Raw genomic sequence first — 72,089 nt, 5'->3', positions numbered from 1 at the left:
GTTTACAAATTTGCAAACTTGTGGACCTGCACTCTGAAACACTTTCTTGAACATCCTCACTGTTTGGTCAAATTCCTCTATGGTAGTTCCATGTATTAATGTGTCAACTCTGTCACATATTGCCCCATCAATGTCTTCTAATGTGTTGATATTGTTCTTGGGAAAATGTCTGTTGTGAGCCATTGCGACCATACCGCAGGCATGGTACACTCCAAATTGCTACGTTCCTGAGTGAGGAGGATGAATGGAATGTTCCATCTTCATTCATCACACCCTCAGTTGGTCACTACAAGTGAATTTAAAAACACATCCCTTCCCTTATGGATAACTTTCTCTCAGATCTAAATGAACTCATTTTAGAAGGAACCCATTTAGTCAGGCTTTCTTAAGTTAACAAAGAATGAGTTTATTAATTATTAAATGCAAGAACAGTCAGTATTGCAACACACATACATACGATAGAGATAAATATTTTTAAAAAGCGATTATGGATCAGTCTCTTAATTGTTTGGAAAAGGTGCCCAGTTAATCATTGTAGCCATTTCAAAACAGTCCTTTCTCAATTTAGAGTTTTAAAAAACACAAAAATAAAAAGACACAGTCTTTAAAAAAAAACACATTGTGAATTATGGGCCAAAATGATGATCACGTTTTGAGGTTCTGACCCATTGCTATCATAGGTTGCTGGTCCAAAGGCTAATATTGAAAAGGTATGATAAACATTGTCAGTTTCTCTTCACCAGAGATATTTGTGAGAAAGCACTGATCATACCCAGATACTCTTGGCTCATTTTACTGGAGTTTCCTCTAGTGAAGCCATTAGGTAAATTTTACATTCCTGTAGATTCTTAATGAACAATCAGGTTTTGGTATTGTTTCCATTCTTGAACATCACTTCATCAACACTGTAACTGGTGAAAATACACCTTGTCCGAGCATAGCATCTATTTGTTCTTTGACTTTATCCAAGTGTGGTGTGGCTCTCCATGGTGTGTACAAGCATTCTGGTTTTGCACCATCTCTGATGATAATGTGAAATGCTGCTTTCTATTTATCTAATACTGCAATCAAATTTGGGAAGTCATTTTGGAATTCACTCCCTTGGTCTACATCTTGCTTTCAATTAAACCTGTTGGACTATAACCTAGTGTTGTGTGATTTTTAACTTTGGTCTACATCAGCAGTCTTGCCAATCATATTAATTAATTTCAGCTTTAAACATGTATTCCTACTTAACAGGGAACATGCTTGATTCTGGAGAATGGAAAAGCATGTTTCAATTCTTTTACCCTTATACCTGAACTTTGCTGTGCACTGGCCTTTTACTTTCAATAATGGTGCTCCAGGTGATTCCATTGAGGATCCCTGCGGTGTAATCTTCTTTAGCCATTGAAGTTGGTTTGGAAAGACAGAGACACACGCTCGAATATCACAGATTATTACCCAAGATGGGTGAAAGTAAACCCTCTATAAAAAGTTCCAGCAGTTATTGTAATAGAATCACTCGAGTGAGACTACGTTAGGAAGATTAGGCAAAGCACTACAAAGGCTAACAATTTGATACCTGAGATTTTGGAGGCAAGGTCTTTGAGAAGAGAAGAAACAGCTGAGGAAGAGATATAGACATCAGAATGCATCATAATGTAATGGTGACATTAACAGCAGATGCTGTGGTGGAGAGATCAGAAAGGAGCAGAAATTCTGCCCTGAGTCTCATGAGAATATGTGTATCTACCGTACCGAACAAACCCAGGATTTGAGAAGCAGTGTTTGGAATTCCAGTTGATGCTAGTTCCTGTGCACATGATAAAACTATCTTCCTCTTCTTGTGTAAAAAAAATCAACATTTACTTTCTGTTGGGTTCCTTTGGATTCAGTGCCACCTATGTTTCACCTATTTCGGACATTTGGTGCATTCATCATATTATACAACCCTGATTTCCATGTTTTAAAGACTCTTGCCTGAAACAGGCTGGCATTTGATAACCAGGTAGTATATTCCTTTCAAAACACTGTTGGAATTGCTTGTGGGCTGTTGGTATGGGAAGGGCTTATTGCAGAATTTATCAGTAAAGGGTGGAAGGTGGGGTTCTGAAGAGTTACTGATTGTCCAAAAGCACTCATGATGAGCGTTTCTGCCTTGGTATACTTAATCCTGGAGAAGGCCTGCTCCTGGCCACTTCAAGCTTGAGAGTGATACTGATGGCTCCTCCTACTCTTCCCAAAGAAGGTGATGCTGAGCTTTCCGCAGCTCTGCAGCTAATGAATACCATCACCATTGACTGCAGCAATTACCATTCACGCGTGCAAATCTGCCAAGTCATCTTCATTTAAAATTAAGTAATTTAAATATTATCACTCTTTTATCGGTTTGGGAGGGATGAACATGAGTTAACTTGTAGAGATAATCATCAGAAAATAGTATTGGGATCATGATGCATAGTAAACTCGCTCCCATTTAACGTAATCTGAGCAATATTCACACTGTCTGATCATCTAGGCTGCAGGTAGCCAGCACTACCTACAGTCTTCAATGACTGTCTACTTTGAAAGGAAGCTTGGAATCATAATTTGTTCACACCTATTAAAGTTAGTCTTGCATTGTTTATAACCTGCATCTTCTAAAGGGGAGTGCACTGGTGTTGATGGTGGAATTAAGTTGTGGCAATGAATCTGAAAAATGTACCACTGAAATCAAATTAATGTCTGCCCTGTTTGTTGTTATTAGGTTGGGGTGTAGCTGAATTGACTTTGAAGTGGATTTGGCACAGTGCAGGTATTGCATTATTCTCAATGTATTACACACAGTGCAAGTGACTCCTGCTCTGACATTCGGATAATTTAGACAGTCGGCCAGATTTGGCTGAGTGGGGCATTTAATGGCAAAAGCTATTAGTTAAAATTGATAATTCAAATTTGGTAAACATTTTCCACAATGTTGATTTACTCAGAGCAACAAGACATCTGGGACCTGGATGAACAATGGGACAAGCAGTGTGATATAACCAATGTGATTTAATGGTTTAGATACAGGACTGAGAGAATTGTTGAATACAATATAAAATGAACTACACAGAGAGATAGAGAGAGGGAAAGCAAGATTAGATTAGCAGAACTGAACTGAAATCACAGGCTTAATAATGAGATTTCCTAGTGATTTGTTTACTTATCAGCAAGAACAATATACTGTCAATCTTTAACAATCATCACAGCTGTCGATTAGATTTAATATTTTGTGGTGAATGGAAAGCTTTTGTTTCCTGTGACTGTGTCAGTTTGGATCCAACTTCCACATGCCTCTGTATCATGTGTATTTTAATTTTTTTCTTAAACATCCACCTTACAGGACCACGTCAAATGCCTGACTAAAATCCATGTAGACAACATCCACATCATGATCTTCATCAGTCCTCCTGTAACTTCCTCAAAAAATTCAATTAAGTTAGTAATTCCTGATTAATCCATGGCTCTCCAATTAATCCTAAATCTCAATATTGATTCCAATAATTTGCCCAGCATCAAGGTCAGGTTGACCAGCACATTTTGATTTGGTCTGTCCCTTCTACCATTTTTGAAAAATGTGCAACATTTGCAAACCTCCAGTGGTATGGTACCTTGCCTGCATTGGAAAATGATCCTTGGAGTTTCTGTTATTTCCTCCCAGGCTTTATGTAACTGTCATGGATATGATTCATCTTGCCTTGGTAATTTATTCTCTTCCAAGGAAGTCAGTTCATCTTGTACTTCCCTTTCCATTCTGCACATTTTATCTAATATTTCACTTCTTTCTTTTTAACTAGACTGTCTGCAGCATCCATCTCCTTTATGAAGACAGAGACAAAATATTAATTTATGACTTTGCCTAGATCTTTTGCATCCACATTCAAGTTGCTATGGATATTTTTGATAGGTCCAACCCTTTCCTTAGTCATGTTCTTGCTGTTAATGTACTAATAAAACACCTTGGAATACTCTTTAATGTTACCCGCTATATTTTTTTCACATCCTCTTTGCTTTCCTAATTTCTTTTTTCACTTCACTCCTCCACTTTCCATACTCCCATATGCTTCTTAAAGTTAGAGGAGTGAAAATTGTGAAATAGTTTTCTTCAATGGAGGCACTTAAATCAATTTATTTTTGATTTATTATTGCCACATATCCCTAGGTACGGTGAAAAGTTTTGGTTTGTGTGCAGTTCAGGCAGATCATACCAAACAAAGTGCTTAGGCGCTATAGAACTGAGTGAGGAATACAACGTTACAGCCGCAGAGAAGATGCACAAAGGGTGAGATCAACATTAAATTTCAAATTGGGCTATCCAGCTGAAGATACTTCATAGGGCCCATTTGGCACCGGATCGATTGGCAAAATTTAAGGCAGGAGCATCTCCAATGTGTCCCGAATGTAAAATAGAGGTGGGCACTCTTGTACATTGCCTATGGACCTGGCATAAGATCCGTAGATACTGGTATAAAGTAGCAAGTACCCTGACAGAAATTTAGGAATGGAAATTAAAGTGGACCCTGTATCTCTCCTCTTGGGCTTTTCGAACTTACCCTCCCTGGATATGCACGGGGAGAAATTATTTTCTATTCTCTCTTTCTGTGCAAGGAAAAATATTTTAGTAAACTGGGTGGCTGAGGGTCCCCCTGGACTTTCAAATTGGCACAGGTTAATTATGGAATGTATTCCCCCTGACTTCCTTACCAAGATGGTGCACCGAAAGACTGAATTATTTCATAAAATATGGCAGCCCTTCTTGAATTATATAAATACAGATATTTCAGCTATCCTAACAAGGACTTTTATTTAATTGAGATTGTGAACCTGGCTGGTCCGGGGCCCCTTGGGAGAGAAATCCCGCACCGATACAGGTTTTGTTACATTTGATGTTAACACATTCCGAGCATGTATCTCACTATCCAATTTCTGTGTTACCCGTTGGTTTTTTTTCTCTTTCTCTTATTTGAATAATGTAAGAGACTTAATTATACACTCTGGTTAGTTGTAGGTTAGGTTAGTAGTTAGTTGAGTTTTGTTTTTTTTCTCTCAGTATTTTTCTTTTGTTAAATTTTGGTTATTATTTATTTAAGATTTAATTGTATATCAATGTTTGTACTTGAGAGTTTTTTTTATCTTTGTAAACTTGTAAAAATGTTAAATTTCCAATAAAAATATCTATATTAAAAAAAATCCAAATTGGGGAGGTCTATTCAGAAGTCTAATAACAGCAGGGAAGAAGCTGTTCTTGAATCTTGATGGCAGACATGTTGAAATTGCTTGTTTCCTGGAACTTTATTTACGCTTATTGAGTGCATTCAATGTTAGAAGAATAAGCTCTCTCCTGTTTGCTCCATTCCTCTAACCTCAAAGCATCTTTTCGTAAGCTATGAATCTCATCATCAAAACCACTTAGAAATTTCCTGTGATTAAAGCACAGCTGTAAAAATAACAGCTCCTCAGATTCAAAGCTAGCCCATATTTAGGCACTTCTGTGTTTGTTTTGATAAGACTTTTAAGTAAAATAATAGCAAAATAACATGCATGTCACTTAAACATGCAGAATTGATTAAGTTCTACAAACTTATGCCAATGGGTGGTAACATTTTTTTTCTTCCATAATGTGCCACAACAAGTTTTCAGGGATGAAAGCAGAAATATTAGGGAAGGGGAGTAATCTTCTTGACTTGTAAGTTGAAGGTTGACATAAACAGGAGCCTAATATCCAAAGTATTCCATGTGTCATATAACCAGGTTGCGTTTCTATCATTTTATCTGGGAACTCTTTGAAAATTTGACTGTGCCAAGGCTTTAAGTTGCAGACTACAGCTTGGACATGATTCTTCATTAATGTATTTCAAGACACCCAACACCTCTTCCTTCTTCATAGCAGCATCCCCTAGAATATCAATTTACCCCATCTAAATCTTACCATCAGCCATGTTCTTCTCCTCCGTGAATTCCAATGTGAAATACTCATTGAGGACCTCACCCACTTCTTCTTGCTCCATGAATACATATTCCCTCCTTTCCATTTTCAGTGGATGTGCCTTTCCTGGGGACCCTCTGGCTCCTAATGCCTTGGGATTCTCCTTAGCCTACTTACTGAGGATATTTCATGACTCTATTTAGTGCTCCTAATTCCTTGTTGAAGTTCTTTCCTGCTTCCTTTATATTTCTCAAGGGCCTTGTCTGATTTCAGTTTGCTAAAGCTTATGTATGCTTCCTTTTACTTTTTGACTAAACTTTCAATATCTCTTGTCATCCAGGTTCCTGAATCTTCTCATTCTCACAGTAGTATGTTGGTCCAGAATTCTGATAAACAATGTCCTAGATAGAGTTAGGAGTCTGTATGATGCCTAAGTGGTGACTAGGCCTACCTTATTTTGTTGCTTCTTTTCCTCCTCAGTTTCGGAAAACCATTTGAACTCCCATGGGAATATTAATCTCGTACACTTTGCTTTCTGTAAACATAAAGTGAAGCAGTTGTCACGGAAAAAGTCATGGTAAGTAAAACGCCAATCAAAGCTGGCTCAGTCATGGAAAGTCACCATTATATCCTTTCCCTGATGACTGGGGCTGAGGCAGAGGCAACTCCGAGATATGATGAACTGAGGGAGAATCCTGTCCTGACTCCCTAAAACATAATGTGTTACTGGAAAAGCGCAGCAGGTCAGGCAGCATCCAAGGAGCAGGAGAGTCGACGTTTCAGGCATGAGCCCTTCTTCAGGAATCATTCCTGAAGAAGGGCTCATGCCCGAGACGTCGATTCTCCTGCTCCTTGGATGCTGCCTGACCTGCTGCGCTTTTCCAGCAACACATTTTCAGCTCTGATCTCCAGCATCTGCAGTCCTCACTTTCTCCCTAAAGTATAAGAATACATGAGGCTGATTGTTGAGCAACTTCCGACGTTATCTTTACAGACCAACATAGGAAGACCACTCAGTGCTTAATGGGTGGTATATAAGTGGCAGTTACTCCACTCACTCATACTGTAAAATTGTAAGCAGAATCCAAAATATGTTCATGGAACATACATTGCATATTCCATATTGGTTTTCAACATTTCAGCCAGCAATCTTAGCATTTTACATTACTTGGTGGAGCATGTGTAAATAGGCTGAAATGACCTGAAGCTATTTCATAGCATGATTAGCCATTAATAGGACATATAATGAGCCATCTCACCCTGCAACAGCACCAGTGAGTAGGCTTACAGAAAAGCTTTGAGATTAGAGTAGTGCTGGAAATGCACAGCAGGTCAGGCAGCATCCGAGGAGCAGGAATTTCAACATTTCAGGCAAATGCCTTTCAACAGGAATGAGGCTGGGAGCCTTGGAGGTGGAGAGATAAATGGGAGGGGGGTGGGGCTGGGGGCAAGGTAGCTGAGAGTGCAATAGGTGGACGGAGGTGGGGGTAAAGGTGATAGGTCAAAGAGGAGAGTGGAAACGGATAGGTGGGAAGGAAGACTGACAAGTAGGACAGGTTATGAGGATGGTGCTGAGCTGGCAGATTGGAACTGGGATAAGGTGGGGGGAGGGGAAATGAGGAAACTGGTGAAGTCTACATTGATGCCCCTAGGATTGAAGGGTTCCAAGGCAGAAGATGAGGTGCTCTTCCTCCATGTGTCAGGTGGTAAGGGAGAGGCAATGGCAGAGGCCCACGACCTGCATATCCTCGGCAAAGTGGGAGGGGGAGTTGAAATGTTTGGCCACGGGGTGGTGGGATTGATTGGAACGGGTGTACTGGAGATGTTCTCTGAAGCGTTCTGCGAGTAGGTGTCCAGTCTCCCCAATGTACAGGAGACTGCATCATGAGCAATGTATGCAGTAAATGATGTATGGAAGTGCAGGTGAAACTTTGATGGATGTGGAAGGATCCTTTGTGGCCTTGGACGGAGGTGAAGGGGGAGGTGTGGGCGCAGGTTTTGCAATTCCAGCGGTGGCAGGGGAGGGTGCCAGGAGGGGAGGGTGGGTTTTAGGGGACGTGGACGTGATGGGGGAATCACGGAGGGAAGGTCTTTAAAGAATGCGGATAGGGGTGGGGAGGGAAATATATCTCTGATGGTAGGGTCCGTTTGTAGGTGACAGAAATGTCAGCGGATGATGCAATGTATACAGAGGTTGGTTGGGTAGAAGGTGAGGGCTGGGGTGGGGGGGGGGGGGTCTGTCCTTGTTGTGGTTGGACAGGTGGGGTTTGGGTGCGGAGGTGCGGAGTGTGGACAAAAAGGTTTGTCCACTGTTATTGAAGTTTAAAATGCTAATTGAGTATTCCTTGAGCATAATAAAAGAAGTGATTTAAGTGACATTCTTAAGAAAATTAAAGCAGTTAAGAGGGTAGAGAACACGGGATGTTCCCTTCATATTAGCATCAAGCAGTGCTGAGGTGATGTCAGGGAGCAAGTCTTTGCACAAAAGGCAATGGATTTCTTGAGCACTCTCCCTATAACAAGGTCTTACAGCTGAGTACCAATTGAAGATTTCAAAACTCAGATGGAGAGATTTTATTAAGCAAGGATTACAGAACCAAAGTTTAAACAGAGGTCAGCCATGATCTAAATGATGATGGAAACAGGCTTGAGGGGTTGAATGGCCTACTCCTAATTATTTCACTTGTTTTCTTGACAAACATATTACAAATAAAAGTTTAAATCTGACTGATCAAAGACATCTCCGAGTATTGTTTCTTTTAATTCAAATTTATTTTTGAGATAAGCTGAATAATTGGTTTCATTTGTAGATACTGATATGGGTGGCATGGTGGTTCTATGGTTAGCACTGATGCCATGTAGCACGACGGGCCTGGGTCATCCTGGATGTCTTCTCAAATGCCCACCTAAATGTTTGAACATGAGAATGATCTGAAGCTCTTTGAATGCTCTGATGAGAGCTTAAAAATAATCTATGGTAAATAGGGCAGGGCAGAAAATAAACAGCAATTGTAATTTTTACACATTAGTAAATTGATAGGTGCAAAACCTCAAAATAGATAGATTCTTAAGATGGTGTTAACTGATGCGTAATTAATTGAGAAAGTCATCCAGTGAAAAAGTTAGGAAGTTGGGAGAGAAATTAAAACAGGCATTAAGATGCACAGCCTTTAAAGTGCCAAATGGAAGAACAGTGATTGCATTGCATACATGTCTCCTGGCAAACATATCACACTGTCTTTTGCAGTATGGTCAATGGGAAGGAAATCTAGGTTGAGCTGTGTCAAAGAGGCAACTCTGACACCACCAGTTTTCCACTGGAGTGGAGGTCACTCATACTAGGTTGTAAATTTGTGGGAAAAACTATGGTAGAAAGATGTGATAAATTGTTTATTCAATAGCTAAACCGTTATCATGATGCTGCCAGGTTTATATTTCTGCATTATAACATTCTTACCTGCAAAGGCAGTAAAACAAGTTTGCAACACCCTGAAGTTGTGAAAGGGATTATACAAATGTCTTATTTTCCAAATTCTTTCTCACTTTCTCTCTGTTATTCTTTCTTTTCCTTAAAAATTTCTGTCTCACTAACTTTTCCTTCTTCTTTCTCTATGCCATTCTTTTCTCTATTTCATTTTACTTTCTCTCCTCTCTTTTGTTCCCTTTTTCCTTCTTTTTCACTTTCTTTCTCTTGCCCTTTTTCTTTCGTCTTCGTCCCCTTTCCTTCTTTTCCCCACCTCAAATTTCCTTTTCTGATACTAAAATATACGAAGTATACTAATTTTATATTAGCAGCTATTATGGGGCAGCACGCTGGCTCAGCAGTTAGCACTGCTGCCTCACAGCATCAGGGTCCCAGGTTTGATTCCAGCCTTGGCGACTGACTGTGTGAAGTTTGCACATTCTCCCCGTGTCTGCGTGGATTTCCTCCGGGTGCTCCGGTTTCCTCCCACAGTCCAAAGATGTGCAGGTCAGGTGAATTGGCCATTCTAAATTGCCCATAGCGTTAGGTGCATTAGTCAGAGGGAAATGGGTCTGGGTGGGTTACTCTTCGGAGGGTTGGTGTGGACTGGGTTGGGCTGAAGGGCCTGTTTCCACACTGTAGGGAATCTAATTTGGCTACAGTCCATTTTCTGGATCCATAAGCTACTCTTTCTGTTTTGACAAGTCAAAAAAAAAGCTGGATCTATAGAGTAAAAATGTCATTTGTAAATTTTTGCCATGTTATAATTTGAAAAACACTTTGGTGTTTTCTTTTACCCCATGGCAATTTTTAATAATGTTTGGATTTTTTTAATATTTAATAATATTGGTTCATGGAAGCAAAGTTGAAGCGAATAAATATCAGCATTTTAAAGTTAAAAGTAGGGGAGTCCAAAACTAGAAGGTATTGGTTTAAAGTGTGAGGGGAAACATTTAAAAGGGACCTGAGGGGAACTGTTTCACGCAGAGGGTGGTGCGTGTATGGAATGAGCTGCCAGAGGAAGTGGTGAAGGCTGGAACCATTACAACATTTAAAAGGCATCTGGATGCGTGCATGAATAGAAAGGGTTTAGAGGGATATAGGTCAAGTGCCGGCAAATAGACTAGATTCATTTAGGATACTGGTCGACATGGATGAGTTGGACTGAAGGGTCTGTTTCCGTGCTGTATATCTCTGTGACTCTAAAAGGAACAAGGATCTTTGAGGAATGGATCTGGAGTTTGGCCATTATTGTATTGTTAGTGATTGCGTGCAGTAGCTTCCATTGATTTATCTGAATTCACTTTACACCCAAACAGCTCAAAAGCAGAGCACTCAAATAGTAAAGCTTAGTTAAATATATCAATTTTTTATTTGTAGCTATTAATTACAATAACAGGTTATTTTATCTTCAAACATTTTCAGTACTACTAATACTACTTCCATATTTGACAAATTGTTATTTTCTCCTTCTTCCAAGTGGTGCTTGGACAGTTTCAGATGTGGTTTTGCCATGGTTCATGCTTTTCATATTGTGTAGTGAGGAGCCAAAAGCAGGTTGAGTTTGGTTCTGCCAAATTAATTAGATTTATGATCATCAGCAAGTTTCAACCCAGGCTTCCCCAGTGATTCACCCAATTGAAGTACAGGAATTGTTTTGGCACATTCTGAGATTGAAATTCATAATTAAACATTTGATCAGTGCAGCTGCCATGTTACCATAATATTTTCAAATAATATGAACTGAAGGAAAATTCGTCTGCCGTCTGGGTAAAGCACATTGTCATCGTCTTAACTTCCAAAAACCCTTAGTTCATAGAACACCCACACCAGAATCTCCACTGGTGTGATGCAAAGCTCTAATAGTGGATATTGCCGAAACTTTATGATACATGAGGCATCATATCTGTAGAAACTTATACATTGTGATAAGAAAACATTTAAAAATGAATAGTGAATAGTAAATAGAAAAGCAATGATGATAATGCACGTTTTCCCCTGTTCATAAATAGGATAAAAATCTTTTGCTAATTGCTAGCATTGCAACTCAGCAGTTTGAGATAAATCAATTATATTTCACTGCCAATGAGTGGATCAGCAGAGCACTGGATTGAACGACGTACTCTGTGAACAAGTTAACAATCTAATTTTATACAGCTATCAAAATAGGTATTACATATTGTGCAAATCACTAATAACAAGTGAGTGAATTGTCAAAGAAAGCGTACAAGTAATTTTAAATGAAGGTGATATTTGGTTTAATAATATTTAATAATATTGGTTCATGGAAGCAGAGTTGAAATGAATAAATATCAGCATTTTAAAGTTAAAAGTAGGGAAGTCCAAAATTAGAGGGCATAGGTGAGAGGGGAAAGATTTAAAAGAGACCTGAGGGGCAACTTTTTCACGCAGAGGGTGGTGTATCAATTGTCAAAGAAAATGTACGAGTAACGAAAGTGATATTAAGAATTCAGATTCTTTTCTCTTTAATAATTTTTTAATAACTGTTTCTCATTTTATTTTAAATAATCCAATTTTTCTGCTCTCCTGTGCTGTGTACTGGTTGAGAGAGAAATTAGATGTTTTGGATTCCAAACCCCAATTACTGACACTCTTAGTTCCTATAGAGAGACATTAACGAATTAATTTGCTAAATCCACTTCCAGCTTCTGGGACTTTTTTCACTGGAGGTTGAGAAGTGATCTTATAGCGGTTTATAAAATCATGAGGGGTATCGATAGGTTTAATGGCAGCTGTCTTTTCCCTAGGGTGGGGGCTTTCAAGACTACACGGCATATCTTTAAGGTAAGAGGAGAGAAATTGAAAGAACATGTGATGGCCAATTTGTTTACACAGAGAGTGGTTTGTGTGTGGAATGAACTTCCTGAGGAAGTGGTGGATGTGGGCACAGTTACAATGTTTAAAAGACACTTAGATAAGGGCATGAATAGGAACGGTTTCGAGGGATATGGGCCAGGAGCAGGCAGGTGGGACTAATTTAGTTTGGGATTATGTTCAGCACGGACTGGTTGGACCAAAGGGTCTGTTTCAATGCTGCATGACTCTATCCAGTTGAGTTTGGGAGCGAAGTAGGGGCATTACTGACATATTTGCTTTAGTCTTTGGAGTTATTTTCCACAGAGAGCTGGATCATTGAATATGTTCTAGGCTCAGTTTGGCAGATTTTTGATGATCAGAGGAGTCGAGGGTTATTGGTGCAATCAGAAAAGTGAGACTAAGGCTCTAACTGGATCTTATCGAATGGTGATGCAGGCTGTGTGGCCCACTTCTGCTTGGGGCTTTGGTCTTCTATGCTTCATATGACTCAAAATTGCAAGAGGGCTGTGCCATCAAGCTTTCAAAACATTTAAAGTTCAACTAAGCTGGACCAATGACCTGAATTCTTCGGAGGTCACTTCAATATCAAATGCAACAAGAACAGTTATTTGTGCCACTGTTTAACAATAGATGCCCCTCTCAAGAAAAATGAGAAGGAAAGATTTTCATGACTACCTTTGTTAATCGCATGTTACACCTTGTGAGCAAATAATACCCTTACAGCGCCCTCCACATTCCCTTTTGGTGTCACGTTATTTTATCTAATTAAAAAGAATGTTGCATTTTGGATTATTATTTCCTATCTCCTTCTGCTCATACTCCTATTCATCAACATGTTAATACAAGTTGCACAGAATCATACTTACAGCAGTTTACAGTCCAAACATGTAAAGTAATATTTGCAATGCTTGCTTTTGCCAGGCAGACTGGAGCCCAGGCTAGGATAGAACGCTACTCAGGGTTGGATACACGTGTGCCTGCTAGCAAGAGGGTGGCATAGTGGCACAGTGGTTAGCACTGCTGCCACACAGCGCCAGAGACCCAGGTTCAATTCCCGACTCAGGCTACTGTCATGTGGAGTTTGCACATTCTCCCTGTGTCTGCGTGGGTTTCCTCCCACAGTCCAAAGATGTGCAGGTCAAGTGAATTGACCATGCTAAATTGCCCGTAGTGTTGGGTAAATGTAGGGGAATGGATGGGTTGCAGGTTGGTGTGGACTTGTTGGGCTGAAGGGTCTGTTTCCACACTGTAAATAATTTAATCTAATCTATGTCCAATAGGCTCATTTTTCTCTGTCACCATACCCCTTGTGGGTCTAATGATATTACGTTTTTTTCATTAAGCCTCATTCAGTCCACATTTCATTTTATCCACCCACTTGATTGTTTCTTCTTACTGTTCTGATTATACCTTACAATTCTCACTCAATTGTCACATGATTTGCTCTTTGTTTCCAATGCCCAGGCTTAGCTATCTCTCTCAGACAGTACTTAGCAAGCCTTTTGATTTCTTAATCTTTACTCTTGATCTATACCACTCGTTCATCCTTCTGTCCATCCAATTCACAAAAGAGTGGAACATATCCCAAAGGTTATGTTAGAGACTGGAATGGGAAACATTTCAAATGTCAGGTTTACAACATTTCCAAGGAGCTGAACAGGGATTTACAGCTTATCCTATGTCGTGCCAAAACACCTTGAGGTTATAGCCTCCAAGGAATCTCCTTTCTCTTTGTTCAAGAAGCAGGTTAACCTCTGCAAAGTAGCTATCACTAAACTAGCAGTGTTCACTAAACTAGAAGTATTTGCAAGGTTTGTGAAGGTTTTTCCTCTGCACCACACACTGCAGCACAGACGAACTTCGAAAAACAGAGGAGAACCACCTATACAACGTATTCAAGAAGAACAGATACTCAAAAAATACAGTGCACAGATTCCTCAAGAACAAACCACAACAAGCAGACCAAACACAGCCAGAAACCCTAACCACCTTACCGTACATCAAAGACGTTTCAAAAATGACAGCCAGACTACCCGGAATCCTAGTAGCACACAAACCCACCAACACTCTCAAACAAAAACTAACAAACTTAAAAGACCCAGTATAACCCATGGACAAAACCAACGTCATCTATATAATTCCATGCAAGGACTGCCACAAACACTATGTAGGACAAACAGGAAGAAAGTTAGCCACCGGGATACATGAACACCAGCTAGCCACAAAAAGACACGACCCCCTCTCCCTCATTGCCCTACACACGGATGAAAAAAACCCACCATTTCGACTGGGACAACACATCTATCCTGGGACTGACTAAGCAAAGACATGCCAGAGAATTCATAGAGGCCTGGCACTCCAACCACAACACCATAAACAAACACACAGATCAAGATACCATTTATCAACCCCTCAGAAAACGAACAGGAAATGACAACACCACAAACCCCTGCAACCCCATCCAGGACAAACATATAAATAGAAAGCAGGCGACAACAGCTTCGCTTCACTTGGAGGTCGCCACTGATGATGTTACCTAGCCAGGTAATGGAACGTCTGGATATCAAACCTACAGCTCAGTGAGCAAACCTACATCCTAAACTAGAAATATTCTATTCACCCTGGAAATAACACAGAACATCTGAACCAAGATCCCGAACTGAAATTTTATTTCACAGGATTCAGCTGTGATGCCAGCTACTCCAAAGTACACAAATTTCGAAGTTTGGCTAATCAGTAATTATAATCAGAGCTCTCTTATTTGCAGTACTTCAAAAGCCTATTTTATTGATACAGCTTTTTTCACTTGACCAAATATCTGAAGTTGTAATTTGCCAACTTTGTATGTAGAAAGTGAGTGGACAATTCCATTGATTTACACTGTCCTATGTGAGTACAGGCAGAGCTGTTGAAACATAGATCATGGTCACACAGCAATGTTGTTAAACAAAAGAATCATTGCCAAATCCAAGTAATTTGCACAGATATAACACTTTTCATGACCTCAGCATATTGCGCAACACTTAACAGCTCATTAACTATTAAGTGAAGTGTCGTCACTATTGTAATATTCGAAATCTAGTAGCTAGCAAGGTCCAGAAATAAGATAATGATCAGATAATCTGGTTTGTAGATTTTATTTTAGTAATACCGTTTAGCTATTATCAAATACATAATCGAGATTTCTTATGATGTCCCTTTTAAGTGATAAATTGGGATGATGACTTGTCAGCAAATAATACATATGCTAAAGGACAGCTATCCTCTGTAAGTTATCCTTAATGAAAATGTATCTTTGTTGTTTGTCCTCCTGCCTCCTTTTGTCTTTTATTCAAACTTTTCCTGCGCACTCAATTTTCCCCACTGATTTTCACTCAGAAAACCCTTGCTTCTTGCTTTCCTATTTGTTGGGCCACTTGGAAGCAAATCTTGGGCAATTTTTTCAGCAAAATAAAAACAGTAACTATTTCTAGAGTCAATGTCCACAGGTGGAATACAACTTAGTCTCTGATAACAATGTCAAACTGATAAAAGAGACTTAATTCATTTTAGTTTGTTTGTGATTTTTGGATTGATGGCAAGCGAGATTACTCAATTGTTTCTGAGGAAAACGTATCCCCCTGATCACTGCAAAATGGTTTCTTCATACTGTGTGGATGCTTACATTTAGTGATTCTTCTCAACTTTCTATCTTTTGATTTAAAACCTGACTGTGGGTATATTTACATTGCATAGGTTCAAGAAGATGACTCACCACCACCTTCTCAAGGCCAATTTGTGAAACAAATGCCTGGCGTAGCCTACAGCGTCCATGTCGCGTGAAAAAATAAATAAAAGTAAAGTTATGTCATTCTGAGAATCATTTCCCTGAACAGGTGAAAGTGTCAGGGGATGAATCATACAAGTTGCTATAATATCCTATACAGCCACAAGTGACCCAGAACAAATGCATTTGAATGTTACAGTGCTTTCTTCTCACTGTCTGTACTTTAACCCTCTATATAATTATCATGCTATGAATAAAACAACAATTTGTATTTTGCATCTTTCCCAGTTAAAAGTAGACTGGAAAGAAGTTTATAATACACAACCATTTTCATGCTACGGCTTGAATCTGTTTGATTAGTTTTGCTAATAAATAAACACACCTATGGCAAATTCATGCATAGCTAAAGTTAAAATTAGTTGCAGACCACCCAGGATCTCTGTTATGTCCAATTTGCCCAAAAAACATTTTAAATGCCTCAAGACTAGGAAATAAAACCTTTGGGGAAAAACCCCTGCTTTGCTACCTCTATGTCTGCTGTGTTTGCGCTCAGAGGCTTGAAGTTTGAAATGTTCTTACACACTATTTCACTAAAAGAAATAATAAATGCCCTGTTTTATTTCAGTGAACTTGGCAAAAATAGATTTGCTATTGCTAGTGATACAGTAAATCTCTATTAACCACTCTTTAAATTGTTTTCATTTAAATCATAAAAAATTTAGTGAAAGACAAAGGCTTATCCAACAAATTATAAAATCATGATTATATGATTCCAACCCCTTGATTTTCCAAAACAAAATGGAATGTAGAAATGGAGAATGAAAAAAATCTGAAGAAGGTTAAGTGTTTGAAAGACTGTGATCCTGAGAAATACACATTTATAAATATGAACCAGATACTGAAATGCCTGACTGACATTGCAGCAGTGTTTTTTCAGTCATGATGTAGGTGAACTACTTGCATGTGTTCTAGATATACAATGTTAATTGTCTTTGAGAGCATTACCACTTTGTTGCAGGCAGGGCTGCAGCAGTGTCATCTCATTCAAGATAACAGATCAGATGTGCATTGAGAAGTGAAGCGCTCTTGGGTGCCATGGTTTTGTTAGGGGCTTTCCCTATAGGTCCTTGTGAACATGAGAGGGAAATTTTACTAGTAATTCAGTGGTCTCACGACCGGATCACTTTCATGAGTCTTGTCAGTATTATTCAGGAACAGCAGTTGTGTGCATCACTGTTCTATCTAGTATTTGTGTGTATAATACATATATTGTAATTGAGGATTTATACTGAATAGTTATCTTATATAAAGCATCCCGACCATACTATCTTTTCCATTGTAAATAATGCATAATACTGTAAAACATAATTCCTTTTTTTGTGAGACAGAAGCTAGCCTGGTTGACGAAGAATTAAGGTATTGGCCACCTGATGGCAACACCATACTGCTCTGTGTCCAGAGTGTAGATGGAGAAAAAAACTAGAAAGGAGAATCACAACCTAGAGATAGAGGAAAGAACAGTGGTGTAAGCGTATGAATTGTGGCTCAGTAGGACAGAAGACGACAAAGCTGATTATCAAGCAGCGTGGATCCTGTGGATGATATTCACCAGAAAACTGAAAATGACCCTAGTCTGGAGATTGAGTATTAAATGAAACTATCTCTAATTTAAAGGTCTGTTCTCAGTTCTCTATCTGAGCCAGTGATAATTCATGGAAGCAACATAAGTGTCCAACAATACTTTCAAAACGTTATTTTACTCCACACTAGGTAACTCATGAAGTTTTCTAAAAAGATAATGAGCATCTCTGGAAAGTTTCCAGTGTCTCAAACTGGGACAACAAAGTGTAATTGGCTTCAAAACATCTTTTGAGTGATTCCTGTTTAAAACATCTGAGCACACTCCACAGAACTATTCACCTCTAACAATTATGTTTATTTTAAATTATACTGTTGTACTTCTGTGTATCTGTGGCGGTAGTAGCATTTGAGTTAAATCTAGGATAATGCTCAGTTCATAATGAAATCATGCTGCAATATTGTTATGAGATCATGTATGGATTTTATTTGACCAGATTCTGATCATGTAACAGGGCAATGCACAGCCTGTCAATTAAAACTGTTTATGTTAACATAAATTAATTTGAGTACAAATCATATACTTGATACATAACCAATCCAATTAGATATCCTAGCCTTAAAAAACAGAATTAACCAGCTAGAGCACGTTTCAGTATTTGTGTTTATGAAAATGATGTTATTGTTGCATTAATATTAATATGTAAGTGAGTGTTCATTCAGGGAACAAATTCTCCTAATGATGTTCACACGAAATCAGGGCAAACCTGACATTGTAAAGTCCAAAACTACATGCTGCTGGCGCGGGTATACCTGGTTTGTTCAAAACAAAATTGATAGAGAAAAAAACACCGCTAAAACTATACGTTTGAGTCGTGCAGATTACATGTGTCTTGCCTCCAGGCGGCCTTAATGAAAGCTTGAAATCAACATTTCGATCCTATTGTTTTTGTAGGCAATAGGTCCGGAACTTTTATTTGGTTGGTAAATTGCTCGTTCGTATGTAATCAGGAAATGACTTGTTTATTCCTTAATGCAATATCTTGTACTAAATTAATCACCTGAAAGCATTTAGGAAACAGAGCTTTCAGCATTCACGGTAAACTCAACCCTCCCCCCTCTTCCTTCGATTAAATTCTAAATTATTAGTAATAGCGGTTCCCGTTTACACGTTGTCAACAACAAATTCTGATCAATTTGAGGAAAGTTTGTTTAAAATAGGAGCTGTACATGAGATGCGAAAGATTCCAAATGTAGTCCATGACAGGCTTCAATCTTCCCAAAATCTATCAACTGTCATTATAAGGGGATTTCATTCTATTAGAGTTTACTTGATCATGAAAGTTATAAATACAAATCCGACCGGTTTAAATAAATACGCTGCACACTGAATCATACACAAACGCATTTCAGCATCAAAAACAATTTGTAGGGTGAACGTGTACTTAATTTTAAACTTTTTTTTTTGAAAATCTAGATCTTCTGTCAAGCCAGGCTAAGCACCGGTGCCCAGCTGGTGACTAAGGTGATGTTGACTGCAGCCGGTTATTTCTCTACACGCTTCTATTTTAATGCTTCCAGGTAGGAAATCGCTAACACAGGCAGAAAGCGAAATCGTTGCAGTCCAAAAAAAAATTAATTCTTAAAGTACCGAAAGTGCTGAAAAGTAAATCCATTCTGACGATTAATAGTTTATAATTAGTACAGAATAAAATTACAGCACTGTATACTGTATTTCTGTACTGTACAGAAATATAACTTCTAAAAAAAACCCAGCTACAAACGGAATATATAGCTTGAAATTATTATAAATATTTTAAATCAGAAGGCGCTTTTCTCCCGTTCGTTATTAGATTTTCCATTAATGCTAAATATATATTTCTGCAGCACTAAACTGTTGTATATTTGAGTGGACATACAAGGACGGTCGTTGTGTGTTATAACATGTGCTCTGCAATTCTGAGCACTCACTTCGGTAATTATATGTAGAATTTAACGCACGGAAAACCTCTCAGTTTACTCAAACAAGTTAATCGGTCGGAAGTTATTCTTGTAGTTTCCCTCTTCCAGCACAGTGCGGAGCATTTAAGGTCTCCTGATTGCGATAATATTCGTTTTCCTATTTTACTTTTAGCAGAACATTAATGTCAGGCAAGCACGATGTCCCTGGCCCGGGGTTACATCCTTCCCCTTGTCCTGTAGAGAGCGCTCTCTGCTCGCACAGGGGAACGGGCGTTTTGCATGGAGTTCTCTCAATCGTACAAGAACATAAAGGGAGAGAGGAAACAAACACAGTAAACCAAAATCTTGTAGACTTCTGTTTATTTTAAATTTAAATACACGTTTGTATTGATCAGACAAAACACATGCGTCATTAGAAGTGCCCTTCCGTTATAATTTTTGCATAATGTAATTATTAGAAAAATATACCGATGAATTCTTCCTTTTTTGTGTTCAAGAATATTATTTTTGGTTAACGACTTAGTGTGAGAAAATAAAATCGTTTAGTGTTTCTTTCGCGTTGAGCGGGATGTTCACAAGCAACATCTCACAAGATTTGGTCGCAGTTGAGTTTTTGAGTGACAATGAAACGTATTGGACGCCCAGCCAGTTCACTGTCAAAATCAGCCACCAGGAGATGTATTCCACCTCCCCTTCGGTCCTTCGTCTTCGAAAAGTTTAGATCGTGTGTCAATTAACTCGATTTTTAAAATTTGAAACCGCAGTCTGAGGCACCGCCAATACACAACAGAGATGTGTGCATTTTGTTGAATAAGAGGAGCCCGTTGTTAGTCAGTCTGAACAATCGAACTGAAACCATACAGGAGAGAGGGGAAATCATAGGCTTTTGTAACTATAAAATTAAAATATATTTGAGGTATAGACCGTCAAAGCAAAGCAATTCAGAAGGCAAACAAATGACAAGATGAGAGCTACGCGTAACTCTGTGCGCGTCTAACCCAGTATATATGAGACAGTGTTTGGGTTAACTTGTCATGATTAATATTGTAGCATGGTTGTAATATTGTAATAATTATTATACTGGAATATTCCTAGTTAAATTTTGTGTCACGTCACGATTTCAACAGGATACAGAGTCTGTAGGAATTATACCCGGCTCAGACTGACACACTCCGAATTCTGTTTCCAAAGCGATTATTAATAAATAACCATCTCGAGACTTTCTCAAGTTACAGAATTCGCGTCACTCGTCTGGTTAGAAACAGACGCTCTTTCGCGAGCAAATAGGAAGAAGATCGATGCGGTGCACTGTTTACATACATAATTCAGCTAAGTAGATGCTGTCACTTTCTATAGAGTTTGTTTAATGGAAATCAATAATCTATATGTGACTGGGGAGTTACGTTATGGGCTCGAAATTAGCCTCTCCACGATTCGAAAGAACTGCAATCAGGCCGACACGAAAGTCTCGGTGTTATACGGTTGAGGAAATCCTACGCTCGGTGAAATGTAATGTCTGTGCTTAGTCAGTCCCACCTCTGCTATGCATCAGATTCAACACTGATACTGTAGAAATAAAGGCGTTACATGTCTGACACAAACTACTAACACAACTGCGACTTGATTAGATTTTATGTAGATTAGAACGAAACATGCCTTTCTTCACTCGTTTTCTATCCTGTATGTTCTGTTTGTGGATTTGATTTATTACATAAAAACATATTGTTACCAACTGCATCTTCAAAGTGTTGAAAGGCAAAAAGCTGTGAGATTTACTTATTTCCCCTTCTAAGTAGCATAAACATTACAGATTTTTGTTCGAGACATTTGGGCACTTCCATGTAAAGGGAATGGATAGACTTGCATTTTGGATGAGAAAATGAGAAGAGTTAATAGATGTGACTGTACTATATCAAAGTTCTCTTGAACATCTGTTGTATCTATATTTCTGTAGATGTGCCTATTTCTGTGTGTCTGTACGTATTTGTTTGTATATTTATACATGCAGGTACTTGTGTCTTTGCACATGTGTGCCTGTTTTTGTGTCTATTTGTACATCTGTGAATGAAGGTGTGCTTATTTGCACGCCTGTGTATCCCTATGCATGTGTGGATTTTTTATGTCATTATGTATGTCGATTTGTATGCAGGCCTGTTTGTATGTTTCCGTGTCTGTTTCTATTTGTCAATGTGTATGCATATGTACCTGTTAATAAGTCTGTTTGTTGAGTTGCATGTTGTATGCAACTAAATATGGCTGTTTGCCTCTGTGTACCTATTTGTATGTCTGTCTCTGTGTACCTGTCTCTGAATGTGTATGTGCTTGTTGTAAGTCTCTATGGATGTCTACTTACATGTTTCTAATTGTCTGTGTGTGTATTTGTATGTCTCTCTCTCTCTATGTGTCTGTATGCCTCCATGTATATTTATAATTTTCTGTATGAATGTGTGTGTCTGTTTGTGTATTGCTACATGTGGCTATTTGTGTGTCTCTGTATGTGTATATACCTGTTGTATGTTTCTTTCTGTGTCTACTTACATGTCTCTGATTGTATCTGTATCTCTGTATGTGTGTATCCCAGCTTGTATAGCTCAGTGCATGCCTATTGGTAATTTTCTGTATGAATGTGTATACCTGTATGTCTCAATGTGTGCCTGTTTGTATATCTTTATGTGCATGTGCGCCTGTTTCTATACTTCTATGTGCCTGTTTGTATTTCTGTGTGCATCGGTGGCTGTTGGAAGTCTCTCTGTGTGTCAATTTATTTGTCTCTATATCTATAGAAATATATTTGTTTTATGAATGTGTGTGTGTCTATTTATATCTCTATATGTATGTGTGCCTGCTTGTATGTCTCAATACAGTATGTATTTATATTTCTCTGGATCTATGGTCAGCATGGACAGGTTGGACCAAAGTGTCGGTTTCCATGCTGTACATCTCTATGACTCTGTGACTGTATGTGTATCTACTTGTATGTCTCTTGTCTATTTGTATATTTCTATATGTATGTATGTGTCCCTGTTTGTATGTCTCTCATTTCTTTGTCTTTGCATATATGTGTGGCTGTTGGAAGTTTCTGTTTGTCTATTTGTATGTCTCCTTGGGTGTCTATTTGAATGTCTCTGTACTTATGCTTGTCTATCTGTACATCTCTGTTTCTATTTGTATGTATGTGTGCCTGTTTGCATTGTCTTCATGCATGCCTATTTGTATGTATGTGTTTGTCTATGTGCCTGTATTTCACTGTATATGTGTTTGTATGTCATGCACACATGCTCTTACAAGGTATTTCCGCTCAGGTGAAATCATGCAGCCAAAAATCAGTTTAAGACAAAAGCACTCCAGAAAGTATTGAATTAGTTTAGACAAAAATAAGATTTGAAATAATTTAAATTGGCTGCCCAATTTTAAAAAATCCAGTTGTAAAACACTCTTAACACTGAACTTATGAAATGATATATCTGTAGCAAACCATCCCATTAGTTAATTTCATATTTTCAATTTTTCTAAAGTTTGACCTGAATCATATTTAGAAATACAATCTCAATTGAAAATATTGAATTATACAGAACTTTTGGAGTTACTTTCTACCTCATGTTCAATACTGTTAGGATTTTTACTAAGGGAATAACATAGACACACAAAACCAAAGTTTAAAAACCAGATGAAGGGCGCCTGTTTACGTTATTCCGTAGAGAGAATTAAGTGAAAACCCGGTGACGGCATTAGCCGCAAACAATTGAATCATGCTTAGTTTTTATAATTAATAGCATTGTACAGAAATCGCAATCATGTCAATGGATAAATACGAGAACTGACATATATATATTTGATAGTTTGTTTTCTCCGTTGTGTTCTTAAGTCCAAGTGTGTGTATGTGGTGGACGGGGGAAAGTGGCGAGACCGTGAAGAGGTTTCCAACAAACATGTTTTAGAGACCAGTTTGGAATAACCTCATTGTGCTTTTGTAATGGTTGAGCGATCGGATTTACACAGAGACAGTGAACAATCAGTGAGATGCCTGGGGCTGTTCACAATCAGTCTGAGCGAAAAACTTTAAAAAACTGCGAGAAAACGATTGTAGCAATTTGCGGAGCGACAGAGAGACGTGCAGGAAAGGGAGGCTATCCACTGAGGCACCGTCCTTTCAGCCCGAGTTCGCTTTGAAATGTTAGGGAGTGGAGGTGGCCTGATGACAGGAAACATGATTCCCCTCAGTATCAACATTTCGCACCAAACATTGCTTTCGGCAGATTCTTTCAATAAAATAAAGTCCCCAGCCCCAAGCCAACTTTGTTTATTAAGCAGGAAACATGCTCTCCATAATAAAGTGTCTTGCTTTGTTTTTAAAGGTTATATCGTGAGTTTCTGAAAATAAATCCAGAATGAATGTCTGTTTTGGCTGCTCTGTAAGGAGCGGGTTAATAAACACATGCAAACATTACTTTGACTCAGTTTGTGACATGCTTCTCAAATGTGTGCCATGTTTTTTGAAGGTTGGTTGGGCGCTAGAGCTGTCCAAAAATTAGTTGCTTCAGGTAACGACAAAGCGATAGCAGTTAGATTGACTTCGCAGTTTGAGTTCAGATAAAGTTGCAAAACATTGTCTTTCTGAGTGGAGAATTAATGCAGGGAAAACTTCAAACAGTTATTGCACAGGCTCGAGTGAGTGTGTGAAATTACACCAGCTAAGGTTGGGATTTCAACCCTTTATCTTTAGGAAAAAAAATGCAAAATTTGAACAGAGGTGCTGTGATTAAGGCGGGCTGTATTTTCTATCAAGCTGTCCAGTACCACGCCTCTAGCATTGAACCCTTGGTCACTGACTGACTCAATTTTCATTTTTTTTAAAAAAAATTCCTCCCAGATATGTTTATTCCACAGCAGATTTGGCAGCAGAGAGTGCGGACCTGCTGTACAGAAGTTTGGGTTGATGCATTTAACCTGCGTGCCTCTGATCACTGGAAATGAACGTGTGACCAGAAGGATTTTGTCTTTACTCAAGTCTCCCTCTGGAACGAGGTGAGACGGAGACTACAAACTTACCTGGGGAGTGGGGAGTTGTCTTTTTCTGGAACTCAGCACAGGAATACAGTTTAAAAATTTTTTGAATTAAAAGATCAAACGCGATTCCGGATTATTAAACCTTAATCAAGACACAACACAAGAAACCTCAGAGATAGGGGAACAAAACCATACCCTCTAATAGATTAAATCGCCTTTTGTGGGTTCGATACGTTTGGGAATGAGAAGCACAAGCAAGTGATTTTTATACGCATGCAAATTGAATTAAGAAAAAAAGCTTAATGTCATTAAAGACAACGACATCTACACGATCCTGCTATTAGTAGACAGGATTCCAGAGCATATGTTTGCGTCTCCCGAGGTTACTTCTCTTCACCAGCCCACCCCAAGTGCCGTCAGAGGTCAAATAGTTTCGGGAACTTTCGCTCAAGAGCTGAGGAAGGAAGCGCCCAGACTGACTGTGACTCAGGCCAGCGGTTGGTAGGAGGATGGAGGGATCCGGAACTGTTCCTTTCAGAAGGTCAATATTGTTAGTCCCTGATCTAAACTCCGTGGGTGGGGCCGCTGATATTCACTTACTAATAAACAAACATCTCCCTTTATTTCAGTGGATGTTTTCAAAAAGGATATGCACTGATGTATACTAAATTTTCGCTATGTCCCTAATGTTTCATCCCCCCCCCCGCCCTTATGCTTATTAAGTGTCCCCACCGTTTCGCGTTCAACATGATGTTTTCATAATTGCAGCTAAAATCCGTAACAAACCCTCTCCATTCCCCCCTCCCCCACATCGTCAAATTCAGATTCCTTTTTTTTCGTGTGAAAATTCGGAATTAGGTTTAGGAACAGCGCCCCAGCTATCCCATTTGTCAAAGAAACCCAATTGAATTACTCACCCGATCTGAAATTGACCCGAAATCGATTGAGTGAAAGGTCCCAGAGAAAATAGGGAGTAACTTGCTGCTCCATGTGCTGCGGACTGCTGGCCTGTGGCCGAGGATATCGGGGGCAGGTTTTAAACAGATACACACATCTTGCAGGAGGGGGGGAACTAAAATAAAACTGTTGCTAAGTTCCGTCATTTGTGAGGACAGTGCGTTTGATTGATAAAAATGTTGCAAAGTGAGAATTCTGATCGAATGGACCGTGAAAGTTGAACCACGGCACGTATTCCAATATGCTATTGTTTACTTAATGTTGCAGTATATTCTAGCGATGATATTTTCCCATTTTATTTCAGCTGTAGAGCACTTTTAATGCACCTGGGGATATCGATGACATCAGTGTGTTGGAACCTACACGAATGTCACTGTTTGAAATATAGGACCTGAACAGGGTCATCCGTCATCAGGGGTCTCCTAGGTCACTGGGACACTTAAAAACACGACCATTGTAAATACATTATGGGAGATACATAAGTAATGAGCAGGTTTATGACTGAATCTGTCTCCAAGCGAAATGCTACCTAGGTTAGTGCTTAAATGGCGATTATGCTTTTTCTTTATGAACAGGAAATAAGTTCAGGGGACCGTAGAAATTTAAAGGTTAAAATGCTCCAATGTATTGTGGAACAGTGTTCAGCACTTTACATTTCTATCATGTTGGATGGAGGACAGTCTCTCAACAGTGATCCATTTGAATAGAAAATAGAGTTTGTAAATTAATTGTTGTTTAACACTTTAAACATAATTATATTAAAAAATGGAGCTGAATGCTGTATACGGTGGATCTAACCACTCTCTAAAATAATTAATTTAACAATGGCTGTCTAACCTGTTTTCAGGGCTGAGGTTAAGTTTATTGATTTACAGAATTTGTATGAAGACTTTGCAAACTGAAGAACGATGGGCTGTTTATTCGATAGGAGAAAGTGAGGACTGCAGATGCTGGAAATCAGAGCTGAAAAATGTGTTGCTGGAAAAGCGCAGCAGGTCAGGCAGCATCCTTCAGAAGAATGGCTCATGCCCGAAATGTCGATTCTCCTGTTTATTCCATACCCAAATACTGCATTTCCCTTTCATACATCCATGATAAACTTTACATTTGTCTTCTCCTTGGTTAACTTAATACATGCAAGTATTTATTCTGGTGTGGTATTGGTCCAGAGGGTTTTCCAGGTGTCACATTGTTCTCAGCCAAGAGGACACAACTTCAGGACAATTGAGCCTTGGTGCACCTGGACTGAACAGAGAAAGGAAAGACCCAGACACCTGCTGGAAGATATCACAGTGTGCAAGTTGGGTGAGGACAGGATCGCACTTGATTGTTGACAGTCAGCAACAGGCACATTGGTATCAAGCAGCACACTACTTTGGGCAGTTATTGAAGCAAGTACCGACATCTTTACAAAGAGGAAACAGCGCTTGTTCTGGTTAGGATGGAGGTCAGGAGAAGTGGTGGTTAATAGAAGTATGACTTGGGGTTGGGGTGTGAAAAGACTATTCACATAGAGGCATGAAGTCATAGAGATGCACAGCATGGAAACAGACCCTTGGGTCCAACCCGCCCATGTCTACCAGATATCCCAACCCAATCTAGTCCCATCTGCCAGCACCCGGCCCATATCCCTACAAACCCTTTCTATTCAAATACCCATCCAAATGCCTCTTAAATGTTGCAATTGCACCAGTTCCCACCACTTACTCTGGCAGCTCATTCCATACACATACCACCCTCTGCATGAAGAAGTTGCCCCTTAGGTCTCTTTTATATCTTTCCCCTCTCACCCTTAACCTATGCCCTCTAGTTTTGGACTCTCCCACCCCAGGGAAGAGACTTTGTCTATTTTTTCTATCCATGCCCCTCATGATTTTATAAGCCTCTACAAGGTCATCCCTCAGCCTCCGATGTGCCGTTGGGATGCAAATAAAAAAGGATGGGTATGTTTAAATCATAGAATCATTGAACCCCAAAACGTATTCCTAATATCACCATGTGTAACTCAGTTTGAACCTTTCTTTGATATTACTGCTGTGAAGGGTATATTGATGTTTTGCCATATTAGATACTTTATGTAAATGCAATTTCTTAATGTTACTGATAAAGGCCAGTTGCATTTAAACCACTTATATCGATTTTTGTTACACCAACCAATTGTGCACAAATATTAGGAAAAGACATAAATAAAAATAAATTGATAAGGCTGATCAGCAACATTTTGTCTGGCATGGAGGAAGTATGTGATTTTGGAGAAGATTTGGAGCTCAGGTTATGGATCAGGTTCTAACTTTGCTCACTGAGCTGGTAGGTTTGTTCTCAGACGTTTCCTCTCCATGCTAGGTAACATCATCAGTGAACCTCTGATGAAGCACTGGTGTTCTGGCCCATTTGCTATTTATCTGTCTTGGTCTGTTGTGGTGGGTGATATCACTCCTGGTTTTTTTTCTGAGAGGTTGTAAACAGGATCCAAATCGATATGTTTGTTAATAGAGTTCCGGTTTGAATGCCAGTCCTCCAGGAATTTCCATGTGTATCTTTGTTAAGCCTGTCCCAGAATGGGTGTATTGTCCCAGTCGAACTGGTGTGCCTCTTCGACTGTGTATGTGGATAGCAATGATAGTTGGTCATGTCTTTTGGTGGCTAGTTGATCCTCATGTATCCTGGTGGCTAGTTTCCTGCCCCGTCTGTCCAATGGAATGTTTTTTTACAGGCCTTGCAGGGTATTTTGTATATGGTGTTCGTTCTGCTGGTTGTTGTTACGGGGTTCTTTAAATTAATCCAGAGCTGTTTCAATGAGGTGATAGGTTTGTGGGCTACCATGATGCCTAGGGGCCGGAGTAGTCTGGTTGTCATCTCTGAGATGTCTCTAATGTATGGCAGGGTGGCTAGAGTCTCTGGGCGTGTTCTGTCTTCTTGTTTCGGTCTGTTGTGTAGGAATCGGTGGACTGCGCTTGTCAGGTACCCATTATTCCTGACTACATTGTGTAAGTGTTTTCCTTGGTTTCTAGTAGTTCCTGGGTGCTTCAGTGTGATGTGGCTTGTTTAAATAATGCCATGATGTAGCTCCATTTGTGGGTGTTGGGATTATTGCATTTTTGGTTGAGTTTCTGGTCAGTGTGTGCAGCTCTCCATTGGCTTTTCATTCTACCCAGACATCTACAGGAAAGCCACACACACAGACCAGATACTCAACTACAAGAGCAATCTGATGAAGGGCTCTGGCCCGAAACGTCGAATTTCCTGTTCCTTGGATGCTGCCTAACCTGCTGTGCTTTAACCAGCAACACATTTTCAGTACAAGAGCAATCAACCCAACACCCACAAACAGAGCTGCAGCATGACTTTATTTAAGTGAGCCACAACACACTACAGCACCCAGGAACTATGTGAAGCTGAAGAAAAACATCTATACAACATATTCAGGAACAACAGGTACCCAATAAGCGCAGTTTGCCGATTCCTACACAATAGACTTAAACAAGAAGACACAACACGCCCAGAGACTGCAGTCACCCTGCCATACATTAAAGACATCTTGGAGTTATGACCAGACTACAACGACCCTAGGCATCATGGCAGCCCACAAACCTACCACCTCAATGAAACAGCTCCTGATGCATTTAAAGGACCCTGTACCAACAACCAGCAGACCGAACATCATATACAAAATACCCTGCAAGGACTGTAACAAACAATATATCAGACAGACAGACAGGAAACTAGCCACCAGGATACATGAGCACCAATTAGCCACCAAAAGACATGATCAACTATCACTGGTATCCATACGCAGACGAAGAGGGACACCAGTTTGACTGGGACAATACACCTGTCCTGTGACAGGCTAAACAAAGACGCGCATGGAAATTCCTGGAGGACTGGTATTCAAACCGGAACTCTATTAACAAACATATCGATTTGGATCCTGTTTACAACCTCTCAGAAAAAGAACCGGAAGTGATATCACCCACCACAACAGACCAAGACAGATAAATAACAAGCGGGATAGTACACTAGCACTTGATCAGAGGCTCACTGACATTGTTACCCAGCATGGTGACAAAGCGTCTGAGAACAAAATCTACCAGCTCAGCGAGCAAACTTATGACATGGAGGAAGTAATTAAATAGTATCTTTCACTTTCACAAGATATAATTTACCCTTTTTTTGAAATGTATTCACTGTTGTCAAATAAACATAACAAGCCAATTATTATGATTAATAATATTACTTTTAAATGAATGTATTTGTAGCCCTGAATGTTGATGAGAATTGTTGCTCGCACAGATCACAGCTGTGGCAAGACACTATTTTGATGTCAATCATCATAATTGAGCAGAATCCATTTGCCAGTGTTGAAAGACAAGTTTTATAAGATTTAGCAGTGACTATTTTAAAAATATTATGCTATTTGCTCCACAAATGTCCTAATTGTACTAGCCTGACAAAATTGATAGCAATACAGGAAGTTGCAACATTTGGCATAAAATGATGATCAGAGTCATTTGTGAAATTGCTCTGATAATATGCCACTTGCTACCTTTGCATGCTTACATCCTATATAGCATTATATTTACTTGTTAACTACGCTTAAAAAGGGTGAGAACTAAAAATTATAATTGATTTCATTGTTTTTCTGGAAATCTTCGTTCTTGGTTAAACCTAATCCTACTCATTCCATTGTGATTCCCTTTAAAAATTCAGTGATCAGTGACCAACAGATAAACATGGTTTGGAGATGCCGGTGTTGGAATGGGGTGTACAAAGTTAAAAATCATACAACACCACGTTATAGTCCAAAAGGTTTAATTGGAAGCACACTAGTTTTCGGAGTGTCGCTCCTTCATCAGGTGGTAGTGGAGGGCTCAATCCTAACACACAGAATTTATAGCAGAAATTTACAGTGTGATGTAACTGCACTTATACATTGAAAAATTGATTGTCTCTTAAGCCTTTCATCTGTTAGAATACAGTGATAGTTTCACTTCTTTCATGTGTAAATCACAAAACCATTTTTTAAAAAGTTGCATTCTCGGGTTAGCTGTTAACAATGTTACTTTTTGCAACTTTTGAAAAAATGGTTTTGTGATTTACACATGAAAGAAGTGAAACTATCACGGTATTCTAACAGATGAAAGGCTTAATAGACAATCAATTTTTTAATGTACAGTTTCAGTTACATCACACTGTAAATTTTTCACATAAATTCTGTGTGTTAGGATTGAGCCCTGCACTACCATCTGAAGAAGGAGTAACTCTCTGAAAGCTAGTGTGCTTCCAATTAAACCTGTTGGACTATAACCTGGTGTTGTGTGATTTTCAACAGATAAATAGACCAACATTTACTTCTAACTGAAGTGAGAACCTAACATCTTATGGCAACAATGTCTCTCAATATGACAAATTGGGGAAAGTCTAATTCATTTTATACAGAACAAGTAAACATTAGCAACCATACTTTTCCTCTTCAGACAGCAAAGCCAAATTACTGACCCCAGGTTCTTGATAATTAAAAGAATTACTGTCATGCAAATTAGATGCAATAGGAGGAGCTGGTGTATTAAGTATCATTCCAAAACAGCATCTCAAAAGATTAAAGTTCAGACTTGCCCACATACTAAACTAAATCCCCACCCAGTAGTTTACTCCTTAAAACTTATGTTTTTTTTGGTATTTTTATGTAATGAAAGTATTGCAATTTAAAGTGTTTAATTGCTATATTTGTCAACAAAAGACTTGCACAACATTGAATGCATAACATGGAATGGCAAACAACAGAGTGAAAAACATAATAAAGCTGAGTTAATTTACGAGTCAACTGAGGAATGCAATTTCAAGTCACCACTGTGAGTGCTCAGAAATGGAAAATGTTTTCATATTTGCCAATATAGTAACAACAATTATCAAATGAGTTTTAAAAGCTAGCCCAGCCAAACAGATCCAGACCTGAACAGTGAATAGCAAAAGGTGATGTAACCCACAGTTGTGTGGAATTCCAGTCAGTTAGAACTTCCCCAGGAAACATGTTTGAATTAAAATCCTAAGTTAATTTTGTTGTTAGTTCGGTTTTCTTTTCCAATAGTTTGTTAAATTACATGTTCCATACATTAGAATGAAGGTGCCCCATTTAAAGATTTGCAGAGGTTTTACTGTGTGGTAGATGGAAGTCTTTTGTTTTAGTCAAATAACCACTTCAATGAAAGTGCCCAAAAATATTTGTCCATCTGAAGATTAAGTGACTGGCTTATGAAATTCTCCAGTCCTACTGGCAAATGTGATGACCACTAAGACATGATAATATCAATTTCAAGACAACTAGTTCAAATCGAACGTGTCAGTATTTTTGTGTGTAGGAGTCATGAGATCATGATCCTTCAAATTCCAATCTCATTCAAAATTCACTTACTTGCCTGAATATTTAGGAAACATTAGAAAAGTATTAAAAAGTGGAGTTGGTTCGCTCAGTTGGCTGGTTAGCAATATAGCATAACCCCAATAATGTGGCTTCAGTTCCCACACCAGGTGAGGTTACCATGAAGGGCTCTTCTTTTCAACCTCTCCCTTTACTTGAGGTGTGGTGAGAGAGAGTGTGGCTATGGTGACTTGACCTGTTACACTAGTGTATTGCTGTTCATGACAGGGTGGATGACACATTGGCACAGAAGTTCTAGAACTGACAGCCAGACTACTGCGACCCTTAGGACTCATAACGGCACACAAACCAACAGCCACGCTCAGACAACAACTTACTAGAACAAAGGAGCCAATACCCAACATGAGCAAAACTAATGTAGTTTATAAAATACCATGCAAGGACTGCACAAAACACTATATAGGACATACAGGAAGACAGCTAACAATCTGCATACATGAACACCAACTAGCCATGAAACGACACGACCAGCTATCCCTAGTAGCCACACACTCAGACAACAAGCAACATGAATTCGACTGGGAAAACACTACTATCATAGGGCAAGCCAGACAGAGAACAGCCAGAGAATTCCTAGAGGCATGGCATTCATCCACAAACTCCATCAACAAACACATCGACCTGGACCCAATATACCAACCACTACAGCGGACAACTGAAACTGACACCCGGAAGCGGCAAGGACAGACCACTATAAATACCGGAAGAAACATCAAAGAAGCGCTTCGCAGGAGGCTCCACAGCACTGATGATGTCTCCTAGCCAGGGGACGAAATGTTTGTAACTGAAACTTCCAGCTTGGCGAACAGAACCACTACAACAAGCACCCGAGCTACAAATCTTCGCACAAACTTTGAACAGAAGTTCTAATCAGGGCAATGAGTTTCATATTCAAAGAATGCTAATGCATTCTTCTCTCAAAATCACACAAAACCGATTGCCCAAATAAATTGCACGTCATACAAGTGTGACCGTTTGATCTCAAAGGCACTGCAGCGTAATGGGAACATGTTCAGTACTTACAATAGTTACTTCTACAGGTTTGTGATGTTATTTTTATTTATTTTTCCTTAACTTGGCTATTTCACAATGAGAAAAGCAGATTAGAAGAGAGGCAGTTTTAAACTAGTCTGCTGTTTTTGCAAACTGATGTGATGTGATTGTGCAAAGGAAGCATTATACCTGGCGAAAGTATGTACTGCAGATGCTGGAGATTAGAGTCAAGATTAGAGTGGTGCTGGAAAAGCACAGCAGGTCAGGGCAGCATCCGAGGAGCAGGAAAATCAACGTTTCGGGATGAAGGGCTTTGGCCCGAAACGTCGATTTTCCTGCTCCTTGAATGCTGCCTGACCTGCTGTGCTTTTCCAACACTCGTCTAATCTTGAAACTTTATACCTTATCTGGTTTTGCTCTCCTTTGAAGTCAAATAATGAGGAGAGAGAAAATTTTGTCTTCCATTCTATTTTGAGAGTTTCTACTGAGTAATTTACATTAAAATTAACTCCACAGTATTTATCCCAAGATAATGCCTGTATGGTTCAGAACAAAATGATTCAATTTCAACACTCATGATTTATAGTCACTAATTTCTCTCACATTATCTCATTCAATATTTGCATAAAGCTACATTTTATCTAACACATATGTTGTTTAATTCAAATTTTTAGTAATTGGTGTTGTATGCAATAAGGGAGAGATTTATTTTTACAGTTCTATGCATTAGAGACAGTGTTTAGAAATGAGGTAAGATCAGGAACACCAGGTGTTACAAGAAGCCAGGTTTGGGAGTCAAGAGTCTTTGCAGAATTCCCAGTCTCTGAGCTACTCTTGTACCCTCAGTAATTCTGTGGCTGATCAAAATCAATTTCTGGTCAATAGTAACACCCAGGAAGTTGACAGTGGTATACTCTACTGTCATCAATGCAATTGAATGTCAAGGGGAGGTGACGTCTTTGCTTGGCACTTCTATGACCCAAGTGTTACTAGCTAGTTATCAGCCAAGCAGCATGCTTGCAGCCATGGACTGCTTCTGTAACAGAAATTACTGTCGAAACATGGCAGGTCTGGTAGTGTCTGTAGAGAGAAAGCCGAGTTAGTGTTTCAAGTGGCGTGACCCTTCAGCATCCACAGTTCTTTTATGTTATTGGACTGCTAGAGTGTCTGACAAATGGAAGACAACATTGTGTGATCATAAGGGAACATCCCCAGTTCCTGTGTTGTGATAGTGGTATTGGCATAGATCTTCCAGTCTCTGGGTAGTTGAAGAATGGAGGTACATCCCAAGATGCAAAGTGGAGCACTATAGGAAATTCTGTATGTTAATTACATGGTAATTCTCTGGGAAATTTGAACTTACAATGGACTCTGCTTTCTTTGATTCTTAGGAAAATGTTTCTGACTCTGAGTTGGTGACAGAGACTTTGCATAATTCTGATTTACTTACCAGAATATTTAACCAGAAATGTTAAACAGATTAAAACCTAGCCAAACTCCTGTATGGTTCTTGAAGAGTAGGTATGACAATGTTCCAGCTGTTATTGGGTTGCACTGGACATGTTGACATTAGCAGTTGCACAATCAACTTCAAGATTCACGCTTTGGCAAGTTCGCGGGCATTCTGTTATTCAGATTCCTTTCGACAGTAACTGAATTCCAGCATCCACAGTGAAAGAGAATCTTTCATTGTATTTTACCTGCAGTACAGAACTATTTAAAATGGCTCTTCTCAAATTGGTGGCCCTCACAACAGCTAGTGTATCTGGCCAATAACACAAACAGACCAGTGAACATATCATTTCTTTTGCTGGCATTCTCCTGGAGGGTAAGCAGACATGTCTGAAAGAGGTGGATTATTGTTAAAAAGAGAACATTTTGTAACAGTTTTTTTAAATTAAAAAGGACACATTTTGGAATGAAAAGCTTAAAAAACGTCCATGAATGCATCAGGGTTCCGATCTGTCATCATAAAACTCAGTGTGACTCCAACCAGTGAAGATTTTTCCCTCATTTCCCAATGGCACCAGTTTTGCTCAGGCTCCTTGATACCATACTTAGTGAAGTATTCCCTTGGTATCAAGGAAAGTCACTCTCCTATCACCCTCTGAAATTCAGCTCTTTCATTCATGAAAGACTATACTGAGGTCAAGAGCTGAATTGCCCTCCCAGAACCCAAACTGAGTGCCAGTGAGGAAATTATTCCTTTGTAAGTGTGGCTTGAAAGCATCATCGATGATCCCTTCCGTAACTGTGTTGATGATCGAGAGTATACCGATAGGATAGTAAGTGGCTAGTTTGGATTTGTCCTGCTTTTTGTGTTTAGGATGTAACTGATCAAATTTCCACAATATAGTGTAGATCTCAGTGTTGTAGCTGTATTGGAATAGAGTGACTAATGGCACAGCTAGTTCTGGAGAACAAATCTTCAGTAATCCTGCCAGAATGTAGTTAGGACCTATATCCTTTGCAGTAGTCAGTGCCCTTAACTGTTGCTTGATATCACTTGGAGTGATTTGAAGTGGTTGAGGACTGGGCTTCTGTGATGCTGGGGAGGACAAGAGCAGACTAAGTCAGATCATCAGTTTGGCCCTTCTGGCTGATGATTGATGCAAATGCTTCTGTTTTGTCTTTTGCATCAATGTGCAAGATTACCCCATCGTTGTCCTTGGGAATATTTGTGGAGCCTTCTCCGTTTGTCAGTTGACATTGGTGAGACCTCTTCTGGTACTGGGAAAGATATTATTAAGCTGGAGAGGGTTCAAGAGATTTGCCAGGATGGTGCTGGATATGGAAGGTTTGAGTTATAAGGAAAAGCTGGATAGACTGTGGCTTATTTCACTGGAGCGCAGGAGGGTGAGAGGCAACCTCTTAGAAGTTTATAAAATAATGAGGGATTATAGATAAGGTTAATGGTAGTTGTATTTTCCCTAGGATAGGGGATTTAAAATCCAGGGGCATATCTTCAAGGTGAGAGGAAAGAGATTTGAAAAAGACATGAGGGGCAAATTCTTTTACACAGAGGGTGGTTCACATGTGGAATAAACTTTCTGAAAAGTTTGTATGGATATGCATACAGTTACAACGTTTAAAAGGAATTTGGATAGATACATTTGACCTTTGTATGCAATTCTGGTCTCTCTCCTATCGAAAGGATGTTGTGAAACTTGAAAGGGTTCAGAAAAGATTCACAAGGATGTTGCCAGGGTTGGAGGATTTGAGCTATAGAAAGACGCTGAATAGGCTGGGGCTGTTTTCCCTGGAGCGTCAGAGGCTGAGGGGTGACCTTATAGACATTATAAAATCATGAGGGGCAAGGATAGGGTAAATAGTTGGGGGAGTCCAGAAATAGAAGGCATAGGTTTATGGTGAAAGGGAAAAAATTTAAAAAGGATCTGAGGGACAACATTTTCATATGAAATGAGCTGCCAGAGGAAATGGTGAGGCTGGTGCTATTTCAACATTTAAAAGGCATCTGGATGGGTATATGAATAATAAAGGTTGAGAGGGATATGGATCAAGTGCTGGCAAATGGGACTAGTTTAGGTTGGGATATCTGGTTGGCATGGATGAGTTGGATGGAAGCGTCTGTTTCCTTGCTGTTAAATGACTCTATGAATGGGAAAGATTTGGAGGGTTATGGGCAGGAGTAGGCAGATGGGACTAGTTTAGTTTGGGATTATGTTCAGCATGAACTGGTTGGACTGAAAGGTCTCTTTCCATACTGTATGACTCTATGACCGTTTATGACTGAATGTAGCAGGATTGCAAAGTCTAGGCCTGATCTTTTGACTATGGGATTGCTCTGTCTTCTCTGTTGCATGTTGCTTTGGCTGTTTGCTGCACAAGTGTCCTTTGTTATAGGCCACTAGATTGACACCTCATTTTTAGATCTGCATGATCTCGGCATGTGCTCATACACTCTTCGTTAAACCAAAGTTAATCTCCTCTGTCGATGGTAGGTGAAGTGGGGATCAGCCAAGCCATGAAGTTATTGATTGTGGCTGAATTCAACTCTGCTGTTGCTAACCTCATTGATGCCTAGTTTTGTGTTTCTAGATATATTTGAACAGTGCTGGCGCCGCACAAACAATGTAGATTCATCTTCAATCTGAAGAACAGAGTTCATCTCCATAATATTTGGTGGCCACTCCTACCAATACGCATGCAAAATATCTTGCTGTACCTGCCTAAGGCCGGCCATCCAGAATGCATGAGTTTAACCACAGAAATCCACTGATGTGAAACTTTGGGTGTTGCAGTGGGTGAAAATGAAACAAATAAGCAAATTTGTAAAGGGAGGGAACATGAGTGTTGTGCAGTATTGAGGTAACCTTCTTAAACTTAGCTTGTATTTTAATATTTGGCATTTCAGCACAGTTGAAGCCTTTGTCTGGTCCCTTCTCGGATGAGCACTGAACTAGGACCGATAACTTTGCCAGTGCCACTTTCTGATTCAAGCTTCCGTGATGTTCAGGAAACTTATTTCCAGCAGTGTGTTGGCCTCCCAATATGTAGCACTACGAAATAAGTGAGCTGAGTGCAAGGTAATGCTGAAATCAGATGTCACTATATGTAACCCTGAGGGCCAGCTTCGTGGCAAGGATGGGTGGGCCTGGAACCTGCCTGAAAGCTGTACTATTGTGCATTCTTGTAGTAATCTGATAGCTGGTATTTTTTGTGGCTGTCCTGATCCATTGAACTATTAAGAAATTAAATGGCTTAATAAATGTGAGTTGCATTAAATATAAAATATTAATAGCCCATCAACCCATTAGGAATAGCTCACAAATAATATCCACACATACTTTTCCCTGGAGTCTTCCTTAACCATGCTGAACTTCAACCATTTTCATTCGTAATGCAGTACTGCCAAATCATAACGTTTTGGTCAAAGTTAAGAGATAGTTAACTGCGAAACTCAACATTTTCAGTAAAAGGTTCAATTTTTAAATTGAAAATTAGCACAGGTGCAGAAGTTTACAAAGTCAATCCAACTTCTATAAAACGCAAAAGGTAGTAGAACATGGAAATCACCACCTATTGCCGAGATAATAAAAGTACAATTATGATAGTGACTGGATTCAAAGCAGCAGGCTATTTAAAATTACACTTGCCTGCTTTACCCATAACAATGTAATAGCTTGCTTTGGACACCATCACATCATTTGTAAAATGACAGGTTGAAATAGTATCTGAGGATCAACCAGGAGTGTTATGTATGGATTGAACCATGTGACTCAGTTCAGGACGCCTCTGTATTGCCATGCTGTCTGACCTGAAGAGGTCACTCTGACTTCCTCCCTTGATGTCACAAACAAAATGAATTAATCTCTGTTTGGCGAATGAAAACTGAGCAGCTTGGAACCAGGCACTTGTTCCAAGTACGATAGCACAAGCAGAGTAATGGCAAGTAATGCGGCACACCTTTGTTTTCATTCGTCGTCCAACATTCTGGAAAGAACTTCCAAAAGAAATATGATGTGTCAAGATAAAATCTTTCCTTGGTGACATACCTGAAGTTGTTTTCATTTGATGCTGTTACATCTCCAGAGAGGCCAGTAATGATTTAAATGGCAATTCAAATTTTCACTTATGAAAGCATCTCTCTTCAAAGTTCCCAGTTTAAAAAAACTGCATCAAATTACTAGAAAAAGTGCTTTTGACAAAACACTTTTTTCTTGAAAGAAACTTAAGTTTTAAACTATAGTAATGAATTATACTTTTTCTTGTCACTCACCACACATCACAGTCTGCATAAAACTGCAGTTCTGATTGGAAGCAGTTTGCAATTGCCTGCAGCATCCAAAGGAACTGCTATCTTTTACTTTTCCCAGATGGAAACTTTATAAAGCTAGAAGTAAGGGTGATAATGTAGATTGCTTCCTTTAGCTTTAAGTTATGCATATCTTTCAGAGTTTTGACTGTGGCACAAACTCAGTCTTCAAGCAAAATGCAAATTCCTATACTTATTCTGTGTAGTCAATGATAGGGCCAGCATTTTCTCTGCTTATGGTGCTGGCCTGGCAATTTTATTCCTTGCTCTCTACATCTGCAGACCACATAAGGCAAAAACTATAACCACCACTTATCTGTGATTTTCCTGGGCTTATAGAGAAGCCTGTAACTTGATCTCAAAATCCTGTCCTGTTTATAACAATGGGAAATACGGTAGCCTCGTAGATTTGTTAATTAGTTATCTTTGATTCCAACTTTCTTTCATCTTGTAAGTAAAGTGAAAGTTTATAGTATACCTATTTATAATTTGATACTTAAAATGTCTTCCTAAACTGTCAAAAAAACCCAAAATCTACTCATTTTGGATTTGGAAACGAAATTGCATCCAACTGCAAATTTCTTGAACCTGCATCTTCATAAAATAATCTGATCAGTATTTGATAATTAACAATTAAACCACCCAGATCAGGCAGACTGCAACATATGTCACATAATGCCATTTTTCCTCTAAATTTAAGGATACTGTCCAAAACTGAACCACTTTTTAAATCAAAATATATAGTCCTTGTATGTTTATAAACCTGGCAACTGTGACAATACCAACTCAATGGAAAACTTATTTCATTGTATTGCTATGGACCTGGCGCAAAGTTGCTAGCAAACACCAAGGTATACTGATTCTTCTGATATCACTGGCCCTATTGTGCTGCTGTCAGATTCATGAGAAATAGAGATTTTGAGTGTCAATTTTCATTGTGTTGTCTCAGTGTAACAGCTGGAGTTGACACAATGTGAATGATCTTTGGTAGAGTGAGTTACTGGCACAAGTGCAACCTGTCTGGTCTAGTGAACTCCCATTGTTCACAGGGTTGAACATGTTTGGGGCTAATGGAATCAAGTCAAGCACACCGAGTGCTGGTTTTAAAACTGGATGCATGAGTTTCAGGAAAAAGTGGGACAGCAGCAAAAGAGAGAAGGGAGGTGCTTAATCTCTGCAGTGATCTTTTTCCCTGTGTCTAATTTAATTTTAAATTTTTAGTGCAACCCATTAGTTAACCCTACTGCTCTGACTGTGTAAGTATCTTCAGGGCGTGGATAAGTTCTGAGTCAAATCTGTTCAGTTTATTAATGTACAATTGGACAGCTACTTTCATGAGTTTGACAGCAAGGCGAGACAGTTTCCAACTCTCTTTGTGGAACTGGCTCTCAAGTGACCTTCAGCACAATTGAAGGAAAGGTAATTGTTGGGAATTGACATGTGATTCAAAACTGATATCAAGAACATTACCATTTTTCAAATCAAGTTGGAGTTTATGAATGGAGAAAATGCTTTCAATGAAATCTTTTCTTTTATCAATTCATTTCCAAAAGGGAAAAAAAACTGATGCTATTCTAACAATGAGAGCAGCTAAAATTTAATAGTCATTGTTTAAATTGGGGGTCAGTTCATCAAGTATCACTGATTACTGTTGGCCTTCATCAACAATAGAGATCGCAGGGAACTGGGCATGAACACAGAAGGCATAAAGGGCTGGAAGTGAACCACCTACAGTAATAACATTGCGGGTTTGTCTGACATCAATACCTGGGCCAGTTACCCAGTCATGTGGATCGTCTGATATCATGTAGATGCTTCCCTTTCAACAAATACATTGTAATTCATTAGGAGGGAGTGGTGTGATTCATTTTGAATAATTCTTCCCGCATTTTGATACTTGTGTTGGTTTTCTTCACAAGAGAAATAAAATTGTTGCATAGGAAATACTACAGATTGTTCATTTGGAACATCTTTTAACAAAACATCAGTAAACTTTTGTCTTATTCCAAACTTCATGCTCTTAATTGTGTTGCTGGGAGCAAGTAAGATGGCCGTGTTCTTCAACAGTGTGCAATAAAGTTGAAAATAGTCTTACGTTTATTCAGGCTTAGTTCCACAGGAACAATAGGCAGCAAGACTCTGCTACTGACTACACGCCATCAGAATCTCTGCTACTCCAGCCAAAGCTCATCTCCCATTGTTGGAGTTTTTCATTAAATGTACTTTGCTCGGTCTTCTTTAACCAATGTCATTGTCTTCTTCTTCCTGGTGGTATCATTTTACTGCCTCATGGGGTGTATGTCCAGGAGGTGAGGGATGTGTCCTGCTAGCTTCAGTTATCTATCCAATTATATTGTCTCTCCATTTAACACCTCAGATCAGCACCAGTGAAAGGTGTCCAGCTTTGATGACATCTTTGTTGTTTGCTTCAATGAATCACTGGAGGAATTGCAGTCAGAAGGCTACTGGGCATGTAATTTCATGTCATATTGTTGGCACAGAATGCCCAGATAAAGTGGTGCTGGTGTAAAACTGATTCCTGCTTTGCTGAGTCTTGTGTGAATGTCAACCTATATATCACTCTCCAAGGAAATGTTGCTTTAAAGGCAGAGGAAGTGAGCAATGTCTTTGACGTTCTGCTGCCGCAATGTAATGGCAGGGCTTCATTGTCACTCAATCAGCATTATCATGGTCTTCTTGCAGCCAGTCTGACACTTAAGCTTATTGATCACGTTTTGGAGATTTATTAGCCAACAGGATGATGCCTTCTGTGAAATCCAGTCTGTCACCTGTTGGTGTTTCCATAGGATGCCAGAGCCTACACTATAATTACATTCAACCTTCCATTTTATCAATTAATTCATTTATTTTTCATGCAGAAAAGATCATTAAAATTGAATTGAATTTAGAATCAGTATTGGTTGCTAGATGCTATTGGTTCTAGCAACTGCAGATGCTAGAAATCTGAAATTAAAATAGAAGTTGCTGTAGGAACTCGGCAGGTCTGGCATCATCTATGGAGAGAGAGTAAAGTTAAAGTTTTGAGTCCAGTGACCCTTCTTTAAAACAAAAGGGTCTGAAAAACGTTCTGAGGAAGGATCACCAGAGTCAAGACGTTAACTCTGTTTTTCTCTCAACAGATCCGCTGAGTTTCTCCATCAATTCCTGTTTTTGTTGGCAATGACAAAAACATGCCTTACACATAATCAAGCAATCTCATGTATGAATGTCAGTGCAGGTGAAAAGCCAAGCATATAACCTATAAGTCTCATCAACTTGCCAATTGAATCAAATAACTTGTTCCTTCGTTCGATTGGAATGGGCAGAGGACAGACCTTATGCAAGCAACCTGTGGTTAAAAAGCCCAAAGCAAAATCATAGAATAGATTCCCTACAGTGTGGAAAGAGGGCTTTTGGCTCAACAAATCCACACTGACTCTCCAAAGAGTAACCCACTCTGACCCATTCCCCCTACCCTATATTTACCCCTGACTAATACACCTAACCTACACATCCCTGAACACTATGGGCAATTTACCATGGCCAAGTCACCCTAACCTGCACGTTTGGATTGTCTAATATTTGATATGATTCTGTGATTAGTCAGTACCTACTGAATAATCCTGAATTTGGCAATAGTTATATTAATAACCAATTTAAGACGAGTTGAACTCAAACCATGGCTCATTAGTGCTTAAGCAATATGTATTCATACACAGGGTCCTGTTGAATGCAAATAGAAGGAAAAGTTTCAACCCTGGCCCTCTCATTTCAATTAGCTAGAACTTTGGCAGCTTATAGTTCTAGTCTTACTCCGTGGCTATACCTCAGACAATCAGAGTTGACTTGCCAACCAATTGGCACACTTTCTGCTCCACTAGATTGTTGTGAGGTTTTAAAAATGTCATTCTTGATGAGTGAATAGCTTCACTAGCACGTTTCTCTGTTCAATAATATTCAAATTCAACATGACAAGCCACTGTTTAAAAACATCAATTGCATTTTTCCTTAAGCATAAAAGTACATAGCATCTAAGCCACTCAAAAGGTTACTTTTCTCAATGGTGACTCCAGACTGGTTCATGTACAATATTGCACACCTGATATTGGGGCTCAGTTATTGAATACAGAAAACTGTATATTACCAGCATAGGCATCCTTCCAAGTGAAAGATGCTGCATCGACAGCCCTTCTTTGCCTTGTAATAATTCATGAACTTTCCATGGGAGCACAACAAACTTGGGCTTTCATTTAAAAAACATTATTTTAGCGATTTGTTATATTACTTCTCTATGATTTGAAATATTATGCATCTATGGCTCATTTATTTATACAACAGCACATCAATTTTCAACATAAAATTAACAAGTAACACTGTCTGATTTATGGTGCCAAACTTGTTTTCGGCATGCTTTAGAAGTTTGTGTTATCTCTATTAATACCAGTCACAAGGTCATTATTGCAGACAGACAGTCTTTACACAGAATAAATATTTACCTAAGAGTGACCCAACTTAGATACTTCCTCTTTATTTTAATTTCCTTCAGTGTGCTGGTGGTCCAATTTTTCCCACTTAAATGTCTTGCACAGATTTTATATGGTGTTGAATATTATTTCTCATTGGTGTAATGTACACTTTATATTACAATCTATTATTTTAAAAGATAATAATACACTGGGGAGGTTAACATTTAGTATCCTGTGTAAGTGGATAATTTTTCATAATGTAACAAAAATATTTACATGGTGGACTAATGGATAAACTGAAAGGATATACTCTCATTATGCTGAAGAATATTAGACACAGAATTGCAAAAACATCATGCTAAGTGCAATTGTTAATACTATGTGTTCATCTAATTGGGCAATGGAGATTTATCCCACTTTCTGAATGTATTGTGCTAATAGGTTAGGTGGAGTCCATGTTAGTTTAAACTTGTACAAAATGGCTTTTGCAATATTTTTCAAAAATAACTACTTCATTTTACTCCAAAATCTGACAATTTTTACCACATACTACAATGGATGAATGAAGATTTTCTGATCCCATGACTGGAATTATCCAGAATTTAATGTGTGCTGCCTACATTTTGATTTCAAATTCAGTCACATTTGTATGCACTGATTGGTCAGCTTACTCTTCTAACAGGAGGTTGACATGATGATCCCTGATCAGTGCATCACATTTTGCATGCCAGCTTATTTTTTAGAAATTACAATTGTGTCAATTGGTACTGATTTATTGGGTTGATGTTGACCACCACCTTTCTTCTCCCCTCAAAAAGAAAGGCTTTAACTTTAAAAAAATATAAATTTAAAAGCCTCCGGATATTCCAAAGCACTTTGCAATCATTGAAATACTTTTGAAGTGTAGTCATTATTGCAACATAGGAAAGTATATTTGGATATGTACAAGCCGTAACACTAATGTGATATTGCCTGCAAAGAATTTTAGTGATACCCTCTGTATCTCTCGGTATACTGCGATCGGATCCTTTACATTAACTGTCCATGTCTTGGCTGTAGTTCAGTCAATTGCACTGTTATTTATGAAACTTACTTAAATTATGATGATTTGAAGGTACCGTTGTTGGATTGGGGTGTACAAAGTTAAAAAATCTCACAACACTAGGTTCTGGTCCAAAAGGGTTTTTTGGAAGCATTAGCTATCGGAATGCTGCTCCTTTATCATGTGGTTGTGGAGTGTAAGATTGTAAGATACAGAATTTATAGCCTTCCGATCTTATACTCTACAACCATCTGATGAAGGAGCAGTGCTCCAAAAACTAGTGCTTCCAAATAAACTTGTTGGACTATAGCCTGGTGTTGCGTGATTTTTAACTGAAGTTATGATGGCATATTTCTGCCTGGGTAACAGGGAGACACCAGTCTAGAATGAGTTGGTCAAGTAAGCGGTCTTGAGGATTATGCTAGAACATTGTATTTTATAATCATTGAATCCCTAAAGGCCATTTGCCTCAATAAGTCCACATTGACCCTCTGAAGAGTAACCCACCCAGACCCATTCCCTTACCCGATTACTTTACATTTACCCTCAACAATGCACCCAGCCCACACAGACAGTTACCTGAGGCTGGAATCGAACCTGGGCCCTGGCAATGTGAGGCAGCAGTGCTAACCACTAAGCCACCATGCCACCCACTGTAATCTCCACTGTACAGATGTGGATAAGGAGTGTTGCAGTACATACGGAGCTGAAAGAGCTTTACTTAAAAGTAAGGACCAAACAACCTCACTGACAGCAATTGTGCAGGCATTCAAAACATTATCCCAGACCAGTATCTCAATGGCTAGGTAGCTGTATTGGCTTAAAGTACGAGATAAAGCACTCATCTTTGTGTCTGAAGATTGTGGGTTCAAATCCCATTCATAAACTTCAACATGGAAATCCAGGAGCTCACTCTGCAGTGTGGGGCTACGATGTTGAAGGTGCTGCCATTCAGGTGAAATGTAAACCAATGTCCTATCTGCTTTCTCACATGGATAGAAAAGTAGCCATGGCACTATTTCAAAGACCAGAAGTCTTATCCTGATGTCCTTTAATTCATAATCTTCAATCAGCATTACAAAGAACAGGTGAGATGGTCAATACCATGTTTCTTCTGTGCACGTCGGTGGCCAGGTTTCCTCCAACAAAAGCATATCAAAGTGTGAAGAACTTTGTGACATCCTGACGCTGTGAAAAATGCTACATAAATGAAAAACCTTTCTCACCTGAGAAGACAGTCAGGCCCTCGGTTTACCATGTGATCTGAAAGGTAGCATCACCAGTAAGGTAGCACTTCTTCAGCATTGCATCAAAATGGCAATCTCAACTATATGCTCAAGTCCCTGGAGAGGGAATGAGACTAACACATCTTGTTCCTAGCCATTAATGGGTAATGAGGTGGGATTAACAAGAGGTGCTGTGGTTAAGGATCCTCCAGGGGATGGTTACCCTAACATTGTAAAATTTCAAATTCAGTTTGAGGGGCAGCAGAGTGGGTCTCAAACCAATGTCCTCATCTGAAATAATGGCAATTACAGAGATTTGAAGAAAGGACTGTCTAAATCATTGAGAAAATAAAGGAAAAATCAGTGATTATAAAGTCAAAGGGTCATAGAGATGTACAGCATGGAAACAGACCCTTCGGTCCAACCCGTCCATGCCGACCAGATATCCCAACCCAATCTTGTCCCATCTGCCAGCACCCGGCCCATATCTCGCCAAACCCTTCCTATTCATATACCCATCCAAATGCCTCTTAAATGTTGCAATTGTACCAGCCTCCATCACATCCTCTGGCAGCTCATTCCATACACTTACCACCCTCTGCATGAAAAAGTTGCCCCTTAGGTCTCTTTTATATCTTTCCCCTCTCACCCTAAGCCTATGCCCTCTAGTTCTGGACTCCCCGACCCCAGGGAAAAGACTTTGGCTATTTATCCTATCCATGCCCCTCATAATTTTGTAAACCACTATAAGGTCACCCCTCAGCTTCCGACGTTCCAGGGAAAACAACCCCAGCCTGTTCAGCCTTTCCCTGTAGCTCAAATCCTCTAACCCTGGCAACATCTTGTAAATCTTTTCTGAACCCTGTCAAGTTTCACAACATCTCTGATAGGAAGGAGACCAGAATTGCATGCAATATTCCAGCAGTAGCCTAACTAATGTCCTGTACAGCCGCAACATGACCTCCCAACTCCTGTACTCAAATCTCTGACCAATAAAGGAAAGCATACCAAACGCCTTCTTCACTATCCTATCTACCTGCGACTCCACTTTCAAGGAGCTATGAATCTGCACTCCAAGGTCTCTTTGTTCAGCAACACTCCCTAGGACCTTACCGTTAAGTGTATAAGTCCTGCTAAGATTTGTTTTCCCAAAATGCAGCACCTCGCATTTATCTGAATTAAACTCCATTTGCCACTTCTCAGCCCATTGGCCCATCTGATCAAGATCCTGTTGTAATCTGAGGTAACCCCATACACCTCCAATTTTGGTGTCATCTACAAACTTACTAACTGCACATCTTATGCTCGCATTCAAGTCATTTATGTAAATGACAAAAAGTAGAGGACCCAGCACCGATCCTTGTGGCACTCCACTGGTCACAGGCCTCCAGTCTGAAAAACAACCCTCCACCACCATCCTGTGTCTTCTACCTTTGAGCCAGTTCTGTATCCAAATGGCTAGTTCTCCCTGTATTCCATGAGATCTAACCTTGCTAATCAGTCTCCCAGAGGGAACCTTGTCAAACGCCTTACTGAATTCCATATAGATCACATCTACTGCTCTGCCCTCATCAATCTTCTTTGTTACTTCTTCAAAAAAACTCAATGAAGTTTGTGAGACATGATTTCCCACACACAAAGCCATGTTGACTATCCCGAATCAGTCCTTGCCTTTCCAAATACATGTACATCCTGTCCCTCAGGATTCCCTCCAACAACTTGCCCACCACCGAGGTCAGGCTCACTGGTCCATAGTTCCCTGGCTTGTCTTTTCCGCCCTTCTTAAACAGTGGCACCACGTTTGCCAAATTCCAGTCTTCAGGCACCTCACCTGTGTCTATCGATGATACGAATATCTCAGCAAGAGGCCCAGCAATCACTTCTCTAGCTTCCCACAGAGTTCTCGGGTACACCTGATTAGGTCCTGGGGATTCATCCACCTTTTCCTGTTTCAAGACATCCAGCACTTCCTCCTCTGTAATCTGGACATTTTGTAAGATGTCACTATCTTTTTCCCTACTGCCTATATCTTCCATATCCTTTTCCATAGTAAATACTGATGCAAAATATTCATTTAGTATCTCCCCCATTTTCTGTGGCTCCACATAAAGGCCGCCTTGCTGATCTTTGAGGGGCCCTATTGTCTCCATAGTTACCCTTTTGTCCTTAATATATTTGTAAAAACCCTTTGGATTCTCCTTAATTCTATTTGCCAAAGCTATCTCATGTCCCCATTTTGCCCTCCTGATTTCCCTCTTAAGTATACTCCTACTTCCTTTATACTTCTCTAAGGATTCACTCGATCTATCCTGTCTATACCTGACATATGCTTCCTTCTTTTTCTTAACCAAACCCTCAATTTCTTTAGGATACAAATGCTCCAGGAAGGATAGAAAAGGAGGCAAGAGAGGAGGGGGAGTGGCATTTTTGATAAGGGATAGCATTACAGCTGTGCTGGGGGAGGATATTCCTAGAAATACATCCAGGGAAGTTATTTGGATGGAACTGAGAAATACGAAAGGGATGATCACCTTACTGGGATTGTATTATAGACCCCCTAATAGTCAGAAGGAAATTGAGAAACAAACTTGTAAGGAGATTTCAGCTATCTGTAAGAATAATAGGGTAGTTATGGTAGGGGATTTTAATTTTCCAACCATTGACTGATTAAGCAGTGGCAGGCATTTAAGTAAATATTTCATAACATTCAGCAAAGTATTATTCCAGTCAAAAAGAAGTACTCAGTGAGAAGGATGAACCACCCAGGGCTAAGAAAGGCAGTCAAGGAGAGAACAAAATCCAAATTAAGCATACAAAGTGGTAAAAACTCGTGATCGCCAGTGGATTGGCATTTTTTTTGTTCGGACCACTAGAAATACAAAAACAAACAGCAAGAGCTTCTATGGGTATACGAAAAGAAAAATATTAGCTAATTATAAGCATGGGACCCCAAGTGAGGATATAACAGGAGAATTGATAACAGGGAAATGGAAGACAATCTAACCTAATTTGTTTCATCAATCATCATGGTGGAGGACATGCCGGAGATATCAAATAAGCAGGCTGCTGATGAGAGGAAAGATCCTGTCACAGTCTCTTTATCACAAGAAACAAAGTACCTGACAAAATAATGGGACTAAAGGCAGACAGGTTGCCAGGACCTGATGGCCTGTATCCAGGGGTTTTAAAAAGATGTGGCTGCAGAGATAGTGGAGGCAATGGTTGAAATATTCCAGAACTATTTAGTTTTTGGGATGATTCCAGTGGATTGAAAAACTGCGAATGTGATGTTCCTGTTCAAGAAGAATGGAAGCCTGAAAGGAGGAAATTATAGGCCAGTTAGGGTTAACATAGATTATTGAGAAAATGCTTGAGTTCATTATTAAGGAAGAAATTGCAGGACATGTAGGAAAGTTTAATGCAATCAAACAGAATCAATCTGGTTTTATGAAAGGGAAATCATGTTTGACAAACTTGCTAGATTTCTTTGAGGATATAACAAGCAAAATTGATAAAGGAGAGCAGGTAGATGTAGTGGATTTGGATTTTCGGAAGGCAGACAATAAATTGCCATATAAAAAAGTTATTACACAAGATAGGAACTCACAGTACTTGGAGCAATGCATTAGTATAGGTTGACAATTGGTTAACACGCAGAAGACAGAGAGTTTGGATTAATGGGTCTTTTTCAGTTTGGAAATACATAACTAGTGGGGTGCTACAAGGATCAGTCCTAGGGACTCAATTATTTGCCATCTAATGCAGAGTGTAATGTATACCAATTTCTTGTCAATACAAAAGTAGGGAGGGCATATTGTGATGAAGACTTAAGGAATCTGTCATGGCTTATGCCCGAAACGTCGATCTTCCTGCTCCTCAGATGCTGCCTGACCTGCTGTGCTTTTCCAGCATCACACTAATTTTGACTGTAATCTCCAGCATCTACAGCACCTACTTCCATCTATAGATATGTTGAGTGATTGGACAAAAACTTGCAATAGGAGTTTATAGTAGGAAAATGTGAGGTCTTGCATTGTAGTAGGAAACATCAAAGACAATTATTTAAATGGACAGACCCGATAAAACAGCAGCATAAAGAGATGTGGGTATACTTGCACATGAATTACAATAAGTTACCGTGCAGGTGCAGAAATAATTCAGGACATAAATAGAATTTTGACCTTTACTGCAAGTGGGTTGGAATTTTGTAACATGCAAGTTTTGTTACAACTGTACAGAGTGTTGTTCAGACTGCACCTTGAGGATTATGTACAGTTTTGGTCCTGTATTTAAGAAAGGATATACTGGCATTGGAGGCATTTCAAAAAAAGATTCACTCAATTGGTTTCTGAGGTGAAGAGTTGACTTGCCAAGAATGGCTGAACAGTTTAGGCCTTCATTAGAGTTTAGAAGATTGATCTTATTGAAACATATAAGATTCTGAAGGAGCTTGACAGGATAGATGTTGAGAAAATGCTTCCACTACTGGGGGAATCTTGTACTGGGTGCAGTTACAGAACAAGGGGATATTCATTTAAAACAGAATATGAAGGAATGTGTTCTCCCAGAGTGTTGTGAAGTCTAGAATTCTCCACCCCAGAGAGTTATTGAGGCTAGATATTCAAAGAGGTCATCGATAGATTTTGAAATGTCAGAGAGAGGAGGGTATGCTAAACTAACACAGAGGAGGAAGTAAAGCTGAAGGCAGATAAGCCAGCAGATAGACGGGATCAGCTCTAAGGGCAAATAGCCTACTCCTATTTCTTATTTATTTTATTTATTATAATGATTCCCTGTGAACTAACACAGTGGCTCAGTGGTTAGTACAGCTGTCTCTCCATGCCAGGTTGATCCCACCCTTGGACAATTGTTTGAATGGAGTTTGCACATTCTCCCCGTATCTGGGTAACTTTCCTCTGGGTGCTCTGGTTTCCTCCCACACAGCAAAGATATGCAGGCTAGGTGGATTGGCCATGGGGAATGCAAGGTTACTGGGATAGGATACGGGGGTTTATGGATGGAGTGCTTATCAGAGGGTTGGTGTAGACTTGATGGGCCAAATGGCCTTCTTCAATATTATAGGGATTCTATGATTCTAACTGAAATAATATTGCATTCAAGCAGATCATTGTTTTATCTTCAAGCAAGGTTTTGCGATCATTTTAGTACTTAACAACTATCATGTCTGCCTTTCTTAACTTGCAATTCACTTTGAAACAATGCAACCCTTTATCAGTCATTGGACTGCATTGTATTCTATACAGGTGTCCAGAGTGATATTATACTTGCATAATACCAGCCTGCACTGAATTAGCCAGCAAGGCTGTACTGTTTCTGCCAATCAGCATTTGACTTGCATCCTGCAAAAATAAAACAGTTCCAAAGTTAGAAGAGTGATGAAAGTGCCGCTTGAGGCAGTTTTGGCATTTATCTGAATTATATCCTGTTTGGACAGGAAGTGAGATTTTGATAGCAGAATACCACACGCAGAATATAATGATGATTGTCCGAATGGAGTTTGGAGTTATTGGAAGCTCAACAAGAGAAAGCAATGAGCTCTTGAGTTTTATCCAATTTCAAGAGGAAGTAACATGTTAATGGTAAAATGTAAAAAATGTGCTTTCAGTCAACTGAATCAAGTGTGGGGAACAAAATTGATTCCATATATCTCATAAACTATATACAGATGCAGCTCAACAATTACTGAAGGCCTTGCCATTTCCCTCCTTCCTTCTCATTGCAAAGCTGGTGACCAGAAAAATATTTCTCAAACTGACAAACAAAACACCTACTGCTTTTTTATTTGTGTGGTTTGGACAGTTTTGCTACTGGTTTGTAGATTTACTTTTACTTGAGAGATGAACAGAGGGTTGTGAATGGATGGACAAAATGACTTCCATTTATCGTACATCCAGGGTTAAGCAAATTAAAATACTAAATCATGAACTCTTTCTCCTTTCATAAGTTTAAACCTCATAACCCACATTACCTTAGGCAACTGCTAAGACTATTATTTTTTTTCTGGCACTATTTAAGATTAGATGATCCTTTCCAGTAGATTTTTGTGCAAGTGATTTTTATTTGGTAGAACTTAATGTAATAAGTTGTGTGTGTACTATAGATTTTTAAACAGTCAGGGAGAGATAGAAGGGCATACATGAAGCCAAACGTCAGAAAAGTGTAAAGATAATAAGGTGATAATAGCAGTGAATTCAACTTACCCAATGTTAATTGGATGTGGAATTCTTAAAATGCATCTTGGAAAATTTTCCAAATGAGCATGTGAAAAGTCGTACAAGAGAAGGGTCAGTGCTGGAACTGTTCTTAGCGAACAAAGCTGGGCAAATGATTGAAGTGTTGATGGGAGACCTTTGCAGTGATGGTGGCCATAACTCCTTCCAATTTAAAACCAAAACCCAGCAGGTCTTGCAGTCCCAGACTAGGCTCCCCAAGTGGAAAATGAGATGCTATGTTTTTCAGCTTGCACTGAGACTCGCTGGAACACTGCAGACAGAAATGTTGGTGTGTGTCTTCAAGATTGTGCTGATGTTCAGTGGGGACCATGCAGCCTCATTGAGTTCAATAACTTTAGACCCTGATTCCATCCTTCCATGTTTTCCTCCCACTCCACACTATTCCTATTACGATAGTCACCCATTCTTGCTTACATCTAGAGCTAGTTATTATCACATTGTATGGCCTGCTATTCTTACCTCCTTGTTTACCTACTCCTTTCACACTCTCTCTCTCTCTTTCTCTCTCGGCTCTATCTCCACCTATCTGCTCATGTCTTCCCCATGCCCCCTCACGCCCAGAATTCATCTTCAGAATAAAGAGCTGCTAACAGTTCTGATGTAGACTCACCAGACTCAAAACTTTAACTCTGCCTCTCTTCCTACAGATTCTGTCAGACCTGCTAAGTCTTACCAATGAGTTCTGCTTTTGTTTCCAATCTCCAGCATCCGCAGTTCTATGTTTTGTATCAATACAATTTAAGGCAGTCATGGTAAAGGACAAAGATAGATAGAAATAGAGATTTTAAACTCGGAGATGGCTGATTTGAATATGATAAGGCAGGATCTGACCCCAATGGACTGGAAGTAGCTACTTTTAGGAAAATCTGCTTTGCAGCAATAAGTAAATGGGGAATGTGCAAGGCCTGGAAAGACGAATAGTGCGACCAGAAATTCCATAGAATCCTGGATCTCACGGAATGCACAGGATTCTACAAAAAAGCAATGGCAGCTTCAAGGGGCTGAGAAGACCAGAAGCCTGAGAGGCATACAAAAAGTACAGGAGGTTACTTGAATAAAGTTGAATGCAAAAAGGGACCGTGAGAAGCTCTAATGGGTAAAATAAAGGCAAATTAAAAGGCATTTTATGATAAGGTAATCGGCAACAGAATAACCATGGAAGAAATGAGTCCATTAGGGTCCTAAGTGGCAAACTCTGGCTGGAGTTGAAAGACATCGGTCAGATTTCAAATCAGTACTTTCTTTTTGTATTCACAATAGTGAAGAATGATGTATGTATAGAAATCAAGAAAGAGGGCTGTGTGATATCTACAGTCACACAGCTTACAATCGAAGGCGGGAGGTATTTGTGTGATTTTAAGGGGCTTAAAATTGGATAAGTTCCAGGGCACAAGTGATATGCATCCCAAACTTCTGCGGAAGGGCAGGGGAGCAAGCAAGAAGATTTCAAGGGATTTTTCATGAATTTTCCAATCCTCTCTGGACACAGGAGTGATTGCCAGGAGACTACAGTTGTAGTAACCATTGTTCAAGCATGTGTAGGCATAAAACAGATCTACAGGCCAGTGAGTTGACATTAGTGGTCATTAAGATGAGAGCCCATGGAATTCAGAGTAATCAGATCCAAGCTTGGCTTGATGGTAGACACAGAAGGGTGATGGTCGAAGATTGTTTTTGTGACTGGAAAGCATGTGTCAAATGGTGTAATTGAAAGTTCAGTATTGAGTCCCTCGCTGTTGTACATCAATGATCTAGACCTGCATATAGGTGGTTAGATCAGTAAGTTTGCAGATGACATGAGAATTGGTGGTTTAGAAACTAGTAAAGAGGAAAGACAGACTAGAGGATGATATAGATGGGCTGATCTGATGGACAAAACAATGACAAATGAAATTTAATCTTGAAAAGCATGAGGCGATGCATTTTGAGAGGACTAACATGTTGGTTGGGAGGAAGTACAGAGGATTAGAGGGACCTTGGTATGCAGGTCTGCAGAATTAGGAATCCTCACAGTATTTAGGAAATATTTCCATGATTGCTTGAAGTGCCATAGTAGCCAAGGTTATGGGCTGCAAAATGGGACTAGAGTAGATGTGTGCTTGATGACCTGTGTGGGCATGATGGGCTTCTTACTGTACTGGAATATTCTACAGCTATGTGGGAAGGTTATGATCAATCTGTAGAAGATGTTAGTTGGGTTACAGCTGGAAAACTGTGCCCAGTTTGGGTTTAATCCTGAAGGAGGGGTACAGTAACACTGGAGAGAGTGCAGAGATGATTTGCCAGAATGTTGCCTGGCCTGGACTGTTACAGCTGTGGGCTGAGACTGGATGGGATGGTTTGTTATCTTTGGGGTTGGGAGGATTTGGTGTTGGTACTGACTGAGGTGTTCAGAATTGTAAGGGGCATCAATAGGGTGGATGAAGGCAACTTCTCCCCCTTAATAAAGGGCTCCCTGACCAGGAGCCATGGATTTGGGGTGTGGGGCAAGAGGTTTAGAGGATATTTAAGGAAAAATATTATTGCCCAGAAGGTGACTCCATTGTCTAAGGGATTGATGGAGGCAGGAACAATTTAAGAAATACATAGATGAACATTTATAACCCCATATCATGCTGGACTGTCGACCACATGCTGGTAAGGGGGACTAGAGTAGACCTGTCTTCAATGACTAGTGCACACATGATGGGCTGAAGGGTCTTTTTCCATGTGGTGTTACTCTATGACTCTAAGTTATTAAGATGGTTCTGAATGATAGCTCAGTTTGTAATAAAGCCATTTTTCATTTCTATTATTTCTCCTTCCTGTGAATGTCTTTAAAGAAAAGGCCAAAGGCTGATTTTCTAAAGTAAGTTGAACTGCTGCAGTGCTCCAGCGAAGCTCAGCACAGGCTGGAAGAACAACATCTCATTTTCCGCTTGGGAACCCTGAAGCCCTCAGGAGTCAATATCGAGTTCAATAATTTTAGGACCTGAACTCTCCCTTGACCTAGCCCCCAAACTCACACACTAGACCTTGTTATACATAGTCTGCCATTGCACACTATCATTATTTTTAGCCACTAACTGTCTCCATAAACCGCAAGTCGCTCTCCTCACCAGATCTTTATCCACTCCTTCATCTATCGAACTGATCTTTTCTCGCTTTGGGCTCTCTCCCCACCTATTGTTTACACCTTACCCCCTCCACCCACTCTAACGTCTGCATATAAGCCCACATTTTCCTAACCACCATCAGTTCTAAGGAACGACTGAAAATGTTCACTCTGATTTCACAGATGCTGTCAGACCTGTTTAGCTTTTCCAGCAACTTCTGTTTTTGTCTCTTACTGATCAGGACCTGGAAATTCTTGGTGACATTGGTAAGAGACATTGTATGTCTTTTGATCTAGGAATTTTAATAGTGCTCCATTTCGACCTTTATTGTGCTTTGGGCTGTGAACCATGTCATGATGTAACTGGCAATTCTGCACCAATAATCATCCACAGGATGTCACAAAATGTATAAACATATAAAATTCCCAAAGAGAAAATTCCCAGTCATCCAGATTGCCTGCCTGACTAATACATGGAGTCAAAGCACACCACATCAGATTCCTTCAGTAACAGGAAAAGGAACTCTGTTCATTGTAACACACTTAACTTTAACCAGAAGTGTAAAAAGAAAGAGTTTTTAATTTATGCAATTTAAAGTAAATCTCCTCAAAACTCTTAAACATATGCACTCTCAATCACCATTAAGACAGATCAAACACAACTGACTTGACACATATACAAGAATAGAAAAGAATACTGACAGGGTAAACAACATTCCAAACATCAAAAACCCAAACCACAAGGTGGAAAGCTTTTTCTCTCGTTTTGGGTTTGCAAAGTGAAGTGCTATTGTCTGTATAGTGATAATTATCCTTCATTGATGATTGGTCAGGTGATACTCTTGTATGAATTCTTTCTTTTAAGCTTTCTGGAGTTTTCTGCTTTTTTTCCCCCACATGAAGGGAGAAAGAGAGATGCTACTTGCAATCTCTGGATGTTTTCATTCTCTGGCCCTTGCAACATTTTAACACCCAGCAGCTCAGTTGAACAGAGGGATGTTGCCAAATGGAAATTCCTTAACTTCAAAGATTGTTGATGCTGTTCTTGACAACTTCTCCCTCTTTTTGATTCCAAAAAAACCAACTCCATATTGCGTCATTCAACAACATGAAACATTGTTTTTCAAACCAGCGTTGGAGGAATTGAGCTAAAGGGAGAGGTTGGATAAGCTGGGGCTGTTTTGCGAGTGTCGGAGGCTGAGGGGTGATCTTACAGAGATTTATAAAATCATGAGGGGCATGGATAGGATAAATAGACAAAGTCTTTTCCTGGGGATGGGGGAGTTCAGAAGTAGAGGGCATAGGTTTGGGGTAAGTGGGAAAAAATATAAAAGAGACCACGCAGAGGATGGTATGTGTATGGAATGAGCTGCCAGAGAACGTGGTTGAGGCTAGTACAGTTGGAACATTTAAAAGGCATCTGGATGTGTATATGAATAGGAAGGGTTTGGAGGGATATGGGCCGGGTGCTGGCAGGTGGGACTAGATTGGGTTGGGATATCTGGTCGGGTTGGACCGAGGGTCTGTTTCTGGGCTATACATCTTTATGACTCTAAGTTGGAAAGAACGTTTCTGGTACTCCAGTGATAGCAGTCCATTTCAGTTTATAGCCACAAAATGAAAATATATGGTATGTTGCATATCTCCACCCTTCAGATGAAATTTGATTTTTAAATGTATTTCATTTACAAAATACAGATAAGGTAAAGGTAAAGTTGTCAAAATCCTACTGGACCATAAGTCTGCTCTCTCATTCGAGACTTAGCTGGTATTGGTCTAACCAGCGTGCCTTGGGCAAGGGGACAGCTTGTTTGTCAACATTTACATAACCCCTTTGGTATAACAAAAGGTGATATTGCCTTAGCTTTTGATATCAATGCTACCCTTCGGAAGATTAATCATGGAATGAAATGAAACGTTACCAACTCCATCACCACATCTGCCAGTTGACCAATCTTTTGCTGTTATTGCAGTTACTTTTCTATATTCTGTGCCAAATCTAATTGACCCATCCAGTTTAAGAGCTAATATCACCAGTGAAATCACTGCTTTGGTTATGTTCAATTAGATGTTATTGAATCTTCATTTCCAAATGAGTTTGTTTTACTGAGCTTAACCAATGAGGATGTAGTTTTATCAGTAGTCATTCTCCTAAAGACACATTATGTCTCTGTTATATGATACACCCAAGAATACCTTTGAACTTCTCAAGTAATCTCAGATTATCTTCAAATTGTACTTTAGTATTGGCTAGTCAAATTGTAGGAGATTCACCTTTTAAGCTATTTACCCCTCCTTACACTTCAATCTTCCTGTGTCTGCCATCTTTCACTAAACTTACAAGCTGACAAACCTGTTCTTTCTTATTGTCTTCCTTATGCTGGTATTGATTTAACAAGTTCATGTGATGTAACTAGTGGTGTTTTCTAATATCAAGAGTGTTCTTCAGGAAAGCAGTTGTGCTAAGCCCCAAAACCACCTCGTGTGGAGAATTCATCTTGCTTGTAGAGGTTCACCTTGAAAATGTAATGGAACTAAGATTTTGTCTCCTGTCTGAAACATTCTAATTTGGAGCCAATATTCCCCCTAAACTTCAGATTACTGAAAGCTGGAAAGGAAATGAGAGGGAATGCTGGTGGTAGTATGTTTGTCAGCCATTCTTTCAACTTTGTACGTGAAGATTTTAAATGCTTTTGTGCAATTTGTATGCTCATGTGAGTCTCTGAAGAAACTTGGACATGCAATCAAGCATTGAGGGTTCATCTTTTTGCCTTCTCTTTAATCAATTCTATTTATCAATTTATCTCATGACCATAGTTCAATTTGAATGGACTAAAGGCGGCAGATTGTTTTGGGGAATCTCTGGTATTAAAGTATAGGAAATCAAATCCTCTGTCCCAGTCTTATGGGTATTGATGACAGTAGGCCTTAATTGTCGTTCTGAGAGTCTGATGGTACCTCTCCAGGGTTTCCTGTGTTTATGGGATATAGGCAGACTTCACCTGTTCTACATCCTGACTGTTGATTATGTCCTGAAACATTTTCGACATTAAATTAGAAGCTTGATTTGATTATACATAAGCTTGTTGTCCATAATGAGTTTTTTTAAAAAAGCCACTAGTATCTTCACTGTAATTGTCTTTAAAGGAATAGTTTCTGGAAATCCTGTCTTTCTGTAACAGTCAGCATATACTGGTTTTAGTATTGGTCTTAAACAATCTACTAACACTCAACTAAATGGCTCATCATAACTTATACAGGTTTAAAGAGTTTGATTACACGTTGAAATTTTCCAACCACATGACATGTTTGGCATGTACGACAAAATGTAAAATGTCTGCTTATTGATGCTTTTGTTTTCCTTTTCCTACATGTCTTGCTACAGGAACATTATATGTTTCTCACAATATCTGCTTACACTATTTGGAAGGCACTGTAATCTGAAGAATAGCCAACCATTCCTATCAGGCGTCTTTGACTTCTTAATATAAGAGCACTTTGAATTGATTTCAAACTCAGCTTCAGTGTCAACTACTTGCATTAATTTACTTAATTCTAGATCCGCTTTCTGAGTCTCAAGATATCTTAAACACTTCTTTTGAATCATCTCCATCTTTTAAAATAAGGTTTCAGCTACTCTAGTGTCTGACTGTGTTAGTACTTTGACCTCTGGTAATGAGCTTCATTCAGCCATTGCTCTGGTTAATAACCTGCAACTCGTTCTTGTAACTGTTTTGTTTCTTTAAACTCATTTGGACTTCCTGTGATTATAGGTGAAGCTAAAGTCATTACACAGGAGGAAATCAACTCCATTTCCAGGTAATTTCTTCACGATTTATGCCATAGTTTGTTCCAGAAAAAAGTCACATTCTAATTTTACCTTATGTAATAGAATTAGGATACACTTTTCCGCAATCCTATTTGTTAGCATTTTGGTTTTAATTTTCCCTCTCTTTCCCCAGCAAAAAATATTTGTGGAGGTCCTGTCTCTTTTATTATAGCTATGGTACTTATTGCATCATTTGAAGACAAAAAAGTCATCTTTATCTTTGATAAAAATAACCTTTGTATCTCTCTTGTTCACCTTGTTCACCTTGTTCACCTCTCCTGCACTCACAGCAGTTTTTACATTCAGTTTTGTAATTATAGTTAAAGTTTCCTACACAAGTTCCAGTATTGTGAGCAAAAAAAACCCACTCTATTACAATGTATGCAGTTAGACCTCTGGTTTTTCACTCCATCCTCAGCACCTTCTTTTCTGATCTGAGGAAAAGTGATTCTTGGACACTTTTAGCTGTCCTTCCTTTATCCTGATTCCTTGCCTTCCATTCACTCTCCCAACTTCTACCCTTCTTGATTTTATGGGGGTGACAGAAAAAGATTCACTTTTATTGACCAGCTCATGATTGTCAGCCATTACTGCTCCTCCTCTGCTGCAACCCTTTGGTCTTCCACATTACAAAAGCTATTAGCTGTTTGAATCCTTCCAAAAGAATGATCTCTCTGAGATGTTCATATACTCCTTTACACCTAATTTACTCCTAATGTCCATTTCCATCTGTTAAAATTACTTTGCTTTACCCGTTTAAATTCAATGTAGGTTGGCCCAGGCTGGTTCCTCAAATTTCAAACCCATTATCTACATGCTGCAGGAGCAAATGCATGCCCTTGAGTAGCCTTTTTAATTGCCATAATCCATTGAAACCTGCTTAAATTGCAAGTGCTTAAAAATGTGTTGCTGGAAAAGCGCAGCAGGTCAGGCAGCATCCAAGAAGCAGGAGAAGGGCTTATGCCCGAAACGTCGATTCTCCTGCCTCTTGGATGCTGCCTGACCTGCTGTGTTTTTCCAGCAACACATTTTTAAACTCTGATCTTCAGCATCTGCAGTCCTCACTTTCTCCTCGTTAATTGCAAGTGCTCTACCTGTCAATTTACTCTGAATGAGTATCATTCAGTTTTCCTTTGATCACTTCCTTTGGCTTGCAATTTATGAAAGTGACAGAAAGAATATCCCCACATTGTTTTCCTGAAATTTTAGTTGGGCCTGCCCAAGCCAAATTGTTTCATTATTGGACTTCAGATCATAATTAAGATATCCTTTGTCAAAGCCTTCTTCTGCATCCTTTGTCTGCACTATTTTAGCCTGGAACTCCTTATCTGTCTCTTCTGAAATGTTTGTTCTCTATCTCTTCACCTTCAAACTTTTATATTACAATTCCCTTTTTAAACTGCTCAATTCCCGCTGTTTCTCAAATTGCTTCATTTTTTTTCCTGACATTCAAGCTCCTTTAACCGTCACTCGATCTTAACCGAGGTTCCTGTCTCACAGTTTGGGAGATCCCAGTCTCGTATATCCATAACGCCCAGATGCTGTGCTAACACTTCAATTATCTCTGCTTCTTAGCTCTGGCAGTCAATTCCTCCTCGAACTTATTTGCCAATTATTGACCATAAGACATAGGAGCAGAAATTAGGCCATTCTGCCCATCGAGTCTTCTCCACCATTCAGTCATGGCTGATAAGGTTTTCAACCCCATTTCCCACTTTCCCTCTGTAACACTTGACCCCCTTGACAATCAAGAATCTAATTATCTCTGTCTTAAATATACTCAACGACCTGGCCTCCACAGCCTTCTGAGGCAATGAATTCCATAGATACACCACTATGGCTGAAGAAGTTTTTTCTTATCTCTGTTCTAAAATGTCTTCAGCTCCCTTGGGTCCTCAGCTCCCCTGCCAGTGGAAACAACTTCCCAGCATCCACTCAGTTCAGGCCATTCAGTATTCTGTAAGTGTCAATTAGATCCCACCCCCACCATTCTTCTAAACTCCATTGGGTATAGTCCTAGAGTCCTCAAACGTTCCTCATATGTTAAGCTGTTCATTTCTGGGACCGTTCTCATGAACTGCCTGTGAATCCACAACAGGACCCATACATCCTTCCTGAGATATGGGGTCAAAACCTGCACACAATTCTTCAAATGTGATCTGACCAGAGTCAAACAAAGCCTCAGAAGTACATCCCTCCTTTTATATTCAAGTCCTCTCAAATTTCCTGGTGAAAGACTTATGCCCAAAACATCGATTCTGCTTCTCCTCGGATGCTGCCTGACCTACTGTCCTTTTCCAGCACCCAACTCTTGACTCTGGTCTCCAGCATCTGCAGTCCTCACTTTCTCCTAGCCCTCTTAAAATAAATGCCGACATTGTATTTGCCTTCTTAACTACTGACTCAACCTGCAAGTTTACCTTGAGAGAATCCGAGATGAGAACTCCCAAGTCTCTTTGTACTTCAGACTTTTGAGCTTCCCCCCCGTTTAGAAAATAGCCCATGCTTCTATTCTTTCTACCAGAGTGCATGACCTCACACTTTCCTGTGTAGCCTTCCATCTGCCACTTCTTTGCCGACTCTCCTAACCTGTCCAAATCCTTCTGCAGCCTCCCCAATGCTACCTGTCCCTCTACCTATCTTTGTATCATCTGCAAACTTAGTCAGAATGCCCTCAGTTCCTTTATCTAGATCATTAATGTACAAAGTGAAACGTTGGGGTCCCAACACTGAGCCTTGCAGAACACCACTTGTCACTGGCTGCCATCCTGAGAATGACCCTTTGATCTCTGCTTTCTGCCAAACAATTAAGCTTCATAGAGTCACAGAGATGTACAGCATGGAAACAGACCCTTCTGTCCAACCCGTCCATGCTGACCAGATATCCCAACCCAATCTAGTCCCACCTGCCAGCACCAGGCTCATATCCCTCCATATTCTTCCTATACATATACCCACCCAGATGCCTTTTAAATGTTGCAATTGTACCAGCCTCCACCATTTCCTCAGGCAGCTCATTCCACGCATGCGCCTCCCTCTGTGTGAAAATGTTGTCCCTTAGGTCTCTTTTATATCTTTCCCCTCTCACCCTAAACTTATGCCCTTTATTTCTGGACTCCGCCACCCCAGGGAAAAGACCTTGTCTACTTACCCTATCTATGCCAGTCATGATTTTATAAACCTCAATAAGATCACCCCTCAGCCTCTGATATTCCAGGGAAAACAGCCCCAGCCTGTTCAGCCTCTCCCTATAGCTCAAATCCTCCAACCCTGGCAACATCCTTGTAAGTTTTTTCTGAACCCTTTCAAGTTTCACAACAACTTTCCGATAGGAAGGAGACCAGAATTGCAATATTCCAACAGTGGCCTAACCAATGTCCTGTACAGCTGCAACATGACCTCCCAACTCCTGTACTCAAATCTCTGACCAATAAAGGAAAGCATACCAAACGCCTTCTTCACTATCCTGTCTACCTGTGACTCCACTTTCAAGAAGCTATGAACCTGTACTCCTGCACTCCAACACTCCCCAGGACCTTATCATTAAGTGTATAAGTCCTGCTAAGATTTGCTTGTCCAAAATGTAACACCTCGCATTTATCTGAATTAAACTCCATCTGCCACTTCTCAGCTCATTGGTCCTTCTGATCAAGGTCCTGTTGTAATCTGAGGTAATTACAGCCTCTTCGCTGTCCACTACACCTCTGATTTTGGTGTCATCTGCAAACTTACTAACAAAAGCTCTTATGCTCGCATCCAAATCATTTATACAAATGAAGAAAAGGAGACCCAGTACCGATCCTTGTGGCACTCCACTGCTCACAGGCCTCCAGTCTGAAAAACAATCCTTCACCACCACACTTTCTTTTCTACCTTTGAGCCAGTTCTGTATCCAAATGGCTAGTTACCCTTTATTCCGTGAGATCTAACCTTGCTAACCAATCTCCCATGGGGAACCTTGTCAAACGCCTAACTAAAGTCCATATAGATCACATCTACCACTCTGGTCTCATCAATCCTGTTTGTTACTTCCTCAAAAAACTCAATCGAGTTTGTGAGACATGATTTCCTACACTCAAAGCCATGTTGGCCATCCCCAATCAGTCCTTGCCTTTCCAAATACATGTACATTCTGTCCCTCAGGATTCCCTCGAACAACTTGCCCACCACTGACATCAGGCTCACTGGTCTATAGTTCCCTGGCTTGTCCTTACCACCCTTCTTAAACAGTGGCACCACGTTAGCTAACCTCCAGTCTTCAGGCACCTTACCTGTGACTAACCTGTGAGATATAAATATCTCAGCAAGAGGCCCGGCAATCACTTCTTTAGCTTCCCACAGAGTTCTCGAGTACTCCTGATCAGGTCTTGGGGATTTATCCACTTTTATGCATTTTAAGACATCCAGCACTTCCTCCTCTCTAATATGAACATTTTTCAAGGTATCACCATCTATTTCGCTTCATTCTATATCTGCCATGTCCTTTTCCACAGTAAACACTGAGGCAAAACATTAATTTAGTATCTCCCCCATCTCCTGCAGCTCCACACAAAGGCCGCCTTGCTGATCTTTGAGGGGCCCTATTCGATCCCTAGTTACCCTTTTGTCCTTAATGTATTTATAAAGACGCTTTGGATTCTCCTTAACTCTATTTACCAAAGCAATCTCATATTCCCTTTTTGGTCTCCTGATTTCCCCCTTAAGTATACTCCTAATGTCTTTATACTTTTCCAAGGCTGCATTCGATCTATCCTGTCTAAACTGACAATGTTTCCTCCTTTTTCTTAACCAAACCCTCAATTTCATTAGTCACCCAGCATTCCCTACACCTACCAGTCTTTCCATTCACCCTGACAGGTTACAAGTACCTTGCCTCGAACACCATGGCCCTTTTCTTACTCAGCAGTTTTTTGTCAAAGGCCTTCTTGAAGTCCAGATAGATAACATCCATTGGCTTTCCTGAGTCTAACATGTTTATTACCACCTCAAAGAGCTCTAGCAGAATAATCAGCCTTGACCTCCCCTTGATGAAATCATGCTGACTTTACCCCATTTTACCCCATACCTCCAAGTGTTCAGAAATCCAATCCTTCACAAGGGACTCCAAAATCCCACCCAGCACTGGGGTCAGGCTAATCAGCCTGTAATATTCCATCTTTTGCCTATCTCCCTTTTTAATTAGTGGTGTCATGTCAGCGATTTTCCAGTCCTCTGAGCCCTTCCCTTTCTCTAGCGATTCCTGAAAGATCACCACTAATTCCTTCACTATCTCTTCAGCTATCTCCTTTTGAACTCTGGTGTATAGTCCATATCGTCCAGGTGATTTATCCACCATCAGGCCATTCTCCTTGGTGATGGCCACCAGACACAGCTCTGCCCCCGACACTTTTGAATTTTTAGGATATTATTCATGTCTTCCACTGTGAAGACTGATGTGAATTAATTATTCAGTTCCTCAGTCATGTCCTGTTCCCCACCACTATCTCTCCAGCATCATTTTCTAGTCGTCCAGTGGGCATTTTTTCTTCTGTTTTGGCCTTTATACATCTAAAAAAAACTCTTACAGTCTTCTTTTGTATTACTTACCTTCATGTTTAATCTTCTCCCTCCTTATTTCTTCATTTGTTGCCCTCTGTTGGTCTTTGTAAGCTTCCCAATCCTCTGGTTTCCCACTGCCCTTCGCCACATTATATGCTTTTTTTTTGCTTTTATGCTATTCCTGACTTCCCCAGTCAGTCATGGTTGCTTCATCCTCCCTGTATCATGTTTCTTTTTCCTCAGGATGAATCTCTGCTGTGTCTCCTGGATTACTCTCAGAAACTCCTGCCTTTGCTGTTACACTGTCTTTCCTGCTAGGCTCCTCTCCCAGTCAATTCTACCCAGCTCCTCCCTTATGACTCTGTAGTTGCCTTTATTCAGCTGTAATATGGTCACCTCGCATTCTATCTTCTCCCTTTCAAATTGCAGAGAAAATTTAAGCATATTATAGTCATTGCCTCCTAAGCATTCCTTCCCCTTAAGTTCCCTTATCAAGCCTGCCTCATTGCACAACACTAAATCCAGTATTGCCTATTCCCCAGTGGGCTTCACCACAAGCTGCTCCAAAAAGCCATTCATAGACATTCCACAAATTCTTTTCTTGCAATCCAACTACCAACCTGATTTTGCCAGTCCACCTGCATATTGAAATCCCCCATGATCACTGTAACTTTGCCTTTGTTACACACCCTTGCCTTTCTTTCCGTCTCCCGGTATATCTTGCACCTTAGCTCCTGACTACTGTTTGGAGGCCTGTACATAACTCCAACTATGGTTTGTTTTTAACCTTTGTGGTTCCTCAATTCTACCCACACAGATTCTACACCATCTGACCCTACTTTGTTTCTTACTATTGATTTACTTACATTTCTTACGAATAAGGCAACCCCAGCCCCTTAGCCCACCTGCCTATCTTTTCGATAGGATGTATATCCTTGGATATTCAGCTCTCAATCCTGATCCCCTGGCAGCCAGATCTCTGTGATGCCCACCACGTCATACATGCCAATATCGATCTGTTGGGTTTGACCTTTTGCTAGCACTTGTAAGTTCATCAGAGATCTTGCTTCCAACTATAAGAAGGTTTTAGTTGTTTCCAATGCTTTCTTCTTTTAGTATCTGTTGTTTATCCTTTACAACTTGCACAAACTTCACATTCACTCAGACTTTTCTGAATTCAGAAAATCCTGTTAAGCCTCAAAATGTTTGTCTCAACTTAATTGGAATAGTGCACCAATAATTCTGCCCCACTGATCCACAGGTCATCCCAATGTATAAACGTATGAATGAGATAGCAATTTGTCTGACTAACTGCTCCCAGGACAATGGCTAACCACCTCAGGTTGCTTCAGTAACAATGAAAATAACTGTTTAGTATAACACACTACGTTTTCAGAAGAACGGAAAAAAAAAGGATTTCTAATTTATTAACTGAAACAATATTCTAACAGTACCCCCTAAATATACAGACACTCAATCACCATTAATGCAGATAAAGGACAAAGGGTTTAACATCTATACTATGCTGGAAATATATTGCTGGGATAAACAACATTACAAAAATCAAAAGTCCAAATCACAAAGTTCTTTTTCTCTCATAGGCCTTTTGGTTTTTTGCAAGATGAGATGTTGCTGTCTGTACGGTGATGATTATCCTTAAATTCAATGACTGATCAGGTGAACTTTGTTCTTCTCTGATATGAATTCTTTCTTTTAAGCATTCTGGGTTTTCTGTTGTCTTCCCTACATGATGAGAGTGAGAGAGAGAGAGATGCATTTGGCACGTTCCACATGTTTCCACAGTTTGCTCATCTTGGGAGTTACAGCTTTTTAAAACTCTGCAGTTGAATCAAACAGAGGACTATTGGCTGGAAGAAATTTCTTACCTTCAAAGATTCTTGCTAAAATATAATCCTACTCCCTTTAAAGTGCTCACACTAGTGAGAATTCTTTTCTCTCAAGCCTATAAGGCTTTACTGTGGTTCAATTACTAGACTGTGGAAATTGATAGCATCTTCCTGGAGTCTTCATACAACTAATCTTAAATTTTCTCAGCTTTAAATAGTCTATTTAGGCTTTTAACCAAGCACTTTTGTTCTGGAATTTTTACAAAGCTCCTTATACTGATGTTTATTTTGTTTGGCTGTAAAGTTATCCCAATGTAATCAAAAATCCATACTGTTCTGGAATCTTTCTCTCATATGTTCTAAAAAAAGTCACCATGGCTACAGAAATATTTGTAAGCTAATCATTAAGTCCCTTTAGACCGATGAAAAATCTGTATGCCACTAACTTAAGTTCAAGAATCTAAACTTAAAATAAATGATATTAAAATATATATATGAATACACACTTTACATCACACCTTCTGTTTGCTGCTGGACTATTTGAAGTGACTGTACGCCATTGATAGTTCCAAGTAATGATAAAAGAATGGTTAAATCAGTCTGAAAGCTGATCTAAAGGAAACCATGACTATGGTCTTATGACATGACTGCTTTGGTCCTTTAGTTAGAAAGAGGCATCCCATTCTGAAATCAGATTTTGCAGTCCGCATGATGATAGTCTGCAGAGTGCACAATCATTTCTCTGTCCTTCAGTAGCATAATCTGTTGTTCCGGCAAAACCAGTTTCGAGCAAAGCCACCGATGACTGGTGTCCTTGTTTGAGCTTATAAAGTAGGCTTTGTTTCACAGAAGGCTCTGTCAAGTCACAATCACCAAGCATTCCACGGGGATGATGGCTATGCTGTGCCTTCATGCTGCAACTTCCAGTCTTTCCACAATCCGTCTGAAATATGTGCCTTCGTTTTCAAACACTCAGTCTCTACATATCCGAGTTGATCACTGCGTCCAGTCATGGTGGTGGCCCTGGGCACAATTTGATGTCCTTGTTCAAGGTGGGTATGGAGACCCGCCTTGGATCTTCAATTGGATGTGAGGAATGCGGGTGGAGATCTTTGTGCCTCATCCCTTATTAAATCCAGGTCAAAAAAGCTGATGGATGGCCTTTCCACCTTAATGCCAGTTGAAGCCTTTGAGAAGGCAGTCAGGGTTTCATCCTCCCTTCTGCTGGGGCAGTCACATGGGGAGACCGCAAAGCAAGCCCTGCCCTGGTTGCAGGGTTTGGAAGGATCCCAAAAAGACCCCTGTTCCCTGAAACAACTGAAACACATTTGCACAGATAAAATCTAATCGGTTCCTTCACCATTGGCATCACCCAGGCCATGTATAGATTTCCATGGAGATCACTTTCTCTCTGCCCTCCAGGAGGTTATGATTGCCCATGGGACTTTCATGCCAACATCTTGGTCTATTCCAGTTGTCTTCCAAAGAGCTGGCAAGTCATAGTCATTCCACACTTTGGAGGCCTTTCATCGAGTCTGTTCCTACTTTCCAGCCTGTAGTCTTGGAATGTTATGACATTTCCGGTTGTCATCTACATACCATTTAAAAGTTGCAAGATTTCCGGTCTCTATTACCCTCGCAGGCAGTGCGTTCCAGATTCTCACCATTCTCAAATCCCCTCTAAACCCCCTTCATCTTAATGCCCTCTTGTTACTGACCTTTTAAGGAATGGGAACAGCTGCATCCTATTCACCCTGTCCATGCCCTCCCATAATCATCTAAACCACAGACAGATCTCCCTCTCAACCTTCTTTGTCCTCTTCTCAACCCAAAGCTATCCAGCTTCTCCTTGTAGCTAAGGCTTTTCATCCGATACAATACGCTAATGAATTTCTTCTGCACCCCTCCAGTGTTCCTCCTATAATGAGGCAGCCAGAACTGTACACAGCTATGGCCCAGCAAAAGTTTGCACCGTATCAACATAACCTCCTTGCTGCAGTAATATATAAGACCGTAGGACCATAAGACATGGGAGTGGAAGTAAGGCCATTTGGCCCATCGGGTCCACTCCGCCATTCAATCATGGCTGATGGGCATTTCAACTCCACTTACCCGCATTCTCCCCGTAGCCCTTAATTCCTCGAGACATCAAAAATCTATCAATCTCTGCCTTGAAGACATTTAGCGTCCCGGCCTCCACTGCACTCTGTGGCAATGAATTCCACAGGCCCACCACTCTCTGGCTGAAGAAATGTCTCCGCATCTCCGTTCTGAATTGACCCCCCTCTAATTTTAAGGCTGTGTCCATGGGTCCTAAAAGCAAATGTCCTGTATGCCTTCTTAATTAGCTCATTAACTAACCATGCCACCTTCAGGGTTCTGTGGACAACTACAGGGAGTTTTCCAGCTGATCAATTACTAGCCGATCTAGTTCTGGCAGAGTGGTGGGTATTGAGCTCAGCATCCCCTGATGCAGAACCAGGAGATGGAACCAGTTTGGGAGGTCTGCCAGAGCTGCACTCAAACCGGCCCTGATGATGACAAAAGGTGCAACAGCTGAGGGCTAGTCCTGCATCGTGTGGGTGGCACGGTGGCTTAGTAGTTAGCACTGCTGCCTCACAGTGCCAGGGACCCACCTTGGGTGACTATCTGTGTGGAGTTTACACATTCTCCCCATGTCTGTGTGGTCTACCTCTGGGTGGTCCGGTTTCCTCCCACAATCCAAAGATGTGCAGGTTTGGTGAAATGGCCATGCTAATTTTCCCATAGTGTTAAGTGCATTAGTCAGGGGTAAGTGTAGGGAAATGGTTACTCTTCAGAGGTTCGGAGTGGACCTGGTGGACCAAATGACCTGTTTCTGTACTGTAGTGAATCTAACCTGATCATTGAGAAACCATCCCCCGACCCCAACCTCAGTCTGAAAGCTGTCCAGTGTCCATTGCAGGAACCCAAGAGGCTGACCAGTGTTGAGTCCGACATAAAACGTGGTATTCAGCCAGGGAGGGTGCAAGAGATATGTGCTATAGATGGGAGATATTAGATTATCCCACAGTTTAGGAATGCTGCACTGATGGTTCCTCCTCCAGGCTGTGACAGACAGGTCGCTGCACTGATGGTTCCTCCCCCAGACTGTGACGGACAGGTCGCTGCATTGTTGGTTCCTCCTCCAGACTGTGACGGACAGGTCACTGCACTACTGGTTCCTCCCCTAGACTGTGACGGACAGGACGCTGCACTGCTGGTTCCTCCCCCAGACTGTGAGGGACAGGTCGCTGCACTGATGGTTCCTCCCCCAGACTGTGATGGACAGGTCGCTGCACTGATGGTTCCTCCCCCAGTCTGTGACGGACAGGTCACTGCACTGCTGGTTCCTCCCCCAGACTGTGAGGGACAGGTCGCTGCACTGATGGTTCCTCCCCCAGACTGTGATGGGCTGGTCGCTGCACTGATGGTTCCTCCCCCAGTCTGTGATGGGCTGGTCGCTGCACTGATGGTTCCTCCCCCAGACTGTGATGGACAGGTCGCTGCACTGATGGTTCCTCCTCCAGACTGTGATGGACAGGTCGCTGCACTGCTGGTTCCTCCCCCAGACTGTGACGGACAGGTCGCTACACTGCTGGTTCCTCCCCCAGACTGTGACGGACAGGTCGCTGCACTGCTGGTTCCTCCCCCAGACTGTGATGGACTGGTCGGTGCACTGATGGTTCCTCCCCCAGACTGTGACGGACAGGTCGCTGCACTGATGGTTCCTCCCCCAGACTGTGACGGACGGGTCGCTGCACTGATGGTTCCTCCTCCAGACTGTGATGGACAGGTCGCTGCACTGATGGTTCCTCTCCCAAACTGTGATGGACAGGTAGGACAGGAAACCTTCCCAAGGGGCGGTAGACGGTGACCCAACCAAAGATGGCTGGGCAATGACTGCAACCAAGGGGATTTTCTACCCTAATCCTGGGGACAAGTGAATCCTTCCCACTGCAGTCTCCATTGGGGTTAACATACGGCCACACAGGATAGAGCACTGTAAAGGGTAAGAGTGACCAAACAGGCTCTGGCAAGAGGTAATGCCCAGTGGCAGCTGCTGTAAGATGCATTGTCGCATCTTTGTTCATCCTGACCACATCCCTTGGTGAGTACACACATGCAGGAGGCACATGCGTGTTGTGCTGGTCTTCAGTGTCTCAGTGAAACTCTCAGTGTCTTTCCTGTAGGCACCAGGAGAAGTAGGCGCACAACAATACAGAGAGCTCGAAGCCTGGTGATGGAGTCCCCCACGTCAGAGCACTGATGCCAGCAAGGCTGGCAATCTGATTGAGGATGGCAAGATGCAAACAATGAGCCAAGAGCATGAAGCGACAGTGGGCCCACGTGCTACTGGACCATCACAGCAGGGATGGATCACAGGGGGAGATATAAAGCTCCTAGCCCTCAATTGTTTATGCTATCTTACCCAGGTCTTGGCATTTCCGAAGGGTGGGTATTTATCGAGAGCACAGTATACACTGATGATTTGATTTGGAATTAAGGGCACATGACAGCCACTGCCTGACACAGGCTTTGACAGCAATGAGAGTTGGAGTAATGGGGAAGGCCAGGCCCACACTGAACCCCGACCAGACTAACGTCCTCTGGAATTGGCCACGCCAAACCTGCAGCAGCAGGTAAGGGAAGGTAAAGCTGCCAGATGCTTCCATTCGAGGATGCAGGAGTGCACCAACAGGCACACATGCTGCCATGTCTCAGGTGTGTGGGCGCAGGGTTCCCTGCCTTCAGAGACTGGCAACCAACCGAGAGAGCCAGTTCCAGTCACTGGGTGCCAGAGGTGTGCAACAGACCTGCATTACTTTGGACAGGTCCATGGGTTTAATGTCACAGGGGAGGGAGGACCTGCCTGAAATGTTCCCCCCCCTCCCACCAATCTTCAGACAGCCAACAAGTGCGACACTTTGTGAGGGAGGAAGAGTAGCTGGTTTACGCTCCAGGGGACTCCTCTCAAGCCTCCCAGAGTGCAGACACTATAATCCTTAACCCCTCTGCCAGTGATCTGAATGGGCTCTCTGTGAGGAGTCTGTATGAGAGCCCCTCAACACGTTCAGACCCTCTGGACCTCCGGCAGCTTGAGGATAGCTGTCAAATTCGCCCTGGGACACAAGGGAAGCCGAGTAATTTCCACATCAGTGGCAAGCACAGAATCATACCTTGGAGAAGCACTTGGGGTGTGCTCAGGAAAGCAACTGGAGGCACTCAGAGATTCCTGAAACTTGGCACATGTTAAAATTTGATAAGGTATTTACAATCAATACAATTGCACAGTTACCTGTTGCTGGTGCTGATCTGCCTCTGTGTTGTGGGTTTTTGCTCCCAGCTGGTTAGGTATACCCCAATGGGACAAGACTTACATTAGTTCCTGTAACATAAAAGTAGATGTGGGTAATGCCATACTTGAATATTTGCTAGCCAATTATTACAGCTCCGATGTATAAATAAATTACAGTCACTACAAGTTATGAGCCTGTTCAGAGACCAGATTAATGCTGAACTATTTAGTTGCAAGAGCAGCATATTTCCATCAGCATGTCATGCTTCAGTCGGTCCCAGTTAAGATGGAGCTTGAGACCTGCATACCCTCAGGTCACGATCAATGGTCCAGTGATGAGATTGCGAGGTTGTGTCTGAAAGGAATGCAGCATACTAACCGTGAGCCATCATTGCTGCCTTGTCAGATGTCCCTCAATGATCTACTGATGCAGGGCCAGACTGGGTGTGCTCAGCTCCTTAGCCCTGTTGGTGGATGGAGTGAAGCTACATTGGGGGAGGTGCTACCTGGACAGCGTGAGGCTTTATTACAAAGGCATTCATGGTTGAGAAGTTGGTGCCTGTGATGATTTCCATGGTTCTGGCATCTAATGCAAAGGACTCATTATTATGTGTTTCCAGCTCACTGCCCTTTCACATCCTCCTCAAATACAGACAAACAGCATCAGCTACCTGGCCCCTATTCCAAATCCCTATTCCAAACTCCCCACCACCCCATACCCATCCCAGTGGGTGTGTAGAGCACATCACACCACCGTGATATGAAAGCGCT

The sequence above is a fragment of the Hemiscyllium ocellatum genome, chromosome 24 (genome assembly GCF_020745735.1).
Source record: "Hemiscyllium ocellatum isolate sHemOce1 chromosome 24, sHemOce1.pat.X.cur, whole genome shotgun sequence".
NCBI classification, from domain to species: Eukaryota; Metazoa; Chordata; class Chondrichthyes; order Orectolobiformes; family Hemiscylliidae; genus Hemiscyllium; species Hemiscyllium ocellatum.
The sequence above is the reverse complement of the archived record's forward strand: the minus strand, read 5'-3'. Positions refer to the sequence as shown.